Source organism: Pleurodeles waltl, unplaced genomic scaffold, assembly GCF_031143425.1.
Source record: "Pleurodeles waltl isolate 20211129_DDA unplaced genomic scaffold, aPleWal1.hap1.20221129 scaffold_39, whole genome shotgun sequence".
NCBI lineage: Eukaryota > Metazoa > Chordata > Amphibia > Caudata > Salamandridae > Pleurodeles > Pleurodeles waltl.
The window spans coordinates 9934830-10006598 of NW_027150097.1; the positions used below are offsets into that span (position 1 = coordinate 9934830).

The 71769-nt window shown below is 47.4% G+C and overlaps 5 non-coding genes across 5 annotated transcripts; 2 read left to right on the forward strand and 3 right to left on the reverse strand.

The window, feature by feature from the left end:
- Positions 1–11480: 11480 nt before the first annotated feature.
- On the reverse strand, positions 11481–11563 carry TRNAL-CAG (transfer RNA leucine (anticodon CAG)). The gene has a single exon. It is a non-coding gene; the product is annotated as a tRNA-Leu (tRNA).
- A 2341-nt stretch (positions 11564–13904) lies between these two features.
- TRNAQ-CUG (transfer RNA glutamine (anticodon CUG)) lies at positions 13905–13976 on the forward strand. Its single transcript has one exon. It is a non-coding gene; the product is annotated as a tRNA-Gln (tRNA).
- A 7958-nt stretch (positions 13977–21934) lies between these two features.
- Positions 21935–22017, reverse strand: TRNAL-CAG (transfer RNA leucine (anticodon CAG)). Its single transcript has one exon. It is a non-coding gene; the product is annotated as a tRNA-Leu (tRNA).
- Positions 22018–30090: 8073 nt separating this feature from the next.
- On the reverse strand, positions 30091–30173 carry TRNAL-CAG (transfer RNA leucine (anticodon CAG)). The gene has a single exon. It is a non-coding gene; the product is annotated as a tRNA-Leu (tRNA).
- A 10358-nt stretch (positions 30174–40531) lies between these two features.
- Positions 40532–40603, forward strand: TRNAQ-CUG (transfer RNA glutamine (anticodon CUG)). The gene has a single exon. It is a non-coding gene; the product is annotated as a tRNA-Gln (tRNA).
- The last annotated feature ends 31166 nt before the right edge of the window (positions 40604–71769 follow it).

The window sequence follows — 71769 nt, forward strand, 5'->3', positions numbered from 1 at the left end:
GTCTTGGGACTGATTACATTAGTTTCCACTATGGACCCATAAGTGAACCCAACTACACCCTTTGCTTGACTGTTGCCAGCAGTCCCACCACTAGTACCACTACTGCTAGGGGCACTAGAGCTTGATGTATTAGTGGTGGTAGGCTCAGGGGGTTTACCTGGACAGGACTTATCCCCTGGCCTATGGCCTCTATTTTTACACACAAAGCACCAAGGCTTTTTAATGTGTGCAGGTTGGGAAGAAGAGGAAGAATTTGTTTTATCCCCACCCTCTGAAGAGTGTTGAAGATTTGAAGTGGGATCTTTGGTTTTACCCTTATCCCCATGCTTATCTTGAGATTTTTCACCATCTTTCTTCTTATTGCCATCTTTGTCACCCCCTGTATGAACTTTTCTGTTCACCCTTGTTCTGACCCATTTGTCTGCCTTCTTTCCCAATTCTTGGGGAGAGGTCAGATCAGAGTCTACCAGGTACTGGTGCAACAAATCAGACACACAATTATTAAGTATATGCTCTGTCAGGATTGTGTTATACAGGCTTTCATAATCAGTAACTTTACTGCCACGTAACCACCCCTCCAAGGCCTTCACTGAATGGTCAATGAAATCAACCCAGTCTTGTGAAGACTCCTTTTTGGTCTCTCTGAACTTTATCCTGTACTGTTCAGTGGTTAAGCCATAACCATCCAGGAGTGCATTCTTAAGAACTGTAAAATTATTGGCATCATTTTCTTTCACAGTAAGGAGCCTATCCCTACCTTTTCCACTAAATGATAGCCATAGGATAGCAGCCCACTGCCTTTGAGGGACATCCTGTACAACACAGGCCCTCTCAAGTGCAGCAAACCACTTGTTAATGTCATCCCCCTCCTTATAAGGGGGAACTATCTTGTGCAGATTCCTGGAATCATGCTCTTTTGCAGGATGACTATGGGGAATACTGCTGCTGCCACCATGGGTATCTAAACCCAACTTCTGTCTTTCCTTCTCTAATTCAAAAGACTGTCTATCCAAATCCAGCTGTTGCTTTTTAAGCTTCAGTCTGGTTTGTTCCACCCTCAACTTATTGAGTTCCCTCTCTAACATTCTGTCATCAGGGTTGGTGGGAGGGACATTTCTAGAAACAGAGCTATGATGGGAATGAACAGAAGGAGACCTGTCCCTTACAGAAGCCAACCTAACAGCTTGGTTTACAGAAACATTACTACCAGTATGGTGAGAATAAATGCTTTTGCTATGATGTGAGACAACACTATTTATTTGGTGTGGCTCATCATCATTACCATCTATGCTAGATTGTCTAGTAATGGGCAGGCTAGGAAGTTTCTTTCCTGAATCTTTTCCTGGGGGAGTCCCTGAATCAGATTGGGAACTATTAGGTACTTTTTCAACAGATGGGGCACCTATGGCCTTATCCTGTTCTCTAAGCATGTTTAGTAACAGTTCCAAGGAAGGATTCTTCCCTACACTCAAACCTCTCTCTATACAGAGACTCCTTGCTCTTTTCCAGCTAAGGTTGTCATATGCAAGTTTGGACAGATCAACACTTTGGCCTGTGCCAGACATTTTTTAGAGAGAGTTAAAGTGATAGAAAAAGAGAAAAAAGTTTTCAGAACTTTTTGGAAAGACAGAAAAAAACTTTTTAAACTTTTAAGAACTTTTTGAAAGTTTAGAAGTACTTTTCAGCACTTAGAAAAGAGTGAAAAGAGGAAATGCAAAACTTTTTGGCTATGTGTATATACACTGACCTTGTTTTGTATATTTTTCTCTTATGAAAAGTACAATGACAAGAGTGGTAAGTAGTCTCAAGCACTTATCCCACCACTGCACAACCAATGTAGGAGGCTGGACTGGCTTGTAGTGAGTACCAAGGGGTACTTGCACCTTGCACCAGGCCCAGTTATCCCTTATTAGTGTATAGGGTGTCTAGCAGCTTAGGCTGATAGATAATGGTAGCTTAGCAGAGCAGCTTAGGCTGAACTAGGAGACGTGTGAAGCTACTACAGTACCACTTAGTGTCATATGCACAATATCATAAGAAAACACAATACACAGTTATACTAAAAATAAAGGTACTTTATTTTTATGACAATATGCCAAAGTATCTTAGAGTGTACCCTCAGTGAGAGGATAGGAAATATACACAAGATATATATACACAATAGCAAAAATATGCAGTATAGTCTTAGAAAACAGTGCAAACAATGTATAGTTACAATAGGACGCAATGGGGAAACATAGGGATAGGGGCAACACAAACCATATACTCCAAAAGTGGAATGCGAACCACGAATGGACCCCAAACCTATGTGACCTTGTAGAGGGTCGCTGGGACTATTAGAAAATAGTGAGAGTTAGGAAAATAACCCCCCCCAAGACCCTGAAAAGTGAGTGCAAAGTGCACTAAAGTTCCCCTAAGGACAAAGTAGTTGTGTTAGAGGAATAATGCAGGAAAGACACAAACCAGCAATGCAACAACTGTGGATTTCCAATCTAGGGTACCTGTGGAACAAGGGGACCAAGTCCAAAAGTCACAAGCAAGTCGGAGATGGGCAGATGCCCAGGAAATGCCAGCTGCGGGTGCAAAGAAGCTTCGACTGGACAGAAGAAGCTGAGGTTTCTGCAGGAACGAAAAGGGTTAGAGACTTCCCCTTTGGTGGACGGATCCCTCTCGCCTTGGAGAGTCGTGCAGACGTGTTTTCCCGCCGGAAGGACGCCAACAAGCCTTGCTAGCGGCAAATCGTGCATTTGGCGTTTTTGGACGCTGCTGGGGCCCAGGAGGAACCAGGAGGTCGCAAATTGGACTTGAAGAGAGAGGGGACGTCGAGCAAGACAAAGAGCCCTCACTGAAGCAGGTAGCACCCGGAGAAAAGCCAGAAACAGGCACTACGAGGATGCGTGAAACGGTGCTCGCCGAAGTTGCACAAAGGAGTCCCACGTCGCCGAATACCAACTTAGAAAGTCGTGCAATGCAGGTTAGAGTGCCGTGGACCCAGGCTTGGCTGTGCACAAAGGATTTCCGCCGGAAGTGCACAGGGGCCGGAGTAGCTGCAAAATCGCGGTTCCCAGCAATGCAGCCCAGCGAGGTGAGGCAAGGACTTACCTCCACCAAACTTGGGCTGAAGAGTCACTGGACTGTGGGGGTCACTTGGACAGAGTCGCTGGATTCGAGGGACCTCGCTCGTCGTGCTGAGAGGAGACCCAAGGGACCGGTGATGCAGCTTTTTGGTGCCTGCGGTTGCAGGGGGAAGATTCCGTCGACCCACGGGAGATTTCTTCGGAGCTTCTGGTGCAGAGAGGAGGCAGGCTACCCCCACAGCATGCACAAGCAGGAAAACAGTTGAGAAGGCGGCAGGATCAGCGTTACAGAGTTGCAGTAGTCGTCTTTGCTACTATGTTGCAGGTTTGCAGGCTTCCAGCGCGGTCAGCGGTCGATTCCTTATCAGAAGGTGAAGAGAGAGATGCAGAGGAACTCGGCTGAGCTCATGCATTCGTTATCTAAAGTTTCCCCAGAGACAGAGACCCTAAATAGCCAGAAAAGAGGGTTTGGCTACCTAGGAGAGAGGATAGGCTACTAACACCTGAAGGAGCCTATCAGCAGGAGTCTCTGACGTCACCTGGTGGCACTGGCCACTCAGAGCAGTCCAGTGTGCCAGCAGCACCTCTGTTTCCAAGATGGCAGAGGTCTGGAGCACACTGGAGGAGCTCTGGACACCTCCCAGGGGAGGTGCAGGTCAGGGGAGTGGTCACTCCCCTTTCCTTTGTCCAGTTTCGTGCCAGAGCAGGGGCTAAGGGGTCCCTGAACCGGTGTAGACTGGCTTATGCAGAATTGGGCACATCTGTGCCCAAGAAAGCATTTCCAGAGGCTGGGGGAGGCTACTCCTCCCCTGCCTTCACACCATTTTCCAAAGGGAGAGGGTGTCACACCCTCTCTCAGAGGAAGTTCTTTGTTCTGCCATCCTGGGCCAGGCCTGGCTGGACCCCAGGAGGGCAGATGCCTGTCTGAGGGGTTGGCAGCAGCAGCAGCTGCAGTGAAACCCCAGGAAGGGCAGTTTGGCAGTACCAGGGTCTGTGCTACAGACCACTGGGATCATGGGATTGTGCCAACTATGCCAGGATGGCATAGAGGGGGCAATTCCATGATCATAGACATGTTACATGGCCATATTCGGAGTTACCATGGTGAAGCTACATATAGGTAGTGACCTATATGTAGTGCACGTGTGTAATGGTGTCCCCGCACTCACAAAGTTCAGGGAATTGGCTCTGAACAATGTGGGGGCACCTTGGCTAGTGCCAGGGTGCCCTCACACTAAGTAACTTTGCACCTAACCTTTACCAGGTAAGGGTTAGACATATAGGTGACTTATAAGTTACTTAAGTGCAGTGTAAAATGGCTGTGAAATAACGTGGACGTTTATTTCACTCAGGCTGCAGTGGCAGGCCTGTGTAAGAATTGTCAGAGCTCCCTATGGGTGGCAAAAGGAATGCTGCAGCCCCTAGGGATCTCCTGGAACCCCAATACCCTGGGTACCTCAGTACCATATACTAGGGAATTATAAGGGTGTTCCAGTAAGCCAATGTGAATTGGTAAAATTGGTCACTAGCCTGTTAGTGACAATTTAAAAGTAATGAGAGAGCATAACCACTGAGGTTCTGGTTAGCAGAGCCTCAGTGAGACAGTTAGGCACCACACAGGGAACATATACATGCACACCTATGAGCACTGGAGCCCTGTGTGACAGGGTCCCAGTGACACATACATATAGGCTACAACCTTATGAGCACTGGGGTCCTGACTAGCAGGGTCCCAGTGACACATAACAAACATACTGAAAACATAGTGTTTTCACTATGAGCACTGGGGCCTAGCCATCAGGATCCCAGTGAGACAGTGAAAACAGTGACAAATATCCTGACATACACTCACAAACAGGCCAAAAGTGGGGGTAACAAGGCTAGAAAGAGGCTACTTTCTCACACTCACACAATATCTGATGCCTCTTCCATACTCAGTATCAGGCTGGACGCTTTTTTTCAAGCGCAACCAGTCTTATATTAGATTTGGAAAAGGCGTTTGATATGCTTTCATGGGACTATCTTTTTTTTAGAGCTTATACGCATGGGTGCTAGAAGACCAAGTAAAAAATAAAGAATGGTACCACATCACACAATGATAGAAAAATAATAATTATTCAATAATAACCTTTTCACATTTAATATTGGCTCCACATATTACACTAACATACTTTGCACAAACAATGTACAGTGTAGAACAAGACAAGAAAACGATAGGACAAAAAAGATAAAGCACAAAGACTACAATAAGTAAAAAAACATCAGCAATCCATGTTTGTGTCCATTCATTCAAATAGGCGTCGACAAAGTTTCGAACCTTATTGTTCACCGAGTCATCAACAGGACATAAACATTTTTGGAGCACAAAAATGTATCGACAAAATTTGAGAGTAAAACTGTAATAAGGCACCATAAGCTGAACAACTGTGATTAATTATAAAGGGACCGAGGCTAAATTCTCACACTATGGCCTCCCTGTAGTAACTGTATTTGCAGCAAGGAATAAATCCTATCAACAAAAAATGTCAAATTAAAAAGACAATCAATAAAAGACCATAAGTCCATCACACACATTGCGTGGAATCGGTAGATATGTGAAAAGTGCACTACACCCAGTACCAGACCATCTAAAGAAAAAAAGAGACCAAAGCCACCTTCCAAAACAACAATAAACCTACTTGAATGGCTCAAAAAGAAGGCCAATACGTCAGGAATAATGCAGCATAAGCTCGCCCTTTATTTTGCCAAAAAATGCATTGAAATATCAACCTAAAATAGAAAAACAGGTTTTTTTTCCAGAAAACTAAGAAAGAAAGACGGAAAAACTACATTTTATTAGACCCTACATCTGAGTATCAATACACTAACAAATTTGGGAAACTACAGTACCTACTCCCACGTAACCATTAACCTGCATTTAAAAAAAACATAGAGTTATAGATGGCTCATAAACATTAAGGTATTAACTTACATTAAAAACCACTATAGAGTTGTAAATGGCTCACAAACAAGGATACAAAAAGTAGACCAACCTGGTATTTTGACTTAGCACCAGCCTGGAAATTCACTGGGACGACGAGTTAATCATTCAAACATTGTGACCCGCGCCTGTATAAGGACATAAATCAGTTTCCTGAAGCAAAGGCGCCGGCGATCAGAACGGGTTCATGGGACAATCATCATGACTCTAGTATTGAGCAAAAGGCAATGTATTAGGACAGGATTGCAACAAACATCATAACATGTAACAGCATAACATATTGAACTCCTTAACATATCAACTGTATTTCTCCTTTGCCCCATCACCATTCTCTCCCGAATAATGCCTCACACATTATTTTCGCCCTTCACCCCAGTCACTTCCACCCATCACCATCGTCCTCATCTCTTCCTTTCCAAAACATCCTCCAACCACCACTTCATTCTCCTGTTAGTCAACCTACCCCCCGGATCTCGTTTCACCTGAACTCCTTATTCCTCCCCCCAACGGTGGATCTACCCGCATCTGACTCCACACCCCCCATGTATCACCACCCAGAAACCACCCCAAGGGTGTTTTTCTGCACCACCCGTGTATGCAGTCAGTACTGCAACACATTCAGTCCCACCTGCTGTTCCCACACCACACCCACTCATTCCACAAACTTTCCAAAATTTCCCTTAGTTCCACCAGATAATAAGCAAGCCCCAAATCAGATAGGTGGACTCCGTCATCCCAGAAAAGCCCCAGTCTCCCTCATGGATACCCCCATGAGCCACCACCTTGATGTCATGTCCCACACAAAAAACCCTCATTGCTCTGTTTACTTTCCTATGAGTGATGTTGATGGTGGTGTGTTTGGCCACTCTCCTCCAATTTCTGCTTGGTACAAATTCCGTCCATACCAAACATGTCCCAGACGATTCACGTTTCAGTATCTCCAAGTCCTGCTGCATGTGTTGCAGTCCCGACAGTTGTTCCAAATCATTTTCCCGCAAATGAACCACCAACATATCCGGACAACCCCACCTGGGCACCATAGATGCTAAGAAAGGCAGTAAACCACCCATCTCATACCTCCATTCCCCCACCAGAGCAACTTCTGCTCTTTTTTGGGCAGTCCCAAATTGCATCCATAAATCTGCTGGTCCACATACTTCGAAGCCCAGTGTACGAATGCGTGTCCCACTATCCAAGTCACCACTTTTTGGCTCGATGGGCCCCCACACGTCCTAGGAAAAAAGAAATAGATTAGCCACCAATCTTAAACTCCCCAGCCTCTCCCCAACAAAACCCCATGACCTCTGTCATTTCCGCGCATATCGCTCATTGCACTTCGATCTCCATCCCCTAATCTGACGTATTGTGTTCAACTCCCACCACAAATGCGCCGCCGATGTTTCCGCTCCGAGGTGAAAAGAATAAAGCTGGATCTCGGCCTGCCGCCGCCACCTCCCCGCACAGCACTGCCAAAAGCTGAAAAGCTGTGGCCCTGCTGCCATCCTGATGGCAAAGTACGCCTGCTTGCCTGCACCCAGGCCACGCCAGAAATGCACGCCATTCTCTCACAGGGCACGCCATCTCACACCCCCTTCCTTCAACCAGATCCACTTGCCCCTCCCTGCTTGATTCCAACTGCACCTCATCCTGCTGAATGCCCCTGTTACATCCCAACCCTTAGACCTCAGACACTCTGCTCCAAAAAACATCCAAATCATGCTCAAACGGAACAACGACACTCAAAACTTGTTGTAATAACACTTACCCATCCAACCCAAATGTCACTCAGCAGTTCAAACGTAATGGCTTACCACAGATCCCTCATCGCTCTAAGTCTCCCTTCCCCATCCTTTCAGGAGCCTGCCCAGCATCTCATCCCCTGCGGGGTCAAAGCCCCACAGCACCTTCCCATAAAAAGACAACCCGGCCAGTTTTCCTGCAATGGTCATTGGAGACAAACCCTAATCTATCAACTCCAAAGCATAAAGCATCACCGATCCTTCCCTGTCAGTGCGTTCCCTACTGGAACATCTGAAATTCTGTCCAGGCTCGCTGATAACTCTTCCTGGTAGATTTGGCTAAAGACCTCTCCACCAGCCTAAGAACTCTCAAGCCCCCCGAATCCTAGACTTCTGAGGAACCTCCATCTTGAATTCCTCTGCTCCCAGAGCCATACTGCAAAAACTCCGGGCTCATATGTCACCTTGAAGACAATATTCTTTTGCAAGCACAACAACATTAATCATCTCAGCAGCCGCAGAACCCTTAAATACCATGCTCGCTGACTGTTCACAAGCTCCACCACCGTCATGTTATCCACATGAAACATCACTGTCCTGTTTTGCATTTCTTCACACCACACTGCCAATGTCACCAAGAGGGGAAAAAACTAAAAAAATGCAATGTTTGCCCTTGTAACACCCATTGCTGCTGCCAGCGCTCCGCACACCACCTGCCGTCCCAAAACAGACCAAAGCCATGCGCCCTGCCGCATCCGAGAAAATCTGCACTTGCCACACCATCTTCTCTTCTTGAAACCACATGGATGCGCCATTAAAATCTTCAAGAAAAGGAGTGCCGGACCCCTAAATCAGCCCTTACTGCCATGGAAATTCTGATCCTATGATGCAGGACTTTACCCAGACATAGACAAGCTCAACCATCTACAAAATGTCTGACCCCCGTACCACTCTGCAAGCAAAATTAAGGAAGCCCAACAATTTCTGGGCCTTCCGAAGCTCCAAGCGTCTTTCACCCATTACCTCTTGCAGGAAAGCTTGGAACTCCTCCACTTTCTGCTAGGCAGCCTTGCAATCATAGTGACCATGTCCAGTTCAATCCCCAAAAATACCAGTGACGTACTGGGGCCTTCCGTCTTCTCGGGAGCCAGGAGCACCCCAAAGGTATCCGCCATTCCCTCAAACTGATGCACTTCCTTGCCACAATCACCAGAACTCGCATTGCCAACAAGCAAAAAATGTGTGACCTTCTTGTGCACACTCCCCTTCACAAAAACACATTGCAAAAAGGATCTGAAAGCCTCAAAAAGTGCACAGGGAATAACACAACCCATGGGCAGCACCCTGTCCACATAGATGGACCCATCAAACTGTATCCCCAACAATGAAAAATCCCCAGGGTGTATAGGTAGTAAGCGGAAAGCAGATATAATATCGCACTTTGCCAGTTGCACCCCCTGCCCACACTGCCTGACCAAACCCATGGCATCGTCAACAGAGGCATACACAACTCTAGTATCCTCTGCGGCTATGAAATCATTGACCGATGCGCCCTCGGGCCAGGACAGGTGATGTATCAACCTGTACTCCTCTTCCTGTTTCTTAGGCACTACCCCTAGGGGAGCTATCATTAGATTAGGCAGCCGGACAGTCCCGAAAAAGCCTGCAACCCTTCCTTCTTGTGTTTCCTTACTCAATTTTGCCTTTACCAACTCCGGAAGTTTCTTAGCTGACCGCAAATTGCCAGCCCATCTTCGACTTCTAGGTCCCTGGTACCCCACTCGAAAACCTTCCCGAAACCCCCATTCCAGTCTCAGAGCCACCTTCACATCAGGATATTGGGCAAGCCAGCCATGTATAGTCTAAGGCTGCATGCTCTGTACCTGAGACACTAATGCAGGAAGTATGGCAACTGGCGTCAAAAGACTGACTCCAAGTCAAGACACTACACTAATAGAGCTCCTAGTTAGTTTCAGATTTCCGCCCATTGAGTCAACAACCAAAACAGCACACTGGAAGATTGCGTGTGCTTGGGCCACTCCAACTTATTCATGGGGGTTCGGGGCTACTCCCCCTTATTTTTTAAAAACGAAACAACGAAAAAGCCAATCAACAACTAACAAATGGGCAATAAATGAAAATATTAGTCCGCATTGGGAATCAGGAAAAAAAGTGGGGGTGCTTATTCCAGATTTAATCTTGTAAATAAATCACATGTAAATTAATTTAAACATAAAAGATCTAGAGCATGTCATTCTTCACTAATAGAAATGCATATAAAGATGTTTATAACCAATCTCAGACATGTCATTCTTCATTAAAAAATATACATTTAGAAATGTTTTTGCTGAAAAAAAGAAAGAATATGTTGTCCTAACTACTACAAAAATGTGAACATAATAGAATGTCAACTCCAAGAAAAAACTGCAGAATACCACTCAGGGGAACCCAATTACCAATCAATCATCAAGGAATTACATTCCTCTATTGTGTTAAGACCCTTTGAAATACTGTCACATCGTAATATCTAGTGGCATTCTGCCCTGTTAAGGGTAATCTGTATGCCCAGTGTGCCCCTCTGTGCCTGGTGCTCAGTGTACCCTTCTGTGCCTGGTGTCCTGTGTGTCCATCTGTGCCCAGTGCAGTGTGCCCCAGTGTGCCCCTCTGTACCCAGTGTCCAGTGTGCCCCTCTGTCCATGGTGCCCAGTGTGCCCCTCTGTGCCTGGTGCCCACCGTAACCCTCTGTGCCTGGTGTCCAGTGTAACTCTGTGTACCTGGTGCCCAGTGTGCCGCTCTGCGCCTGGTGCCCTGTGTGCCCCTATGTACCTGGTGCAGTGTGACCCTCTGTGCCCAGTGCCACGTGGGCACCTCTGTGCCTGGTGATCAATGCCCCTCTGTGCCTGGTGCTAAGTGTGCCCCTGTGTGACTGGTGCCCAGTGTGCCCCTCTGTGGCTGGTGCCCAGTGAAATCCTATTTGCCCGGTGCCCAGTGTGCCCCTCTGTGCCTGGTGCCCAGGGTGCCCCTCTTTGCCTTGTGCCCAGTGTTCCCCTCTGTGCCCATCTGTGCGAGGTGCCCAGTGTGCCCCTCGGTGCCTGGTGCTCAGTGTGCCCCTGTGTGCCTAGTGCTCAGTGTGTCCCAATGTGCCTGGTGCCCAGTGTGCACCTCTGTGGCTGGAATCCAGTGTAACCCTATTTGCCCGGGGCCCAGTGTGCCCCTCTGTGGTAGGTGCCCAGGTACCCCTCTGTGCCCGGTGCCCAGTGTGCCAGTCCAGCTCGCCCATGCCGCATTCACCAGCTAATATTTGCACGTGTTCACAGGCATGTGTACGCCCCAGGATCGAATCTCCTTCCTCCTCTTTCTGTTCTGGTTTTTCTAGTTACACAACATCCAGTTGCTCTCCATGTTCCATGTATTGTCTTTAAATTAGACTCTGGTCTCCAGCTACTTCCAGTTTGGCTCTGTTGAGGGGGTGCCATGGTCTACAGGGCACCGAAGTGCCAAGATGTTGTTAGAGGCTCTTTACAAATAGACAGAAAGTCAGTCACTTGCTCCTCTTATATGTTTTCACGCAAATCCAGACCTTTATTGTTTCTGCCATGTTGAGGCAACTTGTACACGAAACATGAAGTAGATGGAGTAATTTACAGAAATATCTTCTGTATCCACGACAAAAGTTAAGCTCAATGTCAGAAGTGGGATTCGAACCCACGCCTCCAGGGGAGACTGCGACCTGAACGCAGCGCCTTAGACCGCTCGGCCATCCTGACGTGCCGACAGCGTCTGACGCGGGAATTTCACACCGGGCACGTGGGCAGCCGTGCACGGGGTGTATGAGGTTTCCTGGTGCATACAGGCCACTTACTGTTTCCAAACAGCTGCCTGGAGCCCGAGTCCAAACATTTCCACGAACCGGGAGTTCTTCTCTTCGGTTTTAGTTCTTTCATTATTGTCATTTATATATCGGGAACGCAAGGAAATGTTCTTCGGCTTTAACTTTTTTTTAAACCTATTTCTGCCCGAGATGCTGGGGCTGCGTGTTTTCCTGCGGCTGCAGCACAGACTCATCTGAGACAGACTTCTCTCTCAGTATCTGCAGCTCCATTCAGAGTTTGTAGTTCACTAACCTCGGCTGTGCAGCCTTCGGGGCGCTATACTCGTGAGGTGCCTATCAGCTTCATTCCTCCTGTTGAAACGGGGTTCTGTACATTGGAGATAAGTAACATGTTCTTGTTCTATTAAATGAGACAGGTTAACTTTGCTTCAAACGTTTGCATCGTTACTATTTTTGTTCAATAAAGAATATTAAAAACAAGTGCAAAATTTGAAAATGGAATCGTTAAAGTCAAGCAGAGACGGAAACATCCAGACTTTTCAGCGGTGCGTAGTCTTTTCGAGGAGGCTGAAAACAGCACATCATTCACTAGGTTTCTCTAGGGTAGTGCTTAACGCATGTGCCTCACTCGCAAAAGGTCACCAGGGGAAAACACTTCTTTTTTTAAACTAAAATGGAAATACAACGCTAGAAAACTGCAGAGATAAACTCATTAACATCTAATAAAGACAGCAGAACACAACTTAAATTATTTGTGAACCCTCTGATCACAAGGAGACAGTGTTTAAGTAAAACCTTCAATGTCTAATTTAATGTTTAAACTTTAAAAGTATATGGTTTATACAAACCGCCTGTCAGTCGTCCATTGGGTGCCTGACACACATGTGGCTACATTCCACTGTTGAACCAGAGCTCTCAGGTTTTAAAAGTCCTTTGGAGTGAGAACTAATTAGCATATTTGATGTCATATGAGGTGATAGCAGACAAACTTTCACACATGGAACAGCACAGAATGTGACATTGAAATGCTAAGTAAATATAAATGTAAAATAAATAAAATAATGCCCAAAAAAATCTTAAATAGATTGCTGGATTACATTTGCAATGAATTGACAATATTTGCCAGTTAAAATAAATTGTTGATTATAAATTAACCTCATATAGCAATGACTGAAGGGCCTGTTGGAGGGATACCCTAAGGTTGAAGGGCTTCACCGCCTCTACAGCGCCCAGAAGCTGTTTAACATATGGCAAAGCTCCAAACCGAGGTACATTTAGAGGTCAGATTTTAGCTCTTCTCAGAGGGCCCGAACTGGATAAAACAGTTCTCCCACATTCTGTCCTGCAGGATTCGTTCTGCAGTTTATCACTCTGTTCTCTTCCCTTTGCCTCATAGTCTGAGACTCATTAACGCCCCCAGCGGCCGTGTTGCGCGCACAGTAAACCCCTTCCATGCCGATCTAGTGCTGTGAAGCCAAATGCGAAGTGCCGGTGCTATTTAATGAGAATAGCTGCCCCTAGCTGAAAGAAGACTATGTATTTATTAATGTAAAAAATAGACGCCCTCTGACTAGAAGGTCCCTATAAATGTACACCATGTCAGGAATAAGGCCCCCCGGGATGAGTGTGTATGATAACGGGGTGACCCGGAAGATTGTTTTTATTTTATTTTTTTATTTTTATTTAATGCGTTTTTATATAGCGCGGACTTTACCCGAAGGTGTCAGAGCGCTTCACAATAGGCAAAGTAAAGATACAAGAGGAGAAGAATTACAAGTGAGCCTGTTACAAAAACAAATGTTACATAACATGAGGCAATAGTGATAATTGTGCAAGTATCAAGAGCAAAAAAAGTACACGAGGTAGCAAACGATACGTTACGAAAGGAAAAAGTGACGTGTGCAGGTTACAAGAGCAAATAAAGTACGTTAGACTCGTGTTGGACTCGTGTTTCTTCAAAAGCAGGTTTATGAGGTCTCACATTCTTCACCTGGGAAAGGGTGCAGGAGTGACTGTACTGACAAGACATTGAGTTGTGTTATTAGATGGTTAACTCCCCTTCTCACCCCCTCACCACCCATCTTCTAAAGATAAATCAGTCGCTTTGTGACAGTAATCCTGTGAGGCTGATACTTGGAGTGTCACTGGAGGCCAGTTTGGAAGTCTGTCTGCCTCACTAAAAGTGACAGTAAAAAGCAGGTTCAGTAAAGGGGACATCAGGCACCAGTTCGCATCAGTCTGAGCTCTAAGAACAGCTTCCGGAGCAGCCATCACGTAGTTCCATGGTGTAATGGTCAGCACTCTGGACTCTGAATCCAGCGATCCGAGTTCAAATCTTGGTGGGACCTGTTCTTTCAAGCACAGTCACCGGATGCCCACAGCCTCCTGCTTTACTGGCAGAGAGGAGTCAGTGAGAGGGGGGCCTGTTTGTGTCATTTATTCATTTCAGTAAAACCCTGCCAGTTCCTGGTTTTTATTTTTATACAGTGGATGTCTCTTCAGCATGACCTCGGCATTATTGCGATAAGTACTTATTTGTTAAATAGCGCTGCTGTCCAATTTTTTTAAATCACTACCTAGAGAGTCTTCACAAATATATTTGGAAATTAATTCAACAAACCGGTGGCTCTAATTTTCATAGACTTGTGTCTTCTGACCTGTGACTTTAGTTCTGGTTGTTGGCGCCTCAGTGTTAACTGTTGTATTTACATGGCACAGAAAACACAGGGAACGGCTCTTGGCGCTTGATAATGGGTGTTAATTAACCTAAAAGAGTGAAAGACAGGGTGGGAACCTGGAGAGATCCAGACATCTCACTCGCAGGTTTAACAATGAAACCAGAACAGCGACTTCCATCAGCAGCTCCCACCGGACCAGGAGGCATTGTTGGTCCCGGGGGGGGGGGGGGGGGGGGGGGGGGGGGTTAGGGCAGTGTCTGGTCCAACACCACATCATTAAAGGGGGTTGTGGAAGCATCATTGTCACACAAGAGTGCTAATGCTTGTTTAAACGGGGTGCAGCTGTAATATACAACACAACACAACGTGAAAACACTCCAACTAACACGAACAAAGCACAACACAATGACAGAACAATACACCAGAGCATCATACCAACACAAGCACACGACAAAAACACGGTAAGACAACAGTGCAGCACAACTACACTGAAAGGCCAAGAGCAGACAGAACACAACATGAGACGCAAGAACGGATAAAGTATTTCATAGTTGTGTTCTCTTCGCCTTGTTTTGATATAATCACAGGTGCCCGTTTCTGAGGAGTCCTTACAGAATTTACAATTCTAAAAAATCCCAAGGGCCTCAAAGAACAGCTGCTGCTTCTCTTCCCCAGGGAAGTGCCTGCTCTCCAGAGTAAAGGATCAAACCCTTCCCCACAAGTTTCTAAACATGTCCCCCTTCTGAGGGTCCCCAAATCTCTGCCGTGCAGACCCCACAGCAGGGCTGGAGGCAGCAGCCAGGGCCGGTCATCCTAGAGAGACTGGGCCCAGCAGCGCTTAATGTCAGCCATATTCCTGCCCAGACATGGTCTAGTTCCCTCGGGCGTCCAGAGGAGTCTGGAAAGTCCCAGAGATGTGCCAAGAAGGCATCAACTGGAGAAACCAAGAGATGGGCCAAGAAGGCATCACCTGAAGTGACCCATAGATGTGCCAAGAAGGCATCATCTGGAGAGACCCAGAGATGTGCCAAGAAGGCATCACCTGGAGAGACCAGAAAGCATCACCTGAAGAGACCCATAGATGTGCCAACAAGGCATCACCTGGAGAGACCCAGAGATGTGCCAAGAAGGCATCATCTGGAGAGACCCAGAGATGTGCCAAAAAGGCATAACCTGGAGAGACCAGAAGGCATCACCCGGAGAGACCCAGAGATGTGCCAAGAAGGCATCACCTGGAGAGACCCAGAGATATGCCAAGAAGGCATCATCTGGAGAGACCCAGAGATGTGCCAAGAAGGCATCACCTGGAGAGACCGGGAGGCATCACCTGAAGAGACCCATAGATGTGCCAATAAGACATCACCTGGAGAGACCTAGAGATGTGCCAAGAAGGCATCATCTGGAGAGACGAAGAGATATGCCAAGAAGGCATCATCTGGAGAGACCCAGAAATGTGCCAAGAAGGCATCATCTGGAGAGACCAGAAGGCATCACCTGGAGAGACCCAGAGATGTGCCAAGAAAGCATCACCTGGATGGACCTAGAGATGTGCCAAGAAGGCATCACCTGGAGAGACCAGAAGGCATCACCTGAAGAGACCCATAGATGTGCCAAGAAGGCATCAGCCCTCTACTTACTGGGAAGAGAGACTCTGGACCGCTCTATCCCCTGTCAGTGGGGAAACTTCACTGCAGCAGGAGCAGCCTCTTCCTGCACCAAAAACAAACCACCAACCAGCATGGCGGCTGCTGTTTAAAGGGCATGGACACTGGTGCGGAGGAAACACACTCTGGGCTTTAATTAGCCTTGTGGCTTTAGAGGGCAGACCACAAGACACAGGAGGGGACAGTGCAGTGAGGGGCAGGTGGGGCAGTGAGAGGGGTCAGGTGGGACAGTGGGAGGGGTGAGGTGGGACAGTGAGAGGGAGGAGGGATACAGATCTAGTGGAAAGGGGTGGCAGAGCCTGGTGACTGCCCTGCCAGTGAGGGGTGTGCCAGAAGACAAAGTGGGGGACAGTGCAGTGAGGGTCAGGTGGGACCCCGAGAGGGGTCAGGTGGGACAGAAAGAGGGGGTGGGGAGGTGAGAGGGAGGAGGGATACAGAGCTAGTGGAAACGGGTGGCAGAGCCCAGTGACTGCCCTGCTGTGCTCTGTTACTGATCTGTCCTGGACCCTGCCCTGTCACGATTTTCTCACTGAGGCGCCTGTGCTTGGGCACTGCTGTCTCAGTGTCATGTCACTGCTTGCACTGCAGTGTTACTGTCTGTGCACTGTCCTGTCACTGTCTGTCAGCGCTTGGACAGTGCTGCCTCAGTGCCATGGCACTGTATCAGTGGACTGGCACTTCTCTCAGTACATGGTGCGGGGCCCAAGAGGAAGCGTGTGAAAGAGACGGCCAAAGAGAACAAGCATTGCAAAGCAATGGGTCTCGTGTTTGCTCGAGTAAGAGGTGTTTGCGTTGTAAATTCCTAACTGGACTTTTCTTGCCACATAAGTTGAAAATAAAAAGTAAAACAGAAGTTCGCTTGCAGTCAAACGTATCAGCAAAAATGTAATTATCCATGTAACAGGTTCGATGTCATGCAAAGCGCTCGACCACTGTCCAGCGAGATTGCGCTGCGTAGTAAATAAATAGAAAAAAGTAGTCCAGAAACCATACAGAAACGTAGAGCCTCTTATGTTTTCAGTAGTTTAACGGTACTGTTGAGGAGGGCTAAACACTGGAAATGGCATGACGTATGCATACCTTCCACTGATGAAATCAAGTGAATTTTAAAAGGAAAGCCTACAAACCAACCAAACTCATGGGCGTGCAGTGGGCGTGGTTAAAAGCCCACAGAGAGATTACAACAGGGCCAGAGGCTTGTGTGCGCTCGACCCTAAAAATGAATCTGATGTGTGTGATAAAGACTGTTATTAAACATCTTGAGAAAGGAGGTGCATGCACCTGAGGCAACCACATGGAAAGTCTAGTCGAGCACAACTGTGATCAGTAAAGGACCTCTATTATGTACTTTGAGGAGCTTGGATAGTTCAGTTGGTAGAGCATCAGGCTTTTAATTTGAGGGTCCAGGGTTCAAGTCACTGGTCAGATGGATCCTCATTTTAACATTATTCTTATGTCAACATACACACTATTGCGCTTGTCTTTTTTCAATTCTGCCCAACTCACCCTCCTCCTAGGGTTCGGACTACGTTTCATGGCCATGTTTTCTCTCTCCTTCCTCTCACAGTAGCACCACCCGCTGCACTGCAGCATGAACAATAGCTATCCTCAATGAGCATCTAGCGCCATGAAGTGGAAACTATTAATTCAATTGTCAGCGAATGGGGAATATTAATTCATGTGAAAGTCTGACCCTGTAAAATGGAATTAAGTCCAGCTCGCTCTATATCGAGTCAAACCTTCAGAGATTTATGAAGGCTCTGAAGGCTTTGCTCTTTTCATTTCTTCCATAATCTCTCCGATTTTTCTCCTTCCCACATCTCTTTAACAACCAGTGTTTTTCCATGATGTCAGTGAAGAGGAGATGGCAAAGCACTGGTCTCATCTATATTTTCTCAGAGTATATTGATTTGCACAATAGTTCCAATGTAACCCACTTCCTTACCAGGATTTCCAGGTAACTTATAGCATGTTTGTGGATGAACGTCTGCTGACCATAAGGAATTTTGGGAAAGTACAGGGTGGTTAGCAGAATTAAAGGTCCACACTCTTTAAATAAACAAAATGGATGTGTTAAAGAAACCGAGCACCTTCCTACCAAAAAAAGACAATTATGTTGAAAAGTAGGCAAATGGAGCCAAAAGAGTGGGTGTTGTGATCACAGCAGATGCTTTTGAAAATGTAAACAGCATGGGGGTAACAGGGTGCTGTACAAATGCTATGCAGTCTCACACACAAATAATGTTCTTCCTTCCTATAGGTTTTGTACATCTCCAGACTGCATGCTATGTCGAAAAGCTTTCTTTCAAAATATTTCTAAATTCTGCATGAAATTTGCCCTTGACCTAAATTTATCAATTGGCTCTTTCTCCTTTCTTTCTATCGAATGACCCACCCCTAACCTTCCATTGTATGCCTCCTCTTTCTGAGTATTGCACATTTTCATAACTGTGCGTGCTATTTCCTGTTGTTAGAAATGGTGTCTCTAGTTGGCAGAAGTATGCACCCTGTCTAATTAGAGACCACAATCCTAGTCAGGATAAGTCACAACACAACCTAAATTATCCTGTGCTTACCACTGGGAGCCTGGCACACAGCAGGCAGGCTTAACTTAGAAGGCAATGTGTATAGTATTTGTGCGATAACATATGCAGTAACACTGAGGAAACACCACAGAAAGACTCAACACCAGGTTGGAAAAATAGAGAATATTTATCTAATCAAAACAAGACCAAAATGACAAAAATCCATCTAGTGGAAATCGAGATATGTTTTTTTAAAAGATTAAATGTGAAAACAGTGCTTAGAAGTCACTAACTGTCAAAAGTTTACTTGAGGTCACAAGGGACCGGTGCAAATCCAAAGTTCTGGCTGAACGTGCTGGAGGGTTGTTACGGATACAGAATCCACGTAGGGTCTTCTGAAACAGTACCTTGGATGGAGCAAAGCTCTGACGCAGAGGGCACAATATGTTGGTATTTTTCATTCAGTCACTGTGTTGTCGGCAAGCTCTGTTGCTTTAAAGCGATGGGGCCACTCAGAGCATCGTCAGCGTGCCAGTTGTCGGGCAGCCACTGCATCATCGTCAGAGAGCTGATGAACCTATTTTTTGTAGAACTCATCCACAGCACCCGATTTCGAGTCCCAGAGCTTGGAGAGGCCACCTCAGACTAGGGTGAGACTCACAAAGAGCAGAGTAGAGCTGCACTAGGAGAGTTGTAGGCAGTCTGATGTCCCTGAGACTGCAGGAGAACAGGGGGGGCAAGCCAGCAAGCCCTTGGAGATCACTCTGATGGGAAGGCAGAGTCCTTCCAGCACATTCAAAGAGCAGCAGACAGCAGGACAACAAGCAGAAAAACAGTCCTTCCAGAAAAACAGTCCAGTTAAGTTCTTTGAGCAGCACAGCAATTCTTCTGCCAGAGGTTCAGTTCCAGGTCAAGAAGCGTTTGATTTGATGGGTTTAGAGACCCAGTACTTATACCCAAATGTGTATTTGAAGTGGGGGAGACTTCAAAGAGTGGTTTTGAAGTGCATCAGTTCCCCTTTCAGCCCAGCCCTGTCTGCCAGGAAATCTGAGGGGTAATCAGTCCTTTGTGTGGGATAAGGTCACTAGCTTTTGGAATGTGAGAGACATCTACTCTTCCTGCCCAGGAAGACCCATCAGTATGCAGATGACTGCAGATGCAATTGAGTGTCCTGTGTTTGTGGCTGTGGCAGCTGTCACCCAGCCTAGCTCAGACGTATATTGGAGACAGGCTCTAAGGCACATAGAGCAGGAAGGGCAGAGAAATGCCTACTTTCTAAAAGTGGCATTTCTAAAATAGTAATGTTAAATCTGAATTTACCAATAAAGAGGATTTATCATTACCATTCCAAAGATATGAAACTTGATGTAACTACTCCTTTCGTTAGGAGTTACAGCTTAAAATTATATTAAGGAATTCACAATGATGGCCTATGAGAGGATAAGACTTCCCAATACTGAAAAATGACTTTGGGAGTTTTTCACTTCCAGGACATGTAAAACTTAAAAAGTACATGTCTTGCCTTTTAAATACACTGCACCCTGCCCTGTGGGTCACATAGGGCCTACTATAAGGGTGACTTATAAGTAATAAAAGGCGAGTTTAAGGCATGGCAAAGGGTTTTAAATGCCAAATCGAGGTGGCAGTAAAGGCTGCGTGCTTCATACCTGAAACACTAATACAGGAAATATGGCAATTGGCGTCAAAAGACTGACTCCAAGTCAAGACACTACACTAATAGAGCTCCTAGTGAGTTTCTGATTTCCACCCATTGAGTCAACAACCAACACCGCACACTTGAAGATTGCATGTGCTTGGGCCACTCCTACTTATTCATGGGGTTCGGGGCTACTCCCCCTTATTTTTGAAAGTCAAAACAAAACAACTCAAAGGCCAATCAACAACTAACAAATGGGCAATAAATGAAAATATTAGCCCGCATTGGGAATCAGGAAAAAAAGTGGGGGTGCTTAATCCAGATTTAATCTTGTAAATAAATCACATGTAAATTAATTTAAACATAAAAGATCTAGAGCATGTCATTCTTCACTAATAGAAATGCATATGAAGATGTTTATAACCAATCTCAGACATGTCATTCTTCATTAAAAAATATACATTTAGAAATGTTTTTGCTGAAAAAAAGAAAGAATATGTTGTCCTAACTACTACAAAAATGTGAACATAATAGAATGTCAACTCCAAGAAAAAACTGCAGAATACCACTCAGGGGAACCCAATTACCAATCAGTCATCAAGGAATTACATTCCTCTATTGTGTTAAGACCCTTTGAAATACTGTCACATCGTAATATCTAGTGGCATTCTGCCCTGTTAAGGGTAATCTGTATGCCCAGTGTGCCCCTCTGTGCCTGGTGCTCAGTGTACCCTTCTGTGCCTGGTGTCCTGTGTGTCCATCTGTGCCCAGTGCAGTGTGCCCCAGTGTGCCCCTCTGTACCCAGTGTCCAGTGTGCCCCTCTGTCCATGGTGCCCAGTGTGCCCTTCTGTGCCTGGTGCCCACCGTAACCCTCTGTGCCTGGTGTCCAGTGTAACTCTGTGTGCCTAGTGCCCAGTGTGCCGCTCTGCGCCTGGTGCCCTGTGTGCCCCTATGTACCTGGTGCAGTGTGACCCTCTGTGCCCAGTGCCACGTGGGCACCTCTGTGCCTGGTGCTCAATGCCCCTCTGTGCCTGGTGCTAAGTGTGCCCCTGTGTGCCTGGTGCCCAGTGAAATCCTATTTGCCCTGTGCCCAGTGTGCCCCTCTGTGCCTGGTGCCCCTCTTTGCCTTGTGCCCAGTGTTCCCCTCTGTGCCCTTCTGTGCCAGGTGCCCAGTGTGCCCCTCTATGCCTGGTGCTCAGTGTGCCCCTGTGTGCCTAGTGCTCAGTGTGCCCCTATGTGCCTGGTGCCCAGTGTGCCCCTGTGTGCCTGGTGCCCAGTGTGCACCTCTGTGGCTGGTATCCAGTGTAACCCTATTTTGCACGGGGCCCAGTGTGCCCCTCTGTGCCCGGTGCCCAGTGTGCCAGTCCAGCTCGCCCATGCCGCATTTACCAGCCAATATTTGCACGTGTTCACAGGCATGTGTACGCCCCAGGATCGAATCTCCTTCCTCCTCTTTCTGTTCTGGTTTTTCTAGTTACACAACATCCAGTTGCTCTCCATGTTCCATGTATTGTCTTTAAATTAGACTCTGGTCTCCAGCTACTTCTAGTTTGGCTCTGTTGAGGGGGTGCCATGGTCTACAGGGCACCGAAGTGCCGAGATGTTGTTGGAGGCTGTTTACATATAGACAGAAAGTCAGTCACTTGCTCCTCTTATATGTTTTCACGCAAATCCAGATCTTTATTGTTTCTGCCATGTTGAGGCAATTTGTACACGAAACATGAAGTAGATGGAGTAATTTACAGAAATATCTTCTGTATCCACGACAAAAGTTAAGCTCAATGTCAGAAGTGGGATTCGAACCCACGCCTCCAGGGGAGACTGCGACCTGAACGCAGCGCCTTAGACCGCTCGGCCATCCTGACATGCCGACAGCGTCTGACGCGGGAATTTCACACCGGGCACGTGGGCAGCCGTGCACGGGGTGGACTGAGGTTTCCTGGTGCATACAGGCCACTTACTCTTTGCAAACAGCTGCCTGGAGCCCGAGTCCAAACATTTCCACGAACCGGGAGTTCTTCTCTTCGGTTTTAGTTCTTTCATTATTGTCATTTATATATCGGGAACGCAAGGAAATGTTCTTCGGCTTTAACTTTTTTTTAAACCTATTTCTGCCCGAGATGCTGGGGCTGCGTGTTTTCCTGCGGCTGCAGCACAGACTCATCTGAGACAGACTTCTCTCTCAGTATCTGCAGCTCCATTCAGAGTTTGTAGTTCACTAACCTCGGCTGTGCAGCCTTCGGGGCGCTATACTCATGAGGTGCCTATCAGCTTCATTCCTCCTGTTAAAACAGGGTTTCTGTACATTGGAGATAAGTAACATGTTCTTGTCGTTCTATTAAATTAAATGAGACAGGTTAACTTTGCTTCAAACTTTTGCATCATTACTATTTTTGTTCAGTAAAGAATATTCAAAGCAAGTGCACAATTTGAAAATGGAATCGTTAAAGTCAAGAAGAGACGGAAACATCCAGACTTCATTACTGACTTCTCAGCGCTGTGAGGACCAAAACAGCCCATCATTCACTAGGTTTCTCTAGGGTAGTGCTTAACGCATGTGCCTCACACACGAAAGGTCACCAGGTGAAAGCACTTCTTTTTTTTAAACTAAAATGGAAATACAACGCTAAAAAACTGCAGAGATAAACTCATTAACATCTAATAAAGACAGCAGAACACAACTCAAATTATTTGTGAAGTCACTGATCACAAGTAGACAGTGTTTAAGTAAAACCTTCAATGTCTAATTTAATGTTTAAACTTTAAAAGTATATGGTATATACAAACCGTCTGTTAGGCGTCCATTGGGTGCCTGACACACGTGTCGCTTCATTACATTGTTAAACCAGAGCTCTCAGGTTTTAAAAGTCCTTTGGAGTGAGAACTAATTAGCATATTTGATGTTATATGAGGTGATAGCAAACAAACTTTCACACATAAAACAGCACAGAATGTGACACTGAAATGATAAGTAAATATAAATGTAAAATAAATAAAATAATGCAAAAAAAATCTTAAATAGATTACTGGCTTGCATTTGCAATAAATTGACAATATTTGGCAGTTAAAATAAATTGTTGATTATAAATTAACCTCATGTAGCAATGAAGAAGTGGTCTGTGAAAAGAAGGTCCTCCCATTAACTGAAGGGCCTGTTAGAGGGATACCCTACGGTTGAAGGGCTTCCCCCGCCTCTGCAGCGCCCAGAAGCTGTTTAACAAATGGCAAAGCTCTAAACCGAGGTACATTTAGAGGTCAGATTTTAGCTCTTCTCAGAGGGCCGGAATTGGATAAAACAGTTTTCCACATTCTGTCCCACAGGATTCGTTCTGCGGTTTATCACTCTGTTCTCTTCCCTTTGCCTCATAGTCTCAGACTCATTACCTCCCGTCCCTCCCTCGCCTTCCTTTTAACCAATGAGGCTTCCTGCCTCCCTCTAGACCCTCCCTTCTCCTTTTAAACCCCCCCCCACCCCTACCACCTCCTGTTTTTTTTGTCTAGCCCACGCTAGGCTTACCTGTTCTCCTTTCCTCCATGGCAGGGCCTGGGGGGGCATCGATTTCTGCACTCCTCGGGGCGCGGGGCTCCTCGAGGTGTGCTCTGGCCGGTCGCGTCTTCGACAAGCAGGCGGGGCTGCTTGTGGGACGCGTCCTGGGAGTCGGCTGACGAGGTCAGTCGGCTCTTTGCGGCTGGGGCGTCTATTTACGGTTCCTCGGCCCGCGGAGGTGCCGGTTGACGTTTTTGGACTTCTGAGAACCGGTAGGACGGGCGTCCTGCCCGCATTTTTAACTATTTGGGTTCATTTTGGATTGGTTACAGGATTTTTTATGGGAGGTCCTGTATCCTATATATTTGGTAGTCGGGGTCAGTGAGTTGGTAGTTATAATTGGGTTTACCATGCCGAAGGTTCCGGCTAAACGTCGCAGGATTGTTTCTTCCTCCTCCTCGGGGGAGGAGGGTGCTGCTACCATGTCGACCCCTGGGGGTCACCAGGTGCCGGTGGTGCTGCGCCACTCATGTCCAGGGAGGAGGTGCAGGACATGATAGAGGTGGCTGTTTCTAGGGCTCTCCAGGCAGGGATGGCCAGGCCTACTCGGTCTAAATCATCACATCCTCCTGCTACTGCGGAAAGGTCTTCTTCGGATGATGAGGACGGGGAGGCTCCATCTACTTCCTCTGGGGGGAAATATGTCTCCAGGGAAGAGATGTGGGAGGTGATGGCACTTGTACGGGATAATTTAGGTTTTCCAGTGTTTCAGCCTACGAGCTCTGACTCTCACTTATTCCCGCAGTATCAGACGCCTTCTAAGTTTGCCATGCCTTTTCAGGGTCCTGTGAAGGATATGGTGTTTCAGGAATGGAAGGATGTGGATAAAGCTCAAGTTCCACGATTCCTTCCGAAGCTTTATTTGCTAGAGGGGGAGGATGTTCTGCCTTCCTCTGTTCGCCTGGATTCAATTTTGGCTACCCTGATTGGCAAGACGGCGGTCAATCCAGAGGATTGTGTGCCTACTGATGCCACGGACCGTAAGGTGGATTCTGGGCTCAAGAGGGCTTTTGCGGCTGAGAATCTGGCCCTGAGAGCAGGTATATATTCTGCTTATGCAGCCCAGTTGTTGGTACAATACTTTGATAAGCTGGCAGTGGCTGTTCAGGAAGGTGCGGTGTGCTCCGAACTCCTGGCTGGTATGGAGCAACAGGCCAGGTTGCTGGCAGATGTATCATCAGATGTGGTCCGTACTTCGGCTCTGGCATCTGGGGCTTTGATTGGGGCCCGTAGGTCCCTCTGGTTGCGGTCCTGGAAGGCCGATCCTGGGGAGAAGTCTGCCCTCTTGAGACTGCCCTTTGAGGGTCGTAGCTTGTTTGGAGATCAATCGCCTTCAATGCTTTCCAAGGCATTTAAGGAAAGGAAGCATGCCTTACCTTATAAAGGGGGATCTGCTTCTGGCAAAGGGTGGAAGAAGCATTCTCGTTCTTCTCCCAAGATGGATGCAAAATCTTTTTCATTCAGGAGACGTCGTTTTCAGCCACGTTTTTCCCCTAAGAAGTCTGCTCCTTCGAACCGGGGTGGGTTCAAGAAGGGGTCCTGACAATCACTGTGGGCCTGGCATAGGGCAGGTTGGGGGACGGCTGAGGCACTTTCTTTCCGCTTGGCAGGAGAGTGTCAGCGATCATTGGGTGCTGGACATTGTGGCCAATGGTTACGTCATCGATTTCGTTGTGGTGCCTCCAGATTCGGGGGTGCGTCCCACTCCTCTGCCTGCGGTCGGGGCACGGAGAGAGGCATTATTGGATGGAGTCCGGGACTTGCTTTTAAAAGGGGCCATTTCCCACGTTCCTCTAGAAGAAAGGTGTCAGGGCACTTATTCTGTCTTGTTTCTAGTTCAGAAGGTGTCAGGGGTTTTTTGGCCTGTGCTCAATCTGAAAGGGGTGAATGCTTGGATCAAGACGGTGTATTTCCGCATGCTGTCAATTCAGACTATTTTTCCAATGGTCAGTCAGTGGGACTTTCTGGTGTCACTGGATCTGCAGGATGCATACCTACATGTGCCTGTAGCAAAGACTTCTCAGCGGTTCCTAAGGTTTGCTGTGGATCGGGATCATTATCAGTTCTGTGTACTGCTTTTCGGCCTCAAGTCTTCTCCCCGGATTTTTACGAAGGTGCTGCCCCCCCTGGTGGCTTTGCTGCATTCAGAAGGGGTGTTTATTCATCCGTATCTGGACGACATCCTGATACATGCACCCTCGAGTGTCCTGTTGTGGAGGCAGGTGGCCCTGGTGCTGGTGGTCCTGCAAAACCACGGGTTTTTGATCAACTGGGGGAAGTCAGATTTGGTCCCGTCCCAAGATCTGGTTTTTCTAGGGGCTCGGTTTCGGACTCTTCTCGGTTTGGTGACGGTGTCAGAAGAGAGGTTAGGTGTACTTCAGTCCATGGTGAGGGAGGTCATGTTGCAGCCTGCCCCACGTGCGCTTCTGTGGTTACGTCTGCAAGGTCATTTGGCGTCCGTGATATTTCTGGTCCCTTGTGCGCGATTCCATCTTCTTTGCTTGATGAACTGGTTCCTGAAAAGGGGGGCACCAGGGTCTGGTTCTGTGATGACCAGGATTCCGGGGTCAGGGTTGATTCGCAGGGAGTTGAGATGGTGGTTGGGGTCCAATCATCTTCGGGTAGGGGTGTCTTTGTCTCCTCTGAGCCCAGTGGTGGTAACAACGGATGCCAGCCTCTCCGGATGGGGTGCTTGGATGGGGTCGGCACAGATTCAGGGATTTTGGTCCCCACTGGAGGCCAATCGGTCGTCAAATTGGAGCGCGTTGAAAGCAGTATTGTTCGCCCTGATTCGTTTCCAGGTGTCCCTGAAGGAAGTTGCGGTTCTTATTCGGACAGACAACTTAGTAGCCAAGGCTTATGTAAACCGACAGTGGGGGACCCGGTCGAGGGCTTTGTTCAGTCTGGCCAGGAAGATTTTTTTGTGGGCTCAGGAATGGGTTCCTTCTCTCCGAGCTACCCACATTCGGGGGGTGGTCAATGTTCGGGCGGATCTGCTAAGCAGGGTGATTCCTTCCTCACAACTTTTCTCCCTCCGGAGGTCACTGTTTCTTCATCTTGTTCGTCTCTGGGGTCTTCCGGTGTTGGATGTGTTTGCGTCCCCGGAAAATGCGAAACTCAGTCACTTCTGCTCCCGGTTTCGGTGTCCTCAGGCTTGGGAGGTGGATGGGATGTCGTGTCCTTGGCCTCGGGGCCTTTTGTACGCTTTCCTGCCGTTTCAGCTGATCCGATGTAGGAGGCTGGCCTGGTTTGTAGTGGTACCAAAGGGTACTTACACTCTGCACCAGGTCCAGTTATCCCTTATTAGTGTAGAAGAGGTGTCTAGCAGCTTAGGCTGATAGAAAAGGGTAGCTCAGCAGAGCAGCTTAGGCTGAACTAGGAGACGTGTAAAGCTCCTACTATACCACTGGTGTCATATGCACAATATCATAAGAAAACACAATACACAGATATACTAAAAATAAAGGTACTTTATTTTTATGACAATATGCCAAAAGTATCTCAGTGAGTACCCTCAGTATGAGGATAGCAAATATACACAAGATATATGTACACAATACCAAAATTATGCAGTAATAGCAATAGAAAGCAATGCAAGCAATGTACAGTCACAATAGATTACAATGAGAGCACATATGTATAGGGGCAACACAAACCATATACTCCAAAAGTGGAATGCGAACCACGAATGGACCCCAAACCTATATGAGCTTGTAGAGGGTAGCTGGGACTGTAAGAAAACAGTGAGGGTTAGAAAAATAGCCCACCCCAAGACCCTGAAAAGTGGGTGCAAAGTGCACCTAAGTTCCCCAGAGAGCACAGAAGTCGTGATAGGGGAATACTGCAAGGAAGACCAACACCAGCAATGCAACAACGAAGGATTTCCAGACGAGAGTACCTGTGGAACAAGGGGACCAAGTCCAAGAGTCACGATCAAGTCGGGAGTGGGCAGATGCCCAGGAAATGCCAGCTGTGGGTGCAAAGAAGCTGCCACCGGATGGTAGAAGCTGTGTATTCTGCAAGAACGAAGAAGACTAGGAACTTCCCCTTTGGAGGATGGATGTCCCACATCGTGAAGAAGCTTGCAGAGGTGTTTCCGTGCAGAAAGACTGCCAACAAGCCTTGCTAGCTGCAAGGGTCGCGGTTAGGGTTTTTGGATGCTGCTGTGGCCCAGGAGGGACCAGGATGTCACCAATTGCGTGAGGAGACAGAGGGGGCGTCCAGCAAGACAAAGAGCCCACTCAGAAGCAAGCAGCACCCGCAGAAGTGCCGGAACAGGCACTACAAAGAAGAGTGAACCGGAGCTCACCCGAAGTCACAAAAGAAGGTCCCACGACGCCGGAGGACAACTCAGGAGGTCGTGCACTGCAGGTTAGAGTGTCGGGGACTCAGGCTTGGCTGTGCACAAAGGAAATCCTGGAAGAGTGCACAGGAGCCGGAGCAGCTGCAAATCACGTGGTACCCAGCAATGCAGTCTAGCGTGGGGAGGCAAGGACTTACCTCCACCAAACTTAGACTGAAGAGTCACTGGACTGTGGGAGTCACTTGGACAGAGTTGCTGAGTTCCAGGGACCACGCTCGTCGTGCTGAGAGGGGACCCAGAGGACCGGTGATGCAGTCTTTTGGTGCCTGCGGTTGCAGGGGAAAGATTCCGTCGACCCACGGGAGATTTCTTCAGAGCTTCTAGTGCAGAGAGGAGGCAGACTACCCCCACAGCATGCACCACCAGGAGAACAGTCGAGAAGGCCGCAGGATCAGCAATACAAGGTTGCAGTAGTCGTCTTTGCTACTTTGTTGCAGTTTTGCAGGCGTCCAGAGCAGTCAGCGGTCGATTCCTTGGCAGAAGGTGAAGAGAGAGATGCAGAGGAACTCTGATGAGCTCTTGCATTCGTTATCTAAAGAATTCCCCAAAGCAGAGACCCTAAATAGCCAGAAAAGGAGGTTTGGCTACTTAGGAAGGAGGATAGGCTAGCAAAACAGGTAAGAGCCTATCAGAAGGAGTCTCTGACGTCACCTGCTGGCCCTGGCCACTCAGAGCAGTCCAGTGTGCCAGCAGCACCTCTGTTTCCAAGATGGCAGAGGTCTGGAGCACACTGGAGGAGCTCTGGGCACCTCCCAGAGGAGGTGCAGGTCAGGGGAGGGGTCACTCCCCTTTCCTTTGTCCAGTTTCCCGCCAGAGCAGGGCTGGGGGATCCCTGAACCGGTGTAGACTGGCTTATGCAGAGATGGGCACCATCTGTGCCCATCAAAGCATTTCCAGAGGCTGGGGGAGGCTACTCATCCCCAGCCCTGACACCTTTTTCCAAAGGGAGAGGGTGTAACACCCTCTCTCTGAGGAAGTCCTTTGTTCTGCCTTTCTGGGCCAAGCCTGGCTGGACTCCAGGAGGGCAGAAACCTGTCTGAGGGGTTGGCAGCAGCAGCAGCTGCAGTGAAACCCCGGGAAAGTTGGTTTGGCAGTACCCGGGTCTGTGCTAGAGACTCGGGGGATCAAGGAATTGTCACCCCAATGCCAGAATGGCATTGGGGTGACAATTCCATGATCTTAGACATGTTACATGGCCATGTTCGGAGGTATCATTGTGACGCTATACATAGGTAGTGACCTATGTATAGTGCACGCGTGTAATGGTGTCCCCGCACTCACAAAGTCTGGGGAATTTGCCCTGAACAATGTGGGGGCACCTTGGCTAGTGCCAGGGTGCCCACACACTAAGTAACTTAGCACCCAACTTTTACAAGGTAAAGGTTAGACATATAGGTGAATTATAAGTTACTTAAGTGCAGTGGTAAATGTCTGTGAAATAACATGGACGTTATTTCACTCAGGCTGCAGTGGCAGGCCTGTGTAAGAATTGTCAGAGCTCCCTATGGGTGGCAAAAGAAATGCTGCAGCCCATAGGGATCTCCTGGAACCCCAATACCCTGGGTAGCTCAGTATCATATACTAGGGAATTATAAGGGTGTTCCAGTATGCCAATGTGAATTGGTGAAATTGGTCACTAGCCTGTTAGTGACAATTTGGAAAGCAAAGAGAGAGCATAACCACTGAGGTTCTGGTTAGCAGAGCCTCAGTGAGACAGTTAGTCTTCACACAGGGAACACATACAGGGCACACTGATGAGCACTGGGGCCCTGGCTGGCAGGGTCCCAGTGACACATACAACTAAAACAACATATATACAGTGAAATATGGGGGTAACATGCCAGGCAAGAGGGTACTTTCCTACACGTATAGACAGAAAGTCAGTCACTTGCTCCTCTTATATGTTTTCACGCAAATCTAGATCTTTATTGTTTCTGCCATGTTGAGGCAATTTGTACACGAAACATGAAGTAGATGGAGTAAGTTACAGAAATAGCTTCTGTATCCACGATAAAAAGTTATGCTCAATGTCAGAAGTGGGATTCGAACCCACGCCTCCAGGGGAGACTGCGACCTGAACGCAGCGCCTTAGACCGCTCGGCCATCCTGACATGGCGTTAGTGTCTGGCGCGGGGAATTTCACACCGGGCACGTGGGCAGCCGTGCACGGGGTGGACTGAGATTTCCTGGTGCATACAGGCCACTTACTCTTTCCAAACAGCTGCCTGGAGCCCGAGTCCAAACATTTCCACCAACCGGGAGTTCTTCTCTTCGGTTTTAGTTCTTTAATTATTGTCCTTTATATATCGGGGAACGCAAGGAAATGTTCTTCGGCTTTAACTTTTTTTTTAAACCTATTTCTGCCCGAGATGCTGGGGCTGCGTGTTTTCCTGCGGCTGCAGCACAGACTCATCTGAGACAGACTTCTCTCAGTATCTGCAGCTCCATTCAGAGTTTGTAGTTCACTAACCTCGGCTGTGCAGCCTTCGGGGCGCTATACTCATGACGTGCCTGTCAGCTTCATTCCTCCTGTTGAAGCAGGGTTTCTGTACATTGGAGATAAGTAACATGTTCTTGTCGTTCTATTAAATTAAATGAGACAGGTTAACTTTGCTTCAAACTTTTGCATCATTACTATTTTTGTTCAATAAAGAATATTCAAAACAAGTGCAGAATTAGAAAATGGAATCGTTAAAGTCAAGCAGAGACGGAAACATTCAGACTTCACTGCTGACTTCTCAGCGCTGTGCAGTCTTTTATAGGACGCTGAAAACAGCACATCATTCACTCGGTTTCTCTAGGGTAGTGCTCAACTCATTTGCCTCACACACGAAAAGTCACCAGGTGAAAACACTTATTTTTTTAAACAAAAATGGAAATACAACGCTAAAAAACTGCAGAGATAAACTCATTAACATCTAACAAATACAGCAGAACACAACTAAAATTATTTGTGAAGCCGCTGATCACAAGTAGACAGTGTTTAAGTAAAACCTTCAATGTCTAATTTAATGTTTAAACTTTAAAAATATATGGTTTATACAAACCGTCTGTTAGGCGTCCCTTGGGTGCCTGACACACATGTGGCTACATTACCATTTACCATTTATTTATTTGTTGTCAGCCTATCCGGCCATAACAATTACACAGAATAAATACCAATCCATCATACGCTATAAAAATCACATTAGATAAAACATATCAATAAAAAACTGCACTTGAAATCTTTGGTTTGACGTGTGCCAAAATGCACCCAATTTACCCTGCATTACCATAAAACGTGATCTATAACCATGATTTACATAGCATTCTTAACTTATTCTAAAAAGACATTATAAATATATAAATCTTATTCTGACACTAATCATTTGGGGCCTTACGGTGCCAACCACCAGTTTAATAGTAACCCAGGACCTGGCCCCATTTTACAGCAACCTGCACCAGCTTCCTAAGCTAGTAGCAGCTATGGAACAACGCAAGCAGTTATACTTGTGCCAGCTGCAGGTGCATTGATAGACGGAACTTCCAAGCCTCCAGTATGTAAGTTGAGACCTTTGTCACAATATGTTTTTCATCTGATAGCATACATAACACTTCCGCTTCTTTGCACTTCCTGACTCCATATGATCTAAAGAGTGTACATGAGTACAATTTGCGGAGTTTGAGCGTGAAGTGACATAATAAAAGGAAGTGGGATAATGTTTCTTGGCCACCATGAAGACATGGACAGCATTCTAGTTTACCCGGAGGGACGGGTTGCCATCTATCGGTCACCGCTATCACTGGTAGTGTGCCCATACGAAATTTAAAAAAGAGAGCCCTTTTTTCTTCCGGATAAATACTATCTATAAAAAAAGCTGGTTTGAGCTCTTGATTAAACAAAATGTAACGCTTAAATAAAGGGCTAAGAGTGTCACACATGCTCTGTGTCTTTTGGACCCAGTATGCCTTTTTTATAATAGATAAACTAGGCCTTCTGATTTTTTCTGGATGGAGCCAGAGACCTTCCTGGCCTATAGCAGCCAGGATGGTTGAGATGTGTTTGAACCAGGGCAATTTCCGAAGACTTTGTAGCTTCATAATGTCCATCAATACATCTCTGTATGGTTTGAGTTCCTCTTTTGCCCAAATGCGGATCCAGTATCTTATTGGAGCCAATCCAATGTAGTCCTCAATCTTCCTCATTTGTAGATCTATTCTTATTGCGTTCATAGGTGTAGCATTGCCTAAGCAAAGTAATCGGCGTAAAAATGTATTCTCAGTTACTTGTATTGATGGAGTCTTTCTAAATCCCCAGATCTCTGCGCCATATAGTGCTGCAGCCCTTGCTTTTGTTTTATATGCAAGCAGTGCAGAACTCACAGAGTGATTGCCTGTAGCTTTTGCGAATCTGAGTACAGCTCCAGCTTGTTGGGCCAAGGAGATGTTGCTTTTATAAATTTGCGGTTTCCATGTCAGTTTTTCGTCCAGCCTACAGCCCAGGTATTCATAAGTAGCCACTTGGGCCAAAGGCTTATTGTTTACCCTAAAAGTCGATCGCATCTTCTGTTTTTGGTTAAGAATCACAAACTTGGTTTTCCCCTCATTAATTACCATACTCCTCGAGGTGCAAAATGATTCAAAACCCACAAGTAGTCGATGCATTGCTATCTCCGTTCTTGCCAGTAATACAGCGTCATCTGCAAAGAGCAGGATAGGTGTACTTTCATTGGTTAGTTTTGGCACATCCAGATTTAATTTCCTCAGGTTTTGACTTACTTCGTTTATATAGCAATTAAAAAAGGTTGGAGCCAAAACGCAGCCTTGTTTTACGCCTCACTGGATTGGGATCTCTGCCGTGTAATCGTTTCTCGTACTTTATCTAACCCTGGCGGTATTTCCTGTATGCAGTAGGATTAACCGCCTTAGGATTTTTCCCTGTATTCCCATTTGCGACAATAACTGCCATAATGTTTGGCGATTCAAGCTGTCAAAAGCTGTTTGAAGATCCACAAAGACCAGATATAATGGACAATTTTGGCGACGTATTTAGCGCAGATCATGTTCAACTTAAAAAGTTGATCTGTTGTACTTTGGCCTCTCCTAAAACCAGCTTCATGTGTCAATAATAAATCTCCATCCTCTAGCCATTGATCTAAGCGCGACTGAATCAGTTTGGCAAAAAAAATTCCAACACTATCAAGCAATGAGATTGGCCTGTAATTACACACCATATCCTGAGGCCCTTTTTTGTGTATTGGAACAATTATTGATTTATTCCAAGAAGTAGGGATTACCTCGTGGTGCCAAACACTATTGAATAGACGAGCTAAAGCAGGTAGCCATAACGTTAGTTGGTTACGATAAACGTCTGAAGGAATGCCATCTGGGCCTGCAGCCTTGTGCGGCTTTTGAAGGAGAATAGCATGTTTAATCTCTTTCTCACTAAATTCCAGTGTTAACTCCATTGCACATGGAATGGCATGGATTGCTTGCATAGAGTTTGTGCTAGGGAATTTGTTAGGGACTAATTCGTCCTGTGTTTCATATTTCGACATAACAGGCCATTTTAATGATGCCACATCAGTCTCTTGAAATGGAAATGCCTTGCTTGATCTTTGGTTACTGCCTTCCAACCCTTGACTGAGACTATTTGAGTTATTGGTGCTCCCGGGTACCATCTTGACCACTTCTTGATACAGGGCGGTGAAGTGCTTTACCCAGAGTTGCGGGTTAATATTCAGCTCTAGGTTGTTCAGGGGGCCTTCGCATCTCCACCTAATTACCTCCCAGAACTTTTTACAGTTTCCTGCCGAAATTGCATGCAGGAGAATTTTCCAGAGCTTATGTAGGAAAGTCTTCCTCTTGTATTTCAGTAATTTCTTATACTGTTGCCTGCACTCGTAAAAATGTTGCTCATTAAAATCATTCAGATGCCGATTCTTTAATGCTTGTGATAGCGCCCTTTTTCATTTTAAACACTCATCATCAAACCAGCCCTCCATCATATTAGGATTAGTTTGGAGATGCTTGGTCCTTTCCTTTGTTGTTTGTAATAACAGATTGTTGAAATTGTGCAGGAGGGGTAAGGCCTCGTTGACTGGTAGATTAAGGAACATGCTGAGTGATAACAACCAGGTTTGACTAGGTACACTCATAAAGGATTCGTCCACATTTAACCGTAATATGTTTTTCCTATTTGGTCTCATAGTTATTGTTAAGCTATTTCTGTTATGTGGAGACTCAGTTTTGCCTGAGCTCATGTCCGGATGGTCCATCTCCATTAGCAATGGGTCATGGTCACTCTCGATCCTGTCCCTTATTTCCATGTCGATGACATAATGCCACACTTCGATGTTTATTGCCATGTAATCGATTATGCTTTGCCTTTTTCCAGTTCGAAAGGTGGGTTTGAAGGTTCTATCTGAATTTGTTCTTCCATTTAATGTACGGATTCCTCCTTCTATTAGAGCTTCAAAGATTAATTCTCCTTTCTTGGAGTCTTGACAACAATGGATGAGGGGTGTCGGAATGTTCCAAACGTGATCTTCCTCTACTACTTGTTCATCCCTGAGAATAGAATGGGGTTTAATGTTGAAATCACCGCATATCAGTAAAAAGGTCTTTCAAAGCTGAGGGGGGGGGGCGGTCGTTCGTGTGACCAAATGCTGGGTTCCTCCAACCTTTGGATCTTTTGTTTCAGATATGTTCCTTAAGGAGCCGCACACCTGGCTTGACTTGGACCCAGCTGATAGGAGGGAAATACACATTTACTATTTCGAGTGACCACTCCTCGTATTTTACTACAAGCGTGTGGATTTCCTTGCTTATTACAACATGAGTTACTGCAGAGTTTCCCAGCAGTGAAGTTCTGATCCAAATGATCAAGGCTCCTGATTGTCTTCCTTTTTTTTGTTTGGTGGCAGGTAAATGGAAAGTAGAAAACCCATCTAGATCGATGGCATTAGTAGACCAGGTTTCCTGGAAGCAGCTGATATCTTGTTGTTTAATGAATTCTACCCAGTCCTTATCCTCCATTTTGCTTTTTAAGCCTGCAATGTTCCAGTTTAAGATTTTTAATGTTGGACTGGTTCTGACTTTTGTATTCAAGCAGTCCATTTTTTGCTACAGGCTTCTAGATGGCTGACCTTCATATATCTGTGACTGTGGGGGATTACCCATGCTGTTTCTTGGGGAATTAACCAACAGGCAGAACCTCATGTTACTCAGATTTGTTCGTTCAGGGAGTTGTTGTTTGAAGCTAATTGCTTCCTGCAGTATCGAGCCAGAATTGCCTTTTACCTCATGCCTACCTGACACATTTTGCTTTGGAGCTTTTTCAAGAAGTATTGTTGGATACGGTTCCTTTTGCGGAATAGCGGTAGATATTCCCCAGATCTTCAACGAATTAGAACATTTTGGGATCTGTTTTACTATCCAAGGTGAAGCCCAGACTGTTTCTGTTGATTCCCCGGTCTCTAATCCTTTTCTTTGTATAAATCTTACTGAGAGCAGGTCTTTGGTTGTTACGTTCTGCAAGGCTGGCAGAGAGATGTCTTGGCTTCCTCTTGAGGAGTACTCGGGGATAAACATAATCGTGTCTTCAGTTTTAGTGCGGATCTCGGTATGCCCGCCACTTCCCTGCGACCATCTTCCTTGGAGTTGATTATCTTCCTTTCTTTTATTATAAGTGGTAACTGCCCATCCGGTCAATGCTAGTTCTTCCTGGCCTTTTTTCCTTCCAGATTGCAACTCTTTGTTCCTATATCCTTCACATAGTTGCCTTTCTGGAGGCCAATTTTCCGTTTTTTCTTTAGTTTCCAGGTCAAGCACTGGGCGCGAAAGGGCAGGTGAATCAATAACCCACCCAGGCTGGCTACTGAAATTGTGATTTCCTGGGCTAGCCTGAGAGCAATATTTTGCTTTTGGCCGAGGTGCGGGAACCGAAGCTATTAAGTTGTCCACACACATAGTTGTTCTTATACTTTGTTCACTTCCTATGAGCTCGGGGCTCTCTGCCCTTCTGGTTTCACTTTTACTATTTTCTTGTGGTGCCCCCTCAGTAATGGAGTTCGGAAGCTGCTGAAATTTTCCGTTGTGGTTTCCCACTATGTTTGAGTAATGTACGTGAGCTAGGTGTTCTATTTTTGTAGCTGGGAGGTACTTGTCCATGCCAGTGCTTAATTTTGATGTCTCTAGACTCCGTTTGGATATTCCATTGACTAGGGCGTTGTTTGCCTTGTTTGTCCCATGATTTACACCTAGATCTTTTTCAGTCCTCCTTCCCTTATCTGTGTCATGCCCAGACGCTTGGTTTCCCCTGAGGCCAGTGGGTATACGATTTATGTGGGAATGGTGAGTGCAGCTTTTGTCGCACAATAATCCGGGATTTTTATTTGTAAAGTTACTGTCTTTGTCAGTTTATTTTACGAGACTCTCGGGCTTAATGTTTTGATCTCTATACTGCTGTTGGGCAGGCTGATCACCTATGTTCCTAATTTGCCCTGCTGGGCTTGCCTGTCGTGACAAATTTAGCGCCTTTTTTACTAATACTTTTTTATTTCCTCTAGCATTTTTCCACTTATTTTTCCATTTACCTATTGATTGAGGTCTTTTGCTTAGGACCCTTTTTTCTACTGTACTTGAGGCTTTGATTCCAGGTGCAGGACTTCCGTTCTTTCCCTCTGTCTTATCTGTACAGATATTCACATCTGGGCAATCCTCTCGTCCTGGGCCGGAGGGCCCTTCTCTATGTTCTCTGTCTATTGGCCTTCCCATTAATCTGGATTCTGTTTCTGTTGAGTCATGGTTGCACACCTGTGCACTTTTGAGGCTGTGTTTACAATCTTCAATTATGTCTTTGATTACTTTCGGGACTTCCAGTAGTTTTTCCAGCAGTGGGCCACAAGCTTGCCTGTCCATCTTGTCGGCCACTGCCTGATGCAACAGATTTTCCCTTATAACGCCCTCTACTAGGGCCATCCTGTAATCTATGGTCTGTATTGAAGTTGTGAATTGTTTAGTCAGCTCGAGTTGATCATTGAATTTTTGAGACTGGACCATGATCGTTGTTGCAATTGAGTCCAATGTTGTATATATAACTTTCATAATGCTAAGAATTGGTTGGTCTAATGAGAAATCATCTCTATTTCCCCAAGCTTGTCCATTTTGCTCATTAATTGTATGGCCTTCTAAGATCTTATCGTCCTTTCCCCTGTGGCCTTGTATTATACTGCCTTCCAGGAAATTTAAATCTTCCGATGTTATACTGTTTAATTGGGGCTCTATATTGCCAATTACGGAGTTGACGAGCAAGGAAAGCTCCAGACTAAAGGAACTACTTTTGTGTCTAAGCAGTATTGAATTTGTTTTTCCTGTTTGGTTTTCGCGATGAAGCTGTGACACTGAAAGCTTACGGGTCTGCTTTATTGGTAATTGTTCTATTTCAGGCCCCTTTATGTTTTGGAATACTATAAATTCTGCTTGGGCACATTGTAGGGGGGATATTAGTAAGGAGCTCCCAGGATTTAATAGTCCCTTTTGGGCTTCGGGATAAAATAGCTCTTGGCTTGTTCTTTGCTCCCCCAAGGAATTGCGCCACTCTGGGAAGTTGTTTAACTCCACTTCGCCATCCTTGAAGGAATTATTCATTGGACGAGATGATCGAGATGATCGCTTCTGGGATAGGGGAATATCCGGCTGCCCGGTCTCTGAATGCTCCAGTTCAACCCCCCCCCATGTTGTTTCCACCTTTTTCCCCCAATGAGTGTACTGGGGAGTCACTAGCTTTAGAGCTTTGCATCTGCAGCCGATCAGGGTTTAAATTCACATGGTTGCAGTAGTTGGTAATGGTGTTTGTTTTTGGTTTGGCTCTCCTTGCTCCCCTGGTCCCACCTGGACCCGGGTGCGTCGGTGTGTACTGTTGTCTCCTACTCGGAGGACTTGCAAGGCCCCCGCAGTTTCTCCTAAGTTCAGTATTACACACCCCATATCATCGGGGTCAGTACAGGCTAACAGCAGAGGTCCTGAAGCCACTTCAGGTGCTCCACCCATCTCCTCTCCTGGTTCACTTTCATCACCGGAGTTCCCGGATTGGACACCCTCTGCTGTGACCTCTCCTTGATTTACGAATTCCCTTTGAGATAACTGAGTGGTTCCAGGATCCTGGTCCTGATCTAACCCGGGATCTTGTGGACTGTTGGATTCCTGCTTTGATCTTTGGGATTTCGTTAGGTGAACAAGTGCCTCCCTGGCCCTCTTTATTTTTCCTCTTGTTCCAACCATCTTGGAAGACTTCACCGTGTCCCACCCTCAATTCCTTACTGGGTCTTTAGAGAGTAACTTTTATTATTGTTGTTATTATCTTATTATATCTTTTTTTTTTTTTTTACTTGAACTCTTGCCGTGTAGGACAGGACCAGCAGTCTCAGCAGTTCTCAGTCTCAGTAAATTTTTTATTTTTTTTTCCTCAGAGGTAGAATTGCTTTTGCGGAGGAACACAATATGCGGCACACAGAACGCAGTACACGGATGGTGTCTATCCCTCTGGCACCATTAACATCTGCTCCTCTCTTCTTCTCTACTCTTTATCAATCTCCTGTTTCCTCTCCTCCCTCCTCAACTGCCGCTTTGCTCCGCTCCGCGTCTCAAATGTCTAAGACTGTCTTTAAATAACTTAGCAGGTTAATAGCAAGTTGGCAGGGTCGCTTACTTGCGTTGTTTTGTGCATCCACTCGCGTCCACCAGGGTCTGGCGTCACCACCCCTCTCCACTTCTTCACTTCTCCTGTCTCTCGTCGCCTCAGGATTGCCTCACATCGCCTGCTCCTCCCAAAGCTCAGGGGCCGCGTGGACTGAGCAACAACCGGACCACCAGCAACGACCAGCAACAACCAACAACGACCAAGACTGAAGCTGGAGCTGGGGGCTGAGGGCTGGGGCTAATGCGAGGCAAGGGCGGCCAAACACCAGCACCAGGACTGGAGCTAGAGCGGAGCAGGGGGCAGCCAAGTGCCTCAAAGTGCCTCAAAGCGGCACAGCACGGCAGGATCCGGCCAGGGGCTTCCTCAGGGCACTGCAATGGCCGGCAGCAGGAGCAGGAGCGGCTCACTCCGGCCAGCACTACACAACAGGTCTCCTTAAGTTTCCTTAGAGCGCCGCAGCTGCAGCTGCAGGAACCGGCGCAGGAGCCGGGGACTGCCTCAGCCGGATACGATAACCGGCGACAGGAGCAGCCCTTCCCGACCAGCAAACTTCCCAAATCGCCGCAGAGCTGCAGCGGCGCGCCTCCGTGGCACACCTCCGCGGCCGGAACCAAGACGCGAGCCACCCGGCACCAGCGTCATCAAGCGTCTGCAAAGCGTCAATCAGCAGCTCAAGGATACCATGCGTCATTACACTGTTAAACAGGCAAACTGTTGAGGTTTTAAAAGTCCTTTGGAGTGAGAACTAATTAGCATATTTGATGTTATATGAGGTGATAGCAAACAAACTTTCACACATAAAACAGCACAGAATGTGACATTGAAATGATAAGTAAATATAAATGTAAAATAAATAAACTAATGCAAAAAAACAATATTAAATAGATTGCTGGATTACATTTGCAATGAATTGACAATATTTGCCAGTTAAAATAAATTGTTGATTATAAATTAACCTCATATAGCAATGACTGAAGGGCCTGTTGGAGGGATACCCTAAGGTTGAAGGGCTTCCCCGCCTCTACAGCGCCCAGAAGCTGTTTAACATATGGCAAAGCTCCAAACCGAGGTACATTTAGAGGTGAGATTTTAGCTCTTCTCAGAGGGACCGAATTGGATAAAACTGTTTTTCCACATTCTGTCCCTCAGGATTCCTTCTGCGGTTTATCACTCTGTTCTCTTCCCTTTGCCTCATAGTCTCAGACTCATTAACGCCCCCAGCGGCCATGTTGCGCGCACAGTATCTAGTGCCTTGAAGCCAAATGCGAAGTGCCGGTGCTATTTAATGAGAATAGCTGCCCCTAGTTGAAAGAAGACTATGTATTTATTAATGTAAAAAATAGACGCCCTCTGACTACAAGGTCCCTATAAATGTACACCATGTCAGGAATAAGGCCCCCCGGGATGAGTGTGTATGAGAACGGGGTGACCCGGAAGATTGTTGGACTCGTGTTTCTTTAGAAGCAGGTTTATGAGGTCTCACATCCTTCACCCGGGAAAGGCGCAGGAGTGACTGTGCTGACGAGACATTGAGTTGTGTTATTAAATGGTTAACTCCCCTTCTCCACCCCTTCCCCCCTCCCCCCCCCCATCTTCTAAAGATAAATCAGTCGCTTTGTGACAGTAATCCTGTGAGGCTGATACTTGGAGTGTCACTGGAGGCCAGTTTGGAAGTCTGTCTGCCTCACTAAAAGTGACAGTAAAAAACAGGTTCACTAAAGGGGACACCGGGCACCAGTTCACATAAGTCTGAGCTCTCAGAACAGCTTCCAGATGAGTCAGTCACGTGGTTCCATGGTGTAATGGTTAGCACTCTGGACTCTGAATCCAGCGATCCGAGTTCAAATCTCGGTGGGACCTGTTCTTTCAAGCACAGTCACCGGATGCCCACAGCCTCCTGCTTTACTGGCAGAGAGGAGTCAGTGAACCTGTTTGTGTCATTTATTCATTTCAGTAAATCCCTGCCAATTCGGCGGATGTCTCTTTAGCATGACCCACGGCTTGTTCTCATTATTGCGATAAATGCGATAAATGTTCATTTGTTAAATAGCGCTGCTGTCCAGATTTTTTAAATCACCACCTCGAGAGTCTTCGCAAATATATTTGGAAATTAATTCAACAAACCGGTGGCTCTAAATTTCATAGACTTCTGTCTTCTGACCTGTGACTTTAGTTCTGGTTGTTGGCGCCTCAGTGTTAACTGTTGTATTTACGTGGCACAGAAAACACAGGGAACGGCTCTTGGCGCTTGATAATGGGTGTTAATTAACCTAAAAGAGTGAAAGACAGGGTGGGAACCTGGAGAGGTTTAACAATTAAACCAGAACAGCGATTTCTATCAGCATCTCCTACCGGAGGCATTGTTGGTTCTGGGGGGAGGAGGGGGGGGGGGGGGGGTGTACAGTGTCTGGTCCAACACCACATCATTAAAGGGGGTTTGTGGAAGCATTAGTTCTGGTTGTTGGCGCCTCAGTGTTAACTGTTGTATTTACATGGCACAGAAAACACAGGGAACGGCTCTTGGCGCTTGATAATGGGTGTTAATTAACCTAAAAGAGTGAAAGACAGGGTGGGAAACTGGAGAGATCCAGACATCTCACTCGCAGGTTTAACAATGAAACCAGAACAGCGACTTCCATCAGCAGCTCCCACCGGACCAGGAGGCATTGTTGGTCCCGGGGGGGGGGGGCAGGGCAGTGTCTGGTCCAACACCACATCATTAAAGGGGGTTGTGGAAGCATCATTGTCACACAAGAGTGCTAATGCTTGTTTAAACGGGGTGCAGCTGTAATATACAACACAACACAACGTGAAAACACTCCAACTAACACGAACAAAGCACAACACAATAACAAAACAACACACCAGAGCATCATACCAACACAGTAAGACAACAGTGCAGCACAACTACACTGAAAGGCCAAGAGCAGACAGAACAAAACATGAGACACAAGAACTGAGAAAGTGTTTCATAGTTGTGTTCTCTTCGCCTTGTTGTGATATAATCACAGGTGCCCGTTTCTGGAGGATCCTTAAAGAATTTACAATTCTAAAAAATCCCAACGGCCTCAAAGAACAGCTGCTGCTTCTCTTCCCCAGGGAAGTACCTGCTCTCCAGAGTAAAGGATCAAACCCTTCCCCACAAGTTTGTAAACATGTTCCCCTTCTGAGGTTCCCCAACTATCTGCCATGCAGACCCCACAACGGGGCTGGCAGCAGCAGCCAGGGCAGGTCCCACTAGAGGGACCGGGCCCAGCAGCGCTTAATGTCGGCCATATTCCTGCCCTGGCATGGTCTAGAGCCCTGGGGCATCCAGATGAGTCTGGAAAGACCCAGAAATGTGCCAAGAAGGCATCATCTGGAGAGACCCAGAGATGTGCCAAGAAGACATCACCTGGAGAGACCCAGAGATGTGCCAAGAAGGCATCACCTGGAGAGACCAGAAGGCATCACCTGGACATACCTAGAGATGTGCCAAGAAGGCATCATCTGCAGAGACCCAGAGATGTGCCAAGAAGGCATCATCCAGAGAGACCCAGAGATGTGCCAAGAAGGCATCACCTGGAGAGACCAGAAGGCATCACCTGGAGAGACCAGAAGGCATCACCTGAAGAGACCCATAGATGTGCCAAGAAGGCATCACCTGGAGAGACCCAGAGATGTGCCAAGAAGGCATCATCTGGAAAGACCCAGAGATGTGCCAAGAAGGCATCACCTGGAGAGACCAGAAGGCATCACCTGGAGATACCTGGAGATGTGCCAAGAAGGCATCATCTGCAGAGACCCAGAGATGTGCCAAGAAGGCATCATCTGGAGAGACCCAGAGATGTGCCAAGATGGCATCACCTGGACAGACCAGAAGGCATCACCCGGAGAGAACCAGATATGTGCCAAGAAGGCATCACCTAGAGAGAACTAGATGTTGGACTTTTTTGCTTATGCAGGGTCATCCCTAATCTTTTTGCCTCCTGCCTCCTATTTATTCTGACCTGTTGCTGTTGGCTTTTGAACTCTGAACACTTTACCACTGCTAACCAGTGCAAAAGTACATATGCTCTCTGTGTAACTTGTATGTAATTGGTTTATCCATGATTGGCATATTTGATTTATTAGTAAGTCCCTAGTAAAGTGCACTAGAGGTGCCAGTGCCTGTAAATCAAATGCTACTAGTGGGCCTGCAGCACTGGTTGTGCCACCCACATACGTAGCTCTGTAATCATGTCTAAGACCTGCCACTGCAGTTTCTGTGTGTGCAGTTTTAACTGTAAATTCGACTTGGCAAGTGTACTCACTTGCCAGGCCTAAACCTTCCCTTTTTTTACATGTACGGCACCCCTAAGGTAGGCCATAGGTAGCCCCATGGGCAGGGTGCAGTGTATGGTTATGGTGGGACATATAGTAATGTGTTTTATATATCCTGACAGTGAAATATTGCTAAATTCGTTTTTCACTGTTGTAAGGCCTGTCCCTCTCATAGGTTAACATGGGGACTACCTTTAAATCTGATTAAAGTGTAGATTCCCTTTGTGAGCGGATGGACATGTGGAGTTTGGGGTCTCTGAGCTCACAATTTTAAAATACATCTTTTAGGAAAGTTGATTTTAAGATTGTGTGTTTGAAAATGCCTCTTTTAGAAAGTGGGCATTTTCTTGCTTATACCATTTCTGTGACTCTGCCTGTTTGTGGATTCCTTGTCCTGGTCAGTTTGACAGTTGGGCTGGTTGCACCTCACAGTAGACAGTGACACAAAGGGATATGGGGTGTAGCCTGCATATCCTGATGAGCCATCTGTGCTAGGAGGGCGGGGAGGAGTGGTCACTCACACCTGAAAGGGCTGTGCCTGCCCTCACACAATGCAGTCTCCAAACCCCTGGTGAGTGTCTGGGGCCTGGCCTGGGCAAGGCAGGATTTCACTTTCAAATGAGACTTTACTTTGAAGTAGGCCTACTTTAAAGGAGAAATTCGGTAGAAGAAGGGCACCCAAAACCACAGACTTTAGATCACTTCTGGACATCAAGAGGAACCTCTGCCTGGAGAAGAGCTGAAGAGCTAAGGAGAAGTGCTGTCCTGCTTGTGACTGTACTTTGTGGAGCTATCCTGCAGTTGCTGCTTCTGCCAGAGTAAAAGGGCAAAGACTGGACTTTGTGTGCCTTCCATCTTGTGAAGAAATCTCCAAGGGCTTGATTTAGAGCTTGCCTCCTGTTGTTTGAAGTCTCAGGGACAGCAAAGACTTCTCTCTGCCAGCACCTGGAGTCTCTGGAGAGACTCCTACTCTGCCCTGTGGTGCCCATCCAGTTCCTGGGACCCTGAAAGGAGAAGCTGGCAGCATAAAGACAAGGAAATCCACAAACAGAGCGTTGTGCGGGGATAAGATTGATGCAACTCTGATCTGCGGCTGAAGAAACGACGTGCCGCCGGCTCAGCAGCTGAGAAACGACACTCGCAAGAAACACGACCGAAGAATTGACGCATGGAGCAGGAGAAACGACGCTGACGGAGGCTTGGAGATCACAACCCACACTGCGGGGTTTTCGGATAATCGTGCAGCTGGATTTCCGACTCAAGTACCGCTGTGCGTGGAAAAACAACGCAAGGCCTGCCCGGACTCGAGAGTGCTGACCGGATCGACGCATCGCTCTCCTGCAGTGAGAAAGAACTGACACGCCCTGACCCGGCGAAAGGAGAAACGACGCAGGGTCCGCTCGTGAGTGGAATCAACGCCTCGCAAGCCCTTTTTAACGCACACTCGCCTGTGCAGGGTTATTTTTGACACGCACCAGGTACATTTTCACACTAGCAGCGCTAGTGTGTGTTTAAAACTACTTAAAGACTCTTTTTGATTTTTAATTGATAATTTGACTTGTGTATTCTGGATTTTTGTTGTTTTGGTCTTTTTTTGTTTAGATAAATATTTCCTATTTTTCTAGACTGGTGTTGTATCATTTTGTAGTGTTTTCATTAAGTTACATAGGGCCAGAAAGTAGGTAGCCGTTTGCATGGTGCAAACTGCGAAAATCGCAGTTTGCGCCATACAAATGGCCTAACGCTATGCACATTCACAAATTGCGAGTCGGTACCGACTCGCAATTTGTGAATGCGACTCACAAATAGGAAGGGGTGTTCCCTTCCTATTTCCGACTCGCATCGCAATTCAGAATTGCTTTGTGACCGCGAATGCGGTCGCAAAACAACTCGCAGTTACCACCAGTGTCACACTGGTGGTAACTCATTCTCAAAAGGGAAGGGGTCCCCATGGGACCCCTTCCCCTTTGTGAATGTTGCCCAGAATGTTTTTTCAGAGCAGGCAGTGGTCCAATGGACCACTGCCTACACTGAAAAAATGAAACCAAATGGTTTCGTAATTTTTGTCATTTTGCAACTCGTTTTCCTTTAAGGAAAAAGGGCTGCAAACTGAAAAAAAAAACTGCTTTATTGAAAAAGCAGCCACAGACATGGAGGTCTGCTGACTTCAGCAGGCCACCATCCCTGTGAGTGCAAGGACTCGCTATGGGGTCGCAAAAAGCGACCCACCTCATTAATATTAATGAGGTGGGTCTTTGTGACCCCATAGCGAGTCGCAGACGGTGTCTGAGACACCGTTCTGCATCCTGAATTGCGAATCGCAAATTGCGAGTCTCTCTGACTCGCAATTTGCGAGTCGCAATTCTTGAATTTCGTACATCTGGCCCTGTGTGTGTTGGTATAAATACTTTACACCTAGCACTCTAAAGTTAAGCCTACTGCTCTGCCAAGATACCAAGGGGGTAAGCAGGGGTTAGCTGAGGGTGATTCTCTTTTACCCTGACTAGAGTGAGGTTTTTTGCTTAAACAGGGGGTAACCTGACTGTCAACCAAAGACCCAATTTCTAACATTGGTGATCAGCGGTAGGGATTTGGACTTGTATTTGTACTTGACATACCGCGATTAAGTGTACACTATTATTTTGAGTGCAGACCATTACGTGACCACATACTACTTGTTTGGTGATCTTTTGCTTTTTCTCTTAAGGATTCCTATTTGTTCTACTTCCATGATTTTGCTGATCTCTTGACTGATTCTTTTTACTTTATTGGGGACTTATTTTCTGCCTTTGGAACTTTGCACTTGTGACCATCATGTCTCAATCTGGAGATGCAACAGCTGGAGCTATCTTTGAAATAGAGAAACTGAAGGAGTACTCAGTTGCTCATTTGAAACAGATCCTTCAAGATCTTGACTGTCCCACTGAGAGCTCCAGCAGGGAGTGGGAGCTGCAAAAGGCACAGATGGCCCGGGTGACAGTCAAGGAGGCTGGAGGGCACACAGAGGAGGAGAATGTGGTTGGGGAAGTGCAGAGGATACACAGTGGTGTAGTGGAGGTACCTGTTACGCCTGGGGGGAGGGTCCCCAGGAGGGGTAGCAGGGTGTCATCCAAGGATCTGACTCCAGAAGAGTTACAGGACAGACAGGCAGAGAGGGCTCGCAGGGTGAAGTTCAAAGAGTTGAGGATGCAAAGGGAGAAGGAACTGGAAGAAAGGAGGAGGGACTTAGAGATCAAAAAGAGGATTTGGGCTTATGAGCTCAAAATGAAGGAGCTGGAAGTCATAAGGGCTGAGTCCAGATGGAATGGTGGCAGCAACAATTTTATATCCAGTGCTGCTGAAGAAGTGCACATGCCTAGAGATGTGGTGCCCTACTTGAAGGAGGGAGTTAACACATGCCAGGAGGTTCAGGGGTATGAGGTAGCTCCAATGATGCACAGGGTCCCTGAGGTGGATTGGGGAACTGGCATGGGGAGTCATATTCCTACTGGTGGGAGGGACACTCTACTGACTCTAGGTGAGAGTGACAGGGAGAGGGGTTCCCCCCAGGTAGAAGTCCTGGTTATGGAGTGTGAAGACATCCCAGAAGAGTGTGGGTTGAGTGTCAGGGACAGTCAGGTACTGTCTCACCAGTCTCAGGAGGGTGATGTGGGGTGCTTTTTCAAAGCAAAGTCACTGGATGGTTGGGTGAAGGGTACTTTGGTTAATTCATGTGAGGGGCTGAGTGATGTAATTGGTGGAGATCATATGTCTACTCCTTATTTTCCAGAGCTACGCCAACACCAGGTGGAGTGTGAGTACTCTGACCCCAGGGAGCTTACAATGGAGGCAGACTTCTGGGTGAGTACCAGAGAGTCTGAAGAGGCATTTGGGGGTGCTCCTGAGAGGAGTGGTCTAGGTAGTTCCCAACCAGGTGAGGTAGGGAAGGATTGTAGTGTCCCAGGTAGGTCCCAGTGTAGTGGGATGGGTGAGGGACCCCATGTCCAGTCTCAGAGGAGAGGGAATGGGGATGGGTTGAGGCCCAAGGGGCCCGAGATCCGGTCCCAGGTCCTGGAGGATTCCATGAGGGAACACCAGGAGGGGAGCCTAGCCTGTACCATAGGGCCATCTGTTGAGGGAGACCCCACAGTGTCAGGAGAACTTAGAGGGGCGGCTGTAGCCAGCGTCCCACCAGTTCTGGTGTCTGGCTGTACCACTCCTAGTGAGGGGGTGCAGAAGTCCAGACAGTGGGTTGAGAGGGAGTTGCGGACCCCAGTGGAGAACCTGGAGGGTCTTGGGTCAGCTCTGAGAGCAGAGCCCCCCAGGAATGACCTTGGTGAGACCATTTCTGTGTTGGGGGGAATCCAGACTCTGTCAGATGGGCAAAGGTCAGGAGACCTGCGCCAGCCAGACTCTTGTGTGGCCCTTGGGGACAGTGTGTCCCTTGAGGGGGGAAAGTGTGCCCCCCTGGAAGTCCTGGTGTGCCAGGCAATGGTTCAACTGCAGGGTGGTGACTCTGGGTTGAATGATCAGGTTCAGGGGGTAAACTCTGACCTGATGGGGGGTAGGTGTGCTCCCAAGGAAGTCCTTGTGTGCCAGGCAGTGGTTCAACCAGCAGGGTGGTGACTCTGGGTTGGATGACCAGGTTCAGAGGGTAAACTCTGACCTGGTGGGGGGTAGGTATTCCACCCAGGAAGTCCTGGGTTGCCAGGCGGTGGTCCAGTCTGTGGGTACAGACCCTGGATTAGAAGGCCAGGTTCAGGGTGTCCCCCCTGACCTGGAGGAAGGGGCTACTGCTAACAGTGCCCCTACCATGTTGTCTTCTGGGGGGGGGGGGCATTTCTATTTGGGGGGTGCAGGACCCCAGAAGGGAGGGTAGTGGGAGGGAAGCCTCACCCCTGGCCTTGGTCCAACCTGAAGGTACAGACCCCAGGTTGGAGGACCGATTGCAGGTTAACATCCTTGCACTGGTAGATGAATTGTGCAGGACTGCTTCTACAAGCACCCTGACAATTTTGGACTCTGGGAGTGCCGCTCCTGCAGGGAGGGTATTAAGCCCCAGAGAGGAAGACCAGTTGCAGGTTAACATTCCTGCAGTGGTGGAGGAATTGTGCAGGACTGCTTCTACAAGCACCCTGACAATTTTTGACTCTGGGGGTACTGCTCCTGAAGGGAGGGTACAGAGCCCCAGAGGGGAGGACCCGGGACAGGTTGTCATCCCTGACCTGGTGGAAGAGAGAGTGGTCAAAGGGTGCCAGGCACCTGGGGCTACTGCCCCCCACTCTCCACAGTCACAGTGGTTAGAGAGGCCTAAGGTCGAGCTCTCATCCCTGACAGTTGTCAGGGGTCACTGTGGCTTGCTGTCCTGGTGGACAGAGTTTCCCCTGGGGGGGGGGGGGCGAGAGTCACACCCCAGGGGTGGAGTGGGCAACACCACTGTGTTGGCCCTGGAGGTACTATCTGCCCATTGGGATACATCTGTGAGCAAAGTAAAGTTAGGTGCTGCACAGATGGTGTCTGCAGAAGTGGGAAAGGGTTCCTCATGGGTTAGCTTAGTGGGCCCTGAGAGTATGGACAGAGGGATCCAACTGTAGTCAGGAAGGCATAGAACTGAAACATGCCCCTGCTGTTGTGGGCGTTGGTCCTTGTTCTATCGCCCCAATCAGGGAAGTACATCAAGGTATTGATTGTTCTCCCATGCCTTTAGGATGGTAGAGGGTCATGTTGGACTTTTATGCTTATGCAGGGTCATCCCTAATCTTTTTGCCTCCTGCCTCCTATTTTTTCTGACCTGTTGCTGTTGGCTTTTGAACTCTGAACACTTTACCACTGCTAACCAGTGCAAAAGTGCATATGCTCTCTGTGTAAATTGTATGTAATTGGTTTATCCATGATTGGCATATTTGATTTACTAGTAAGTCCCTAGTAAAGTGCACTAGAGGTGCCAGGGCCTGTAAATCTAATGCTACTAATGGGCCTGCAGCAATGGTTGTGCCACCCACATACGTAGCTCTGTAATCATGTCTCAGACCTGCCACCGCAGTGTCTGTGTGTGCAGTTTTAACTGTAAATTCGACTTGGCAAGTGTACCCACTTACCAGGCCTAAACCTTCCCTTTTCTTACATGTAAGGCACTGCTAAGGTAGGCCCTAGGTAGACCCAAGGGCAGGGTGCAGTGTATGGTTAAGGTGGGACATATAGTAATGTGTTTTATATGTCCTGACAGTGAAATATTGCTAAATTCGTTTTTCACTGTTGCAAGGTCTGTTCCTCTCATAGGTTAACATGGGGGCTACCTTTAAATCTGATTAAATTGTAGATTCCGTTTGGGAGCGGATGGACATGTGGAGTTTGGGGTCTCTGAGCTCACAATTTAAAAATAAATCTTTTAGTAAAGTTGATTTTAAGATTGTGTGTTTGAAAATACCACTTTTAGAAAGTGGGCATTTTCTTGCTTATACCATTTCTGTGACTTTGCCTGTTTGTGGATTCCCTGTCTGGGTCAGTTTGACAGTTGGGCTGGTTGCACCTCACCCTAGACAGTGACACAAAGGGAGATGGGGTGTAGCCTGCATATCCTGATGAGCCATCTGTGCTAGGAGGGAGGGGAGGAGTGGTCACTCACACCTGAAAGGGCTGTGTCTGCCCTCACACAATGCAGTCTCCAACCCCCTGGTGAGTGTCTGGGACCTGGCCTAGGCAAGGCAGGATTTCACTTTCAAATGAGACTTTACTTTGAAGTAGACCAACTTCAAAGGAGAAATTGGGTAGAAGAAGGGCACCCAAAACCACAGACTTTAGATCACTTCTGGACATCAAGAGGAACCTCTGCCTGGAGAAGAGCTGAAGAGCTAAGGAGAAGTGCTGTCCTGCCTGTGACTGTGCTTTGCGGAGCTATCCTGTAGTTGCTGCTTCTGCCAGAGAAAGAGGGCAAAGACTGGACTTTGTGTGCCTTCCATCTTGTGAAGAAATCTCCAAGGGCTTGATTTAGAGCTTGCCTCCTGTTGTTTGAAGTCTCAGGGACAGCAAAGACTTCTCTCTGCCAGCACCTGGAGTCTCTGGAGAGACTCTTACTCTGCCCTTTGGTGCCCATCCAGTTCCTGGGACCCTGAAAGGAGAAGCTGGCAGCATAAAGACAAGGAAATGCACGCACAGAGCGCCGCGCAGGGAAAAGATGAACGTGACTCTGATCTGTGGCTGAAGAAATTACGTGCCGCCGGCTCCGCAGCTGAGAAACGACACTCGCAAGAAACACGACCGAAGAATTGACGCATGGAGCAGGAGAAAGGACGCGCAGCATCGATGACGGAGGCTGGGAGATCACAACCCACGCTGCGGGGTTTTCGGATCATCATGCGGCTGGATTTCCGACTCAAGTACCGATGTGCGTGGAAAAACGCACGGCCTGCTCGGACCAGAGAGTGCTGACCGGATCAACGCATTGCTCTCCTGCAGAGAGAAGGAACAACGCCCCCGACCCAGCAAAAGGAGAAACGACGCACAGTCCCGCTCGTGAGTGGAATCAACGCCTCGCAAGCCCTTTTTGATGCACACTCGCCCGTGCAGGGTTATTTTTGACGCGCACCAGGTACATTTTCACGCTAGCAGCGCTAGTGTGTTTAAAACTAGTTAAATACTCTTTTTGATTTTTAATTTATAACTTGACTTGTGTATTGTGGATTTTTGTCGTTTTGGTCTTGTTTTGTTTAGAAAATTATTTCCTATTTTTCTAAACTGGTGTTGTGTCATTTTGTAGTGTTTTCATTAAGTTACTGTGTGTGTTGGTACAAATCCTTTACACCTAGTACTCTGAAGTTAAGCCTACTACTCTGCCAAGCTACCAAGGGGGTAAGCAGGGGTTAGCTGAGGGTGATTCTCTTTTACCCTGACTAGAGTGAGGGTCCTTGCTTGAACATGGGGTAATCCGACTGTCAACCAAAGACCCCATTTCTAACACCACAGATATGCCAAGAAGGCATTATCTGGAGAGACCCAAAGATATGCCAAGAAGGCATCATCTGGAGAGACCCAGAGATGTGCCAAGAAGGCATCACCTGGCGAGACCAGAAGGCATCACCTGGAGAGACCAGAAGGCATCACCTGAAGACACCCAGAGATGTGCCAAGAAGGCATCACCTGGAGAGACCCAGAGATGTGCCAAAAAGGCATAAAATTGAGAGACCAGAAGGCATCACCTGGAGAGACCCAGGGATGTGCCAAGAAAGCATCACCTGGAGAGACCTAGCGATTTGCCAAGAAGGCATCATCTGGAGAGACCCAGAGATGTGCCAAGAAGGCATCAGCCCTCCACTTACTGGGAAGAGAGACTCTGGTCCGCTCTATCCCCTGTCAGTGGGGAAACTTCACTGCAGCAGGAGCAGCCTCTTCCTGCACCAAAAACAAACCACCAATCATCATGGCGGCTGCTGTTTAAAGGGCATGGACACTGGTGCGGAGGAAACACAATCTGGGCTTTAATTAGCCTCGTGTCTTTAGAGGGCAGGACACAGTGTGACTCCGCCGCTGGGGAGACAACTGGAGGTCTGAGAGTAATAAGACAAATCAGCGGACAGTGCAGTGAGGGGCAAGTGGGGAGTGAGAGGGGTCAGGTGGGACAGTGGGAGGGGTGAGGTGGGGCAGTGAGAGGGAGGAGGGATACAGATCTAGTGGAAAGGGGTGGCAGAGCCTGGTGACTCCCCTGCCAGTGAGGGGTGTGTCAGAAGACAAGGTGGGGGACAGTGCAGTGAGGGTCAGGTGGGATCCCAAGAGGGGTCAGGTGGGACAGTGAGAGTGGTGGGGAAGTGAAAGGGAGGAGGGATACAGAACTAGTGGAAAGGGTAGGCAGAGCCCTGTTACTGCCCTGCCAATGAAGGGTGTGCCAGAAGACAAAGGAGGTGCGGGAACAGTGCAGTGAGGGTCAGGTGGGACAGTGGGAGGGTTGAGGAGGTGAGAGGGAGGAAGGATACAGAGCTAGTGGAAACGGGTGGCAGAGCCCAGTGACTGCCCTGCCGTGCTCTATTACTGATCTGTCCTGGACCCTGCCCTATCACGATTTTCTCACTGTGGCGCCTGTGCTTGGTCACTGCTGTCTCAGTGCCATATCACTGCTTGCCCTGCAGTGTTACTGTCTTTGCACTGTCCTATCACTGTCTGTCAGCGCTTAGACAGTGCTGCCTCAGTGCCATGGCACTGTATCAGTGGGATGGCACTTCTCTCAGTACATGGTGTGGGGCCCAAGAGGAAGCGTGTGAAAGAGACAGCCAAAGAGAACAAGCATTGCAAAGCAATGGGTCTCGTGTTAGCTTGAGTAAGAGCTGTTTGCGTTGTAAATTCCTAACTGGAATTTTCTTGCCACATAAGTTGAAAATAAAAAGTAAAACAGAAGTTTGTTTGCAGTCAAACGTATCAGCAAAAATGTAATTATCCATGTAACAGGGTCGATGTCATGCAAAGCGTTTGACCACTGTCCAGCGAGATTGCACTTCGCAGGAAATAAATAGAAAAAAGTAGTCCAGAAACCATACAGAAAACGTGGATCCTCTTATGTTTTCAGTAGTTTACCGGTCTGTCGACGAAGGCTGAACACTGGAAATGGCATGACGTATGCATACCTTTCACTGATTGTAGGAGGCAGGCCTGCTTATAGTGGGTACCTTGTGGTACTTACACCTTGTGCCAGGTCCAGTTATCCCTTATTAGTAGAATGGAGGTGTTCTAGCAGTTTAGGCTGATAGAGGTAGCTATAGCAGAGCAGCTTAGGCTGAACTAGGAGGCATGCAAAGCTCCTACTATACCACTTATATCACTTAGTACTATATCATAAGAAAACACAATACTCAGAGTTACTAAAAATAAAGGTACTTTATTTTAGTGACAATATGCCAAAAGTATCTCAGAGGATATACTCCCTTAGGATGTAAGTAATATACACAAAATATACACACACAAACCAAAATCAGCTAAGTAACAATTAGAAAAGTAGTGCAAACAGTGTAGAATCACAATAGAATGCAATAGGGAGAAATTGGCATAGGGGGAACACAAACCATATACTCCAAAAGTGGTATGCGAACCACGAATGGACCCCAGGCCTAGTTTAGTGTGTAGAGGGTCGCTGGGAGTGTAAGAAAACGCTAAGGGTGTCCAAGACACCCCACCCCAAGACCCTGATGGTCGACTCAGAACAACAAAGGAGGGTCCCACGACGTCGGAGTCCAACTCAGCGAGTTGGGCAATGCAGGACAGAGTGCTGGGGACCGGGGCTAGGCTGTGCACAAAGGAAGTCTTGCAAAAGTGCACAGAAGCCCAAGCAGCTGCAGTTCACAGGATTACTGTTTGGCGTGGGGAGGCAAGGACTTACCTCCACCAAATTTGGACAGAAGGGCCACTGGACTGTTGAAGACACTAGTACCCAGCTCCTGTGTTCCAGGGACCATGCTCGTCAGGATGAGAGGGGACCCAGAGGACCGGTGAGGCAAAAGTTTGGTGCCTGTGTTAGCAGGGGGAAGATTCCGTCGACCCACAGATTTCTTCTTTGCTTCCAGTGCAGGGTGAAGGCACACAGCCCTCAGAGCATGCACCACCAGGAAACAGTCGAGAAAGCCAGCAGGATGAGGCGCTACAATGTTGCTGGTAGTCTTCTTGCTACTTTGTTGCAGTTATGCAGGCGTCCTGGAGCAGTCAGCGGTCGATCCTTGGCAGAAGTCGAAGAGGGAAGTGCAGAGGAACTCTGATGACCTCTTGCATTCGTTATCTGAAGAGAAACCAACAAGAGAGACCCTAAATAGCCCACAGAGGAGGATTGGCTACAGAGAAAGGTAAGCACGTATCAGGAGGGGTCTCTGACGTCACCTGCTGGCACTGGCCACTCAGAGCTGTCCATTGTGCCCTCACACCTCTGCATTCAAGATGGCAGAGGTCTGGGACACACTGGAGGAGCTCTGGGCACCTCCCCTGGGAGGTGCTGGTCAGGGGAGTGGTCACTCCCCTTTCCTTTGTCCAGTTTCGCGCCAGAGCAGGGCTGGAGGGGATCCCTGAACCGGAGTAGACTAGCTTATGCAAGGAGGGCACCATCTGTTCCCTTCAAAGCATTTCCAGAGGCCAGGAGAGGCTACTCCTCGCAGGCCCTTCACACCTATTTCCAAAGGGAGAGGGTGTAACACCCTCTCTCAGAGGAAATCCTTTGTTCTGCCTTCCTGGGACGGGGCTGCCCAGGCCCCAGGGGGGCAGAAACCTGTCTGAGGGGTTGGCAGCAGCGGTAGCTGCAGTGGAGACCCTGGAAAGTTAGTTTGGCAGTACCCGGGCTCTATGCTGGAGACCCGGGGATGCATGTAATTGTCCCCCCAATACCAGAATGGTATTGGGGTGACAATTCCATGAATCTAGAAATGTTACCTGGCCATGTTCGGAGTTACCATTGTGACGCTACATATAGGTATTGACCTATATGTAGTGCATGCGTGTAAAGGTGTCCCCGTACTCACAAAGTCCGGGGAATTTGCCCTGAACAATGTGGGGGCACCTTGGATAGTGCCAGGGTGCCCACACACTAAGTAACTTTGCACCTAACCTTCACCAAGTGAGGGTTAGACATATAGGTGACTTACAAGTTACTTAAGTGCAGTGTAAAATGGCTGTGAAATAACGTGGACGTTATTTCACTCAGGCTGCAGTGGCAGTCCTGTGTAAGAATTGTCTGAGCTCCCTATGGGTGGCAAAAGAAATGCTGCAGCCCATAGGGATCTCCTGGAACCCTAATACCCTGGGTACCTAGGTACCATATACTGTACAATGGAATTATAAGGGTGTTCCAGTGTGCCAATGAGAATTGGTAAAATTAGTCACTAGCCTGCAGTGACAATTTTAAAAGCAGAGAGAGCATAAACACTGAAGTTCTGGTTAGCAGAGCCTCAGTGATACAGTTAGTCACCACACAGGGAACACATACAGGGCATACTTTATGAGCACTGGGGTCCTGGCTAGCAGGATCCCAGTTTCACATAGGCAAAAACAAACATACATACAGTTAAAATGGGGGTATCATGCCAGGCAAGATGGTACTTTCCTACGCTGATGAAATCAAGTGAATTTTAAAAGGCAAGCCTACGAACCAACCAAACTCATGGGCGTGCAGTAGGTGTGGTTAAAAACCCACAGAGAGATTACAAGAGGGCCAGAGGCTTGCGTGCGCTCGACCCTAAAAATGAATCTGATGTGTGTGATAAAGACTGTTATTAAACATCTCGAGAAAGGAGGTGCATGCACCTGAGGCAAACACATGGAAAGTCTAGTCGAGCACAACAGTGATCAGTAAAGGACCTCTATTATGTACTTTCAGGAGGTTGTATAGCTCAGTTGGTAGAGCATCAGGCGATTAATCTGAGGGTCCAGGGTTCAAGTCACTGGTCAGATGGATCCTCATTTTAACATTATTCTTATGTCAACATACACACTATTGATGCTTGTCTTTTTTCAATTCTGCCCATCACACCCTCCTCCTAGGGTTCGGACTACGTTTCATGGCAATGTTTTCTCTCTCCTTCCTCTCACAGTAGCACCACCAGCTGCGCTGCAGCATGAACAATAGCTATCCTCAATGAGCATCTAGTGCCATGAAGTAGAAACTATTAATTTAATTGTCAGAGAAAGGGGAATATTCATTCATGTGAAAGTCTGACCCTGTAAAATTGAATTAACTCCAGCTCGCTCTACATCGAGTCAAACCTTCAGAGATTTATGAAGGCTCTGAAGGCTTTGCTCTTTTTGTTTCTTCCATAATCTCTTAAATTAGATTTTATGGCAAGACCGGAGGCGAGTATTATGCAGTAGTCTTTTCTTTATTTCTAATAGCAGCTCCAGTCAAGAATAACTACAAATCCCATAAGGCAAACAAAGAACAGCCAATGGGAAAACGAAAGTAGTTTCCATAAATGCACCAATCACTGACGATCCCCTGTAATAATACCTATCTTGACTGAGAACAGCCCTCTTTTCTTGCTGCTCTTCAGTCAAGATAAGTATTATTTTCGTTTTATTACATTACAAGTTAAGCGCGTTTGATGTAAGCGCTGTGTTTGGTAGTCCGTTACATTTCACTCTTCACTATTCGTAGTCGGCTTGTCAGCCGCATTGACAGCTTATTGCTCGTGTCGCACGCTCGCGTCTAACGGCCACTTCTGACTGTTTTTCTCTTCAGCGCACTTCAGCATTTCTGCTGTCGCGCGCTGAGGAGATAGCATCGCGCACCTCTGTTGCTGCCTCAAGAGAGTCCTGTGAGCGTTTTTTGGCTCCCGGTATCCCGTTTTCCATTTTAACTGGCCGAAGCCAGTTCCCTCCTTCTCCCAGGTGCCGGGTCGGCTCAGAGCCTTCTACCTCGACTGTAGCATTTCTCTCTCTGAAAGAAGATTAATCCTTTCCTACCTCAGCGTAGATTCTGCCTGTCTGTGCTGTTACCATGGACAGCTCTCTCTCCCATTTGTCTCATGAAGAGGAGGAAGACGTCCTGAAGGAAAATCTTAATGATTTCATTCAACTTTCTGTTGATCAGGCTATGGCTGCCTCTTGGCAAAACCTCTCAAAAAAAGTTGGAAAACTCTGTGTTAAATCTGGTGTCCAAGACCATGCTGGCCCATTCTGCGGGGGAAAGCAGAAAGCGCCCTGCCACTTCAAAAAATATTAAAACGACGCTATCAGGAAGTGACAAAGTTTCACATATGGCAGAGGACATGGTTCGTCAAGGGCCTCCTAGTAAGGAGGGGTTAGTATCTAAGTCCGCAAGGAAATGCATGGTCAAATCTAAACACCTTTCCCCCCCTATTAAAATTTTAAAAAAATTGGACACAGATGATGAGATGCACGACCCTGACTCGGATGGGGATAATTCCGACAAGGACGTTGGAGAGCTTCTCTCCCCTCCTCCACAAAAAAATTCAAACAGGCGTTTCATGAATCTTCAGGGTCTAACACGATCTTTGATTCGCAAGGGTACCGATGTTTGACCTATGTGATATTCAGCATCCAAATTCCACGGAGTGGGTCTCCTCAGAACATGTGGTGGACTGTGTAACTGCCAGATTACGTACTCCTCTGGACAAACAGGTCCGGGCAAAAGTGAAGTTAGAGTTTCCCCGCCACGCCCTATCATCAACAATTAAGCCGACCCCTACGATTGACACCTCATTGATTACGTTCTTCACTAAATACGGCAAGGATCCCCATAAGGGGGTAGATAAAGCTTGGTCTACGTGCCAAGGTAAAAGCTTGGACATTGTGGGTCCCCTGACCCGCATATTTGATATGGCGGAATCTGCCCGGCTGGAACATGTGGCTATTGACCCAGAGGAGCTCTCTTTATGGGCACAACGTGCAGTTTGCTTGTTGGGAAACGCTAATTCCTCTATTACTCACAAAAGAAGAAAAGGACTCCTGCTCAAGCTCGATCCCAAACTGGTCAACTTAGCAGGTTCGGATCCAGGTGTGAAAGCGGAAGGCTTGCTATTTGGAGACTCGTTCATAAAAGAGCTCAGCAAGTATGTGGCAACCTTCTCTTCCCTAGACAAGGCGCAGAAATCTTTAAAAAAGATGTTTTCGTCTCAGGTTTTCACCAGAGCCGGCAGAGGTACGAACCGCTTTGCCGGCCGTTCCTACGCCAATCAAGGTTCCCACGGTCCGTACTCTAACAACACGTTTCAGGACTACAGACCGCAGTTCTATCCCCAAAGGAGCAGGGGCTTCAGATCTAAAGGGAATCGCCACGTCAGATACTCTGCGCAAGCCGGTAAGTCAGAATGCCTGTGCTCCAGCGGTGGGGGGTGTAGGAAAGTACCATCTTGCCTGGCATGTTACCCCCATTTTTCACTGTATATATGTTGTTTTAGTTGTATGTGTCACTGGGACCCTGTTCACCAGGGCCCCAGTGCTCATAAGTGTGCCTGAATGTGTTACCTGTGTAGTGACTAACTGTCTCACTGAGGCTCTGCTAATCAGAACCTCAGTGGTTATGCTCTCTCATTTCTTTCCAAATTGTCACTGACAGGCTAGTGACTATTTTTACCAATTTACATTGGCTTACTGGAACACCCTTATAATTCCCTAGTATATGGTACTGAGGTACCCAGGGTATTGGGGTTCCAGGAGATCCCTATGGGCTGCAGCATTTCTTTTGCCACCCATAGGGAGCTCTGACAATTCTTACACAGGCCTGCCACTGCAGCCTGAGTGAAATAACGTCCATGTTATTTCACAGCCATTTTTCACTGCACTTAAGTAACTTATAAGTCACCTATATGTCTAACCTTTACCTGGTAAAGGTTAGGTGCAAAGTTACTTAGTGTGAGGGCACCCTGGCACTATCCAAGGTGCCCCCACATTGTTCAGAGCCAATTCCCTGAACTTTGTGAGTGCGGGGACACCATTACACGCGTGCACTACATATAGGTCACTACCTATATGTAGCTTCACAATGGTAACTCCGAATATGGCCATGTAACATGTCTAAGATCATGGAATTGCCCCCTCTATGCCATCCTGGCATTGTTGGCACAATTCCATGATCCCAGTGGTCTGTAGCACAGACCCTGGTACTGCCAAACTGCACTTCCTGGGGTTTCACTGCAGCTGCTGCCAACCCCTCAGACAGGCATCTGCCCTCCTGGGGTCCAGCCAGGCCTGGCCCAGGATGGCAGAACAAAGAACTTCCTCTGAGAGAGGGTGTGACACCCTCTCCCTTTGGAAAATGGTGTGAAGGCAGGGGAGGAGTAGCCTCCCCCAGCCTCTGGAAATGCTTTGTTGGGCACAGATGTGCCCAATTCTGCATAAGCCAGTCTACACCGGTTCAGGGGACCCCTTCGCCCTGCTCTGGCGCGAAACTGGACAAAGGAAAGGGGAGTGACCACTCCCCTGACCTGCACCTCACCTGGGAGGTGTCCAGAGCTCCTCCAGTGTGCTCCAGACCTCTGCCATCTTGGAAACAGAGGTGCTGCTGGCACACTGGACTGCTCTGAGTGGCCAGTGCCACCAGGTGACGTCAGAGACTCCTTCTGATAGGCTCCTTCAGGTGTTAGTAGCCTATCCTCTCTCCTAGGTAGCCAAACCCTCTTTTCTGGCTATTTAGGGTCTCTGTCTCTGGGGAAACTTTAGATAACGAATGCAAGAGCTCAGCCGAGTTCCTCTGCATCTCTCTCTTCACCTTCTACCAAGGAATCGACTGCTGACCGCGCTGGAAGCCTGCAAAACTGCAACATAGTAGCAAAGACGACTACTGCAACTCTGTAACGCTGATCCTGCCGCCTTCTCGACTGTTTTCCTGGTGGTGCATGCTGTGGGGGTAGTCTGCCTCCTCTCTGCACTAGAAGCTCTGAAGAAATCTCCCGTGGGTCGACGGAATCTTCCCCCTGCAACCGCAGGCACCAAAAAGCTGCATTACTGGTCCCTTGGGTCTCCTCTCAGCATGACGAGCGAGGTCCCTCGAATCCAGCAACTCTGTCCAAGTGACCACCACAGTCCAGTGACTCTTCAGTCCAAGTTTGGTGGAGGTAAGTCCTTGCCTCACCTCGCTAGACTGCATTGTGGGAACCGCGACTTTTGCAGCTACTCCGGCCCCTGTGCACTTCCGGCAGAAATCCTTTGTGCACAGACAAGCCTGGGTCCACGGCACTCTAACCTGCATTGCACGACTTTCTAAGTTGGTCTCCGGCGACGTGGGACTCCTTTGTGTAACTTCGGGTGAGCACCATTTCACGCATCCTCGTAGTGCCTGTTTCTGGCACTTCTCCGGGTTCTACCTGCTGCTGAGAGGGCTCCTTGTCTTGCTTGACGTCCCCTCTCTCTCCTGGTCCAATTTGCGACCTCCTGGTCCCTCCTGGGCCACAGCAGCGTCCAAAAATGCTAACCGCACGATTTGCAGCTAGCAAGGCTTGTTGGCGTTCTTTTGGTGGGAAAAGACTTCTGCACGACTCTACAAGGCGAGGGGGATCCGTCCTCCAAAGGGGGAGTCTCTAGTCCTTTGCGTTCCTGCAGAAACCGCAGCTTCTTCTGTCCAGTAGAAGCTTCTTTGCACCCGCAGCTGGCATTTCCTGGGCATCTGCCCATCTCCGACTTGCTTGTGACTTTTGGACTTGGTCCCCTTGTTCCACAGGTACCCTAGATTGGAAATCCACAGTTGTTGCATTGTTGGATTGTGAATTTCCTGCATTATTCCTCTAACACGACTTCTTTGTCCTTAGGGGAACTTTAGTGCACTTTGCACTCACTTTTCAGGGTCTTGGGGAGGGTTATTTTTCTAACTCTCACTATTTTCTAATAGTCCCAGCGACCCTCTAGAAGGTCACATAGGTTTGGGGTCCATTCGTGGTTCGCATTCCACTTTTGGAGTATATGGTTTGTGTTGCCCCTATCCCTATGTTTCCCCATTGCATCCTATTGTAACTATACATTGTTTGCACTGTTTTCTAAGACTATACTGCATATTTTTGCTATTGTGTATATATATCTTGTGTATATTTCCTATCCTCTCACTGAGGGTACACTCTAAGATACTTTGGCATATTGTCATAAAAATAAAGTACCTTTATTTTTAGTATAACTGTGTATTGTGTTTTCTTATGATATTGTGCATATGACACTGAGTGGTACTGTAGTAGCTTCACACGTCTCCTAGTTCAGCCTGAGCTGCTCGGCTAAGCTACCATTATCTATCAGCCTAAGCTGCTAGACACCCTATACACTAATAAGGGATAACTGGGCCTGGTGCAAGGTGCAAGTACCCCTTGGTACTCACTACAAGCCAGTCCAGCCTCCTACATTGGTTGTGCAGTGGTGGGATAAGTGCTTTGAGACTACTTACCACTCTTGTCATTGTACTTTTCATAAGAGAAAAATATACAGTGTATATACACATAGCCAAAAAGTTTTGCATTTCCTCTTTTCACTCTTTTCTAAGTGCTGAAAAGTACTTCTAAACTTTCTAAAAAGTTCTTAAAAAAGTTTAAAAAGTTTTTTTTCTGTTTTTCTAAAAAGTTCTGAAAACTTTTTTCTCTTTTTCTATCACTTTAACTCTCTCTAAAAATGTCTGGCACAGGCCAAAATGTTGATCTGTCCAAACTTGCCTATGATCACCTTAGCTGGAAAGGAGCAAGGAGTCTCTGCATAGAGAGAGGTTTGAGTGTAGGGAAGAATCCTTCCTTGGAATTGTTAATTAACATGCTTAGAGAACAAGATAAGGCTATAGGTGCCCCATCTGTTGAAAAAGTACCTAATAGTTCCCAATCTGATTCAGGGACTCCCCCAGGAAAAGATTCAGGAAAGAAACTTTCTAGCCTGCCCATTACTAGACAGTCTAGCATAGTTGGTAATGATGAGGAGCCACACCATACACATAGTGTTGTCTCACATCATAGCAAAAGCATTTATTCTCACCATACTGGTAGTGATGTTTCTGTTAGCCAAGCTGTTAGGGTGGCTTCTGTAAGGGACAGGTCTCCTTCTGTTCATTCCCATCATACCTCTGTATCTAGGAATGTCCCTCCCACCAACCCTGATGACAGAATGTTAGAGAGGGAACTCAATAAGTTGAGGTTGGAACAAACCAGACTGAAGCTTAAAAAGCAACAGCTGGATTTGGATAGACAGTCTTTTGAACTAGAGAAGGAAAGACAGAAGTTGGGTTTAGATACCCATGGTGGCAGCAGCAGTATTCCCCATAGTCATCCTGCAAAAGAGCATGATTCCAGGAATCTGCACAAGATAGTTCCCCCTTATAAGGAGGGGGATGACATTAACAAGTGGTTTGCTGCACTTGAGAGGGCCTGTGTTGTACAGGATGTCCCTCAAAGGCAGTGGGCTGCTATCCTATGGCTATCATTTAGTGGAAAAGGTAGGGATAGGCTCCTTACTGTGAAAGAAAATGATGCTAATAATTTCCAAGTTCTTAAGAATGCACTCCTGGATGGTTATGGCTTAACCACTGAACAATACAGGATAAAGTTCAGAGAGACCAAAAAGAAGTCTTCACAAGACTGGGTTGATTTCATTGACCATTCAGTGAAGGCCTTGGAGGGGTGGTTACATGGCAGTAAAGTTACTGATTATGACAGCCTGTATAACTTAATCCTGAGAGAGCATATTCTTAATAATTGTGTGTCTGATTTGTTGCACCAGTACTTGGTGGACTCTGATCTGACCTCTCCCCAAGAATTGGGAAAGAAGGCAGACAAATGGGTCAGAACAAGAGTGAGCAGAAAAGTTCATACAGGGGGTGACAAAGATGGCAACAAAAAGAAGGATGGTAAGTCTTCTGACAAGGGTGGGGACAAATCTAAAAATGAGTCTTCATCAGGCCCACAAAAACACTCTGGTGGGGGTGGTGGGCCCAAATCCTCTTTTAATCAGAACAAGGAAAAGAAACCATGGTGCTATTTATGTAAAATAAAAGGCCATTGGACAACAGATCCCAGTTGTCCAAAGAAAAGCACCAATGCTCCTACCACTACAACCCCTACTGCTACCCCTAGTGTCCCTACTAATAGCAGTGGTGGTGGGAGCAAACCTACTAATAGCCAATCCAAGGGAGTAGCTGGGCTCACTATTGGTAACTTAGTTGGGGTTGGCCTTGTTAGGGAGGCCACAGAGGCTGTGTTAGTCTCTGAGGGGGCTATTGATTTAGCCACCTTAGTTGCTTGTCCCCTTAATATGGATAAGTACAAGCAGCTACCCCTAATAAATGGTGTTGAGGTTCAGGGCTACAGGGACACTGGAGACAGTGTGACTATGGTCATAGAGAAACTGGTCCACCCTGAACAACACCTACTTGGTCACCAGTACCAAGTAACCGATGCTCACAACAACACACTTAGCCACCCCATGGCTGTTGTTAATCTCAACTGGGGGGGGGTTACTGGTCCAAAGAAAGTTGTGGTAGCCACAGATTTACCGGTAGACTGTCTACTAGGAAATGATTTGGAGACATCAGCTTGGTCAGATGTGGAGTTGGAGGCCCATGCAGGAATGCTGGGCATCCCAGGGCATATTTTTGCTTTGACAAGGGCTCAGGGCAAAAGCAAAAAGGACAGGGAAGCTTGGATCCTGGAACAATGGACCAAGTGCTCCCTAAAGCTAGGGCTAGTAGAAGCAAACCACTTCCTACTATCCCTCCCTCTACAGTGGATTCAACTTCTGAGGAAGAAGAATTCCCTCCCTGTGCAGAACCTACACCAGAGGAGCTGGAAGCAGACACTGCTGAGCTTTTGGGTGAAGGGGGGCCTGCCAGAGAGGAGCTGAGTGTGGCACAGCAAACCTGTCCCACATTAGAGGGTCTCAGACAGCAAGCTGTGAAACAGGCTAATGGGGATGTCAGTGACTCTCACAGAGTTTACTGGGAGGCCAACCTCTTGTACACTGAGCATAGGGATCCTAAACCTGGAGCTGCCAGGAGATTAGTGATTCCTCAGGAGTACAGAAAGTTCCTCCTAACCCTGGCACATGACATTCCCCTAGCTGGGCACCTAGGACAAATGAAAACTTGGGACAGGCTTGTTCCCCTGTTTCATTGGCCTAGAATGTCTGAGGACACAAAGGAATTTTGTAAGTCCTGTGAAACCTGTCAAGCCAGTGGCAAGACAGGTGGCACCCCAAAGGCACCCCTTATTCCACTGCCTGTGGTTGGGGTTCCCTTTGAAAGGGTAGGGGTTGACATAGTTGGCCCCCTTGACCCTCCTACTGCTTCAGGCAATAGATTCATCTTGGTGGTAGTGGACCATGCCACAAGATACCCTGAAGCTATTTGTCACGGTTTCGGGCGGGTCTGATCAGGACTTTGGTTGGGACACCCCTTGAGGTCACCGAATATCCTAAAGAGGTAGTACACTGGGGCAGAGGAGCAGCTAAAGGCATACACGGAAAGGACAGCTATGGATAGGCACAGGAAACAGGAAAGTAAAAGCAGAGCAACCCTTGTGTGAACAAACAGGAGACAGATTACCAGTGGACAAACACGCTGGGGTTGTACACAGAGTAAGGCGCAGAACCTCCCACAGTGACAGGGAATCTCAATGCCTCTGTGCAGTTTGCTCTTACAGATAGTCACCCTGCCAGCCCCATAGAAAGGAGGCAGCAGAAGTGATTCTGTCTCTGGACCCTAGAGCACAAACAAGGATAGTACTTACATACACAGGACACGCTCTTGTGGGTCCAGCTCGAAACACAGTGGCGATTCCTGAGAAAACAGCAATAGCACACTGTCACTGTTAGGCACGAAATAAAACGTATAACACTGGACAAGGATGGGGGCTGGAATTGCCTCCTGGAAACCAGGAGCCAACCCCAGTACACAGGAGGACACGTATACACTGGTGAAGACTGATAGAACACTTACCAGACACAAAGAACCAAGAAGAAACAGAAACAGAAGGGAACAAACAAAGAGGCAGAGGCAAGAACTAGGAACAGGCTCAGGCTGAAGCAAAGGCGGGTCTAGGACTTGAAAACAGGGCGCAAACTTCTGGCTGGGACAGAAAGAGACAGGACTGGGAAACTGAGAACAGGCTCTGGCTGGAACAGGCAAGGACAGGACTGGAATACAGGGAGTAGGAAATGAGCAGTAAACAGGACTGGGAAACAGAGAGAAGGTTCAGGCTGAAACAAGGCAGGAGCAGGGCAGAGAAACAGGGAGCAGGCTTTGGAAGAAACAAACAGGTACAAGGCTAAGAAGCAGGGAGCAGACTCTGGCTGGAACAATCAGGAGCAGGGCAGAGAAACAAGAAACAGGAAACAGGATCAGGCTGGAACAGAACAGGAACAAAACTGGAACACCATCCGACAAGGGGTCTGTAACACAAAGGAATTGAAGTCCGATGCACGACAGGGAGCTTGAGGAAATGGCTGCTTATAAGCAGTTCCAAGCTGGGCTGCACAGGAGAGGTTTCAGGTGTGTGTAGTTTCGGACACTTGCAAGTCCTGGAGGAGAGGATCCAGTGAAAAGGAGCAACTGGACTTCTCCCATTGAAAACAATGGGAAACAGAATCCGGGTTTTCCTGACAACCAAGCTGTGCATTATGGGATTTGCAGTCCCAAGAAGCAAATGTAGTCCTACACAAGTGTACCATGGAGAAAAGAGAAACAAACAGGAGTCAGCAAGGGACTCTAGATAGGTGTTCAAGGTGATTCCCAGGCTTCTGACAGTCCCCTTACAGCGCCCCCTGGAAATGGGACGACCGAGTCGTAACACTAATCCTTTAAGGACCACTACAGCTCCTGCAGTGGCAAAGGCCCTCCTGGGAATATTTTCCAGGGTGGGCTTCCCAAAGGAAGTAGTATCAGACAGGGGAAGCAATTTCATGTCTGCATACTTAAAGGCCATGTGGAAGGAGTGTGGGGTAACTTACAAGTTCACCACACCCTTGTGAGAAAGTAGCCTCTTTCTAGCCTTGTTACCCCCACTTTTGGCCTGTTTGTGAGTGTATGTCAGAATGTTTGTCACTGTTTTCACTGTCTCACTGGGATCCTGATGGCTAGGCCCCAGTGCTCATGGTGAAAACACTATGTTTTCAGTATGTTTGTTATGTGTCACTGGGACCCTGCTGGTCAGGACCCCAGTGCTCATAAGGTTGTGGCCTATATGTATGTGTCACTGGGACCCTGTCACACAGGGCCCCAGTGCTCATAGGTGTGCATGTATGTGTTCCCTGTGTGGTGCCTAACTGTCTCACTGAGGCTCTGCTAACCAGAACCTCAGTGGTTATGCTCTCTCATTTATTTAAAATTGTCACTAACAGGCTAGTGACCAATTTTACCAATTTACATTGGCTTACTGGAACACCCTTATAATTCCCTAGTATATGGTACTGAGGTACCCAGGGTATTGGGGTTCCAGGAGATCCCTATGGGCTGCAGCATTTCTTTTGCCACCCATAGGGAGCTCTGACAATTCTTACACAGGCCTGCCACTGCAGCCTGAGTGAAATAACGTCCACGTTATTTCACAGCCATTTTACACTGCACTTAAGTAACTTATAAGTCACCTATATGTCTAACCTTTACCTGGTAAAGGTTAGGTGCAAAGTTACTTAGTGTGTGGGCACCCTGGCACTAGCCAAGGTGCCCCCACATTGTTCAGAGCCAATTCCCTGAACTTTGTGAGTGCGGGGACACCATTACACGCGTGCACTACATATAGGTCACTACCTATATGTAGCTTCACCATGGTAACTCCGAATATGGCCATGTAACATGTCTATGATCATGGAATTGCCCCCTCTATGCCATCCTGGCATGGTTGGCACAATCCCATGATCCCAGTGGTCTGTAGCACAGACCCTGGTACTGCCAAACTGCCCTTCCTGGGGTTTCACTGCAGCTGCTGCTGCTGCCAACCCCTCAGACAGGCATCTGCCCTCCTGGGGTCCAGCCAGGCCTGGCCCAGGATGGCAGAACAAAGAACTTCCTCTGAGAGAGGGTGTGACACCCTCTCCCTTTGGAAAATGGTGTGAAGGCAGGGGAGGAGTAGCCTCCCCCAGCCTCTGGAAATGCTTTCTTGGGCACAGATGTGCCCAATTCTGCATAAGCCAGTCTACATCGGTTCAGGGACCCCTTAGCCCCTGCTCTGGCGCGAAACTGGACAAAGGAAAGGGGAGTGACCAATCCCCTGACCTGCACCTCCCCTGGGAGGTGTCCAGAGCTCCTCCAGTGTGCTCCAGACCTCTGCCATCTTGGAAACAGAGGTGCTGCTGGCACACTGGACTGCTCTGAGTGGCCAGTGCCACCAGGTGACGTCAGAGACTCCTGCTGATAGGCTCCTTCAGGTGTTAGTAGCCTATCCTCTCTCCTAGGTAGCCAAACCCTCTTTTCTGGCTATTTAGGGTCTCTGTCTCTGGGGAAACTTTAGATAACGAATGCAAGAGCTCATCCGAGTTCCTCTGCATCTCTCTCTTCACCTTCTGATAAGGAAACGACCGCTGACCGCGCTGGAAGCCTGCAAACCTGCAACATAGTAGCAAAGACGACTACTGCAACTCTGTAACGCTGATCCTGCCGCCTTCTCGACTGTTTTCCTGCTTGTGCATGCTGTGGGGGTAGCCTGCCTCCTCTCTGCACCAGAAGCTCCGAAGAAATCTCCCGTGGGTCGACGGAATCTTCCCCCTGCAACCGCAGGCACCAAAAAGCTGCATCACCGGTCCCTTGGGTCTCCTCTCAGCACGACGAGCGAGGTCCCTCGAATCCAGCGACTCTGTCCAAGTGACCCCCACAGTCCAGTGACTCTTCAGCCCAAGTTTGGTGGAGGTAAGTCCTTGCCTCACCTCGCTGGGCTGCATTGCTGGGAACCGCGACTTTGCAGCTGCTCCGGCCCCTGTGCACTTCCGGCAGAAATCCTTTGTGCACAGCCAAGCCTGGGTCCACGGCACTCTAACCTGCATTGCACGACTTTCTAAGTTGGTCTCCGGCGACGTGGGACTCCTTTGTGCAACTTCGGCGAGCACCGTTTCACGCATCTTTGTAGTGCCTGTTTCTGGCACTTCTCCGGGTGCTACCTGCTTCAGTGAGGGCTCTTTGTCTTGCTCGACGTCCCCTCTCTCTTCAGGTCCAATTTGCGACCTCCTGGTCCCTCCTGGGCCCCAGCAGCGTCCAAAAACGCCAAACGCATGATTTGCAGCTAGCAAGGCTTGTTGGCGTTCTTTCAGCGGGAAAACACTTCTGCACGACTCTCCATGGCGAGAGGGATCCGTCCACCAAAGGGGAAGTCTCTAGCCCTTTTCGTTCCTGCAGAAACCTCAGCTTCTTCTGTCCATTCGAAGCTTCTTTGCACCCGCAGCTGGCATTTCCTGGGCATCTGCCAATCTCCGACTTGCTTGTGACTTTTGGACTTGGTCCCCTTGTTCCACAGGTACCCTAGATTGGAAATCCACAGTTGTTGCATTGCTGGTTTGTGTCTTTCCTGCATTATTCCTCTAACACGACTTCTTTGTCCTTAGGGGAACTTTAGTGCACTTTGCACTCACTTTTCAGGGTCTTGGGGAGGGTTATTTTTCTAACTCTCACTATTTTCTAATAGTCCCAGCGACCCTCTACAAGGTCACATAGGTTTGGGGTCCATTCGTGGTTCGCATTCCACTTTTGGAGTATATGGTTTGTGTTGCCCCTATCCCTATGTTTCCCCATTGCATCCTATTGTAACTATACATTGTTTGCACTGTTTTCTAAGACTATACTGCATATTTTTGCTATTGTGTATATATATCTTGTGTATATTTCCTATCCTCTCACTGAGGGTACACTCTAAGATACTTTGGCATATTGTCATAAAAATAAAGTACCTTTATTTTTAGTATAACTGTGTATTGTGTTTTCTTACGATATTGTGCATATGACACTGAGTGGTACTGTAGTAGCTTCACACGTCTCCTAGTTCAGCCTGAGCTGCTCTGCTAAGCTACCATTATCTATCAGCCTAAGCTGCTAGACACCCTATACACTAATAAGGGATAACTGGGCCTGGTGCAAGGTGCAAGTACCCCTTGGTACTCACTACAAGCCAGTCCAGCCTCCTACAGGGGGTCACATTCCTCAATGTCTGTCAAAATGGGAGGATCTTACAAGAGATCCTTGGGTCTTAAATACCATTCAGGGTTATGTTATAGAACTCTTTTCAGAACCTTTTCAAGAAAGTTTCCCTCCTCCTCCTCAGTTCTCTCTTCAAATGACAGATTTAATTTCGTCAGAAATCCAATCTCTGCTACAAAAGCAGGCAATTGTTCCTTGCTTGCTAGATTTTTCAGGCTTTCTCAGCTCGTTTTTTCTGGTTCAGAAAAAGAACAAGAAGATGCGCCCAGTCATCAACCTGAAACAATTCAATCAGTTCGTTACATATCAACATTTCAAGATGGAGACCATTCTTCATCTCAGAGATACTCTACTCCAAGGAGATTGGTTGGTAAGGTTGGATTTTTCAAGATGCATATCTTTCGGTTCCCATTCATCCCGTCTCCCAAAAATGTCTTCAATTCCAATGGGCAGGTCAGTATTTTCATTTTACTTCTCTTCTTTTCGGCCTTTCTTCCACTCCGTGGTGCTTCACAAAATGAATGAAGCCGGTAGCGGCCTTCCTCAGAGCTCGAGGCATTTGGCTGGTGATTTACTTGGACGACATTCTGATCATGAGTCAGAGTCGCACTTTACTTCTGGCTCAGATTCACCTTACTGTTGGAGGATCTAGGTTTTATCATAAATTACGAAAAATCTTCCTTGGATCCGATTAAAAGAATCGAGTTTCTAGGTCTTCTAATAGATTCCGTCTCAGCTACGCTGCTTCTGCCGTCATCAGAAATCAAATCCATAAAGTCTGAAATTCTCCTGATCTTACACAGTTCTCGGTTATCCCTCAGATCTTTGGCAAGAATTGTAGGTCTGCTCTCTTCTTCAATCCAAGCGATCTTCCCGGGTCCACTACATTACGGCATGTTGCAGAGACTAAATATTCGTCATCTGCAAAAAGGACTAGCTTATTCGGATGTTATTGCTCTAGACCAAGATTCGCGTGCAGAACTCCAGTGGTGGATAGACCATTTAGACACTTGGAATGGCAGGACTATCTTTGCATCAGCTCCATATCTTGTATTTGAGTCAGATGCAAGTCTGTCAGGATGGGGACCCCGATGTGGTACAATTTCGACTGGAGGCTCATGGTCTCTAGAGGAGTCAAACCTGCACATAAACTGTTTAGAGATGCTTGTCAGCTCCTTTGCAATCATGAGCCTCTCAAGAAAAAACATTTCTTGTTCAGTCCTGCTCAGAATGGACAACATTTCAGCGGTACGCTACATCAATCGGCTGGGAGGCACAAAATCCAAACCTTTAGCGGAATTAGCAAAAGGGTTTTGGGAGTTCTGCCTACAAAACAAAATATCGGTTCAAGCGGAGTATCTTCCGGGCAACCTCAATGTAGTAGCGGATTGGTATTCCCGTTATTTCCGAGATTCCAGCGACTGGATGCTCAACTCGCAGGTGTTCAACAACCTTCTTCACAAGTGGGGTCCCTTCCATATCGATCTTTTTGCATCCCGTCTCAATGCCCAACTTCCACGATTCTTCAGTTGGCATCCGGATCCCCTAGCTTTGGCCTTCGATGCGTTTTCTCAGGATTGGTCTTCTTCCCTCAATTACACCTTTCGTCCCTTTATTTTGATTGCCAGGGTACTGGCACATGTCAGACGTCAATAAGCTTCCATAGTCCTCATAGTCCCCTTCTGGCACTCCCAGGTGTGGTTTCCGTCCCTCCTGGAACTGTCAATCGATTCTCCGTTACTGAGTCCCTCCTTTCCAAATCTCCTGTGCAACCCCCAAGGCCTCCGTCACAGTGTCATCCTTCAAGAGACCCTGATTTTATTGGCGTGGAAAATTTTGGGGATACCTGACCTAGCGTTCCTATTTCGGCAGAAGCTGCAACCTTCATTGACCGGGCAACAGCTCCTGGAACAAAGAAAGCTTATAGATCAGCTTGGTCTCTCTGGCATAGCTGGTGTTGGGAAGACAGGTTGATCCCTTTACAGCGGATGTGTCTATGATCGTCAACTTTCTGGCGGCGGAGGCCAGTAAGGGTAAGCCCTTCCGTGCTATTAATTTATATAGGTCAGCTATTTCTTCTGCTCATTGTTACTTTCAAGGAAAGCCAGTTGGTGGACACCCTTTAGTCTGCCGTCTTTTAAAGGGAGTGAAATTTTCTAATCCTCCGAAACCTAAATACAGTACTTTATGGGATGTTAATGCTGTGCTAAAACTGTTTATTTCTTGGCCTGACAATTCTTTGCTATCATTGAAACAGTTGTCGGCTAAGCTGGCCATGCTTTTATGTTTAGTGTCTTTCAAACGTCTTTCCGATGTTAGAGCCCTGGATTTTACAGCTCGCCATTTTACTCCCTCTGGAGTTATGTTTAATGTGTTGAGATGTACAAAAACTAACCTCTCTTCAGTTTTTTATCCCTTTTTTTCCTGATCACCCCAAACTTTGTATGGGTCAATGTTTAAAAGTTTACAAACAACAGACAGCCGGTCTCAGAAAATCCTCCTCTACCCAATTACTAATTTCCTTCAGGAAACCTTACAATCCTGTGTCCTCTCCTACCTTGGCTCGCTGGGTCCGTTGGGTTATGTCCTTGGCTGGTATCGATACCTCTGCCTTCGGTGCGCATTCGGCTAGAGGAGCCATGGCGTCCAAAGCTTTTTGGGCCGGTTCTCGTTTGGAGGATATTCTTAGGTCGGCTGACTGGTCTAATGATAATGTTTTTTAAGTTTTTTATTGTAAACCGATTCAACATGCCTCTCTAAATGTAATTGATACGCTTTAAAATAGCATAATAGGAGCCTCCAATCTTGCCATAAAATGCTGATTTTCCTAGTAATTTATGAAGGAAAGTCTTAATTTTATTAAATACACGGAGGCGAGTATTATCCTGCCGCTACAAATTCTAACTCTGTGATTTTGTTACCCTCCCTTTTAGCTTCTACATCAACTCAGCAGACCTCTTCCTAGAGACCCTTCATGTACAACGTCTTCTACAGCATTGCCTTTCAAGGACATTCGAGGGATGGATTGTCACACCTACCGGTCTTCATCCAGAGACTTTTGTTCTACCTACAAGAAATTTTATCGCTCTGTTTGGTGTTCTGTATTTGCTGTACTATTATTCCGTTGTTTACTTTTCATTGAGTTTTGCACAAGAAAAGAGGGCTGTTCTCAGTCAAGATAGGTATTATTACAGGG